We start from the raw sequence: 72089 nt of genomic DNA, 5'->3' as shown, positions 1-72089 counted from the left end.
CAGACTGAGGGGGCGGGGTGATGACGGGGTGAGCCATGATTGGCTCGTGGCGGCCATCTTGAATTTAAAAAAATTATGCAGAGGCGCAATTTTTTAAATGGGTACCCGCTGACGAACTCTGCAAAATGGCTAGCAATCACAGGATCCACCCAGTTCCAGGCCTGCCGCGCTATGTCCGCTGGGTCCTGCCGTCATGAACCCGTCACGTCCCACCGCATACGCTCGCTATCCAGCAGATCCAGCACTGGATCCGGGCGGATCCTGCATTGGATCTGCTGGGCCAATCACATCTCCTGGACTGACAGTGGCGGGCTTTCATGTGAGTGAATGCACGCTCCTTTCATTGAGGCTCCTGTACTGGTGCCGCTTTACATACATTTTCAATGGTCTCTAACAGCTGGTAGCTTGGCTTCACCCCTGCACGCCCCCCCCACTGGCTGAACTTTACTATTGTCAGCAGGAGGCACCTCTCCCTCTGCCTCCCACCCTGCTATGCAGCATCACCACCACCACAGGGGTGATGATTAGAATAAAACAAAGAAGATATCTATAACACAGACTCTGTTATAAATATCTACTTTGTATTATTTTAATCATTATGACAGGGGAGGCACTGCCTCTCCTGTCTCCCCTGACTGCACGTCACTGCAGCGATCAGGTCTGAATTAGGCCCTAAAGGGTACATTTACAGTACATTTACTAAGCAGTGATAAGAGCGGAGAAGTCAGCCAGTGGAGAAGTTGCCCATGGCAACCAATCAGCACTGAAGTAACATCTATAATTTGCATACTATAAAATGATACAGAGCTGCTGATTGGTTGATGATGACATTTCTCCACTGGCTCACTTCTCCTCTCTTATCACTGCTTAGTAAATGTTCTCCTAATAAGTCTTAAAAGGTGATAAAGTGGAGACAAAGAGTGATATATGACCAGCCAATCAATTTACGATCTGTCATTTTTCAAACACAGCATGTGACATGGCAGTTAGGAAGCTGATTGGCTGGTCATTTATCACTCTTTATCTGTCTCCACTTTATCACTTTTTAAGTAATAATACATTTGGGCCATAATAAACTAGCCACATGTGGAACTTTTTGTTTTCCAAAGGTTTGAGCACCAAGCACCAGAATAAACAAATTGGCCAGAACTTGTTTGTTTGTACCTGACCCCTCAAAAACTATTAGACTGAAAATCAGTTTCATGATTCTTGGACATGCAAATCATTTAATTACCACAATAACCATATTTCAGCTGTTAAAAAAGTGCCCTAATATTAATTATTATAAACTATACTAATTTATTTATTTAGTAGTAGTGATTTATATTAGAGATGAGCGGGTTCGGTTCCTCGGAATCCTAACCCCCCCGAACTTCACCCATTTAACACGGGTCCGAGGCAGACTCGGATCCTCCCGCCTTGCTCGGTTAACCCGAGCGCGCCCGAACGTCATCATCCCGCTGTCGGATTCTCGCAAGATTCGTATTCTATATAAGGAGCCACGCGTCGCCGCCATTTTCACTCATGCATTGGAGATGATAGGGAGAGGACGTGTGCAGCGTTCTCTCAGTTGTGTTCAGTGTGCTGCAAATATCTGTGCTCAGTGTGCTGCAAATATCTGTGCTCAGTGTGCTTGCAAATATCTGTGCTCAGTGTGCTCTAAATATCTACGTTCTCTGCCTGAAAAACGCTCCATATCTGTGCTCAGTGTGCTGCAAATATCTGTGCTCAGTGTGCTTTATTGTGGGGACTGGGGACCACCAGTATTATATAGTAGGAGGACAGTGCAGAGTTTTGCTGACCAGTGACCACCAGTATTATTCGTTCTCTGCCTGAAAAACGCTCCATATCTGTGCTGCATTGTAGTATATAGTAGGAGGACAGTGCAGAATTTTGCTGACCAGTGACCACCAGTATTATAACAGTACGGTACAGTAGTCCACTGCTCTACCAACCTCTGTGTCGTCAAGTATACTATCCATCCATACCTGTGGTGCATTTTAGTTGTTGTGCGCAGTAGTAGGAGGAGAGTGCAGAATTTTGCTGACCACCAGTTTATAATATATAGCAGTACGGTACAGTAGTCCACTGCTCTACCTACCTCTGTGTCGTCAAGTATATTATCCATCCATACCTGTGGTGCATTTTAGTTGTGCGCAGTAGTAGGAGGACAGTGCATAATTTTGTTGACCACCAGTATATAATATATAGCAGTATGGTACAGTAGTCCACTGCTCTACCAACCTCTGTGTCGTCAAGTATACTATCCATCCATACCTGTGGTGCATTTTAGTTGTTGTGTGTAGTAGAAGGAGGACAGTGCATCATTTTGCTCACCACCATTATATAATATATAGCAGTACGGTACAGTAGTCCACTGCTCTACCTACCTCTGTGTCGTCAAGTATACTATCCATCCATACCTGTGGTGCATTTTAGTTGTTGTGCGCAATATTAGGAGGACAGTGCATAATTTTGCTGACCACCAGTATATAATATATAGCAGTATGGTACAGTAGTCCACTGCTCTACCTACCTATGTGTCGTCAAGTATACTATCCATCCATACCTGTGGTGCATTTTAGTTGTTGTGCGCAGTAGTAGGAGGACAGTGCATAATTTTGCTGACCCCCAGTATATAATATATAGAAGTACGGTACAGTAGTCCACTGCTCTACCTTACTCTGTGTCGTCAAGTATACTATCCATCCATACCTGTGGTGCATTTTAGTTGTTGTGCGCAGTAGTAGGAGGACAGTGCATAATTTTACTGAACACCAGTATATAATATATAGCAGTACGGTACAGTAGGCCATTGCTATTGATATATTACTGGCATATAATTCCACACATTAAAAAATGGAGAACAAAAATGTGGAGGGTAAAATAGGGAAAGATCAAGATCCACTTCCACCTCGTGCTGAAGCTGCTGCCACTAGTCATGGCTGAGACGATGAAATGCCATCAACGTCGTCTGCCAAGGCCGATGCCCAATGTCATAGTAGAGAGCATGTAAAATCCAAAAAACAAAAGTTCAGTAAAATCACCCAAAAATCTAAATTAAAAGCGTCTGAGTATAAGCGTAAACTTGCCAATATGCCATTTACAAAACGGAGTGGCAAGGAACGGCTGAGGCCCTCTCCTATGTTCCTCCTGACAAGTGGGTCAGCTTCACATGAGGATGAAAGCACTCATCCTCCCAATAGAAAAATGAAAAGACTTAAGCTGGCAAAAGCACAGCAAAGAACTGTGCATTCTTCTAAATCACAAATCCCCAAGGAGAGTCCAGTTGTGTCGGTTGCGATGCCTGACCTTCCCAACACTGCACGGGAAGAGGTGGCGCCTTCCACCATTTGCACGCCCCCTGCAAGTGCTGGATGGAGCACCCGCAGTCATGTTCCTGATAGTCAAATTGAAGATGTCACTGTTGAAGTACACCAGGATGAGGATATGGGTGTTGCTAGCACTGAGGAGGAAATTGACAAAGAGGATTGACAAGAAATTGACAAAAAATTCTGATGGTGAGGTGGTTTGTTTAAGTCAGGCACTCGGGGAGACACCTGTTATCCATGTGACGAATATGGCCATTAATATGCCTGGTCAAATTACAAAAAAAAATCACCTCGTCGGTGTGGAATTAATTTAACAGAAATGTGGACAACATTTGTCAAGCCGTGTGTTGCCTTTGTCAAGCTGTAATAAGTAGGGGTAAGGACGTTAACCACCTAGGAACATCCTCCCTTATACGTCACCTGCAGCGCATTCATCAGAAGTCATTGAAAAGTTCAAAAACTTTGGGTGACAGCAAAAGAAGTACACTGACCAGTAAATCCCTTCCTCTTGTAACCAAGCTCCTGCAAACCACACCACCAACTGCCTCAGTGTCAATTTCATCCTTAGACAGGAACGCCAATAGTCCTGCAGTCCATGTCACTGTCAAGTCTGAGGAGTCCTCTCCTGCATGGGATTCCTCCGATGCATCCTTGAGTGTAACGCCTACTGCTGCTGGCGCTGCTGTTGTTGCTGCTGGGAGTCGATCGTCATCCCAGAGGGGAAGTCGGAAGACCACTTGTACTACTTCCAGTAAGCAATTGACTGTCCAACAGTCCTTTGCGAGGAAGATGAAATATCACAGCAGTCATCCTGCTGCAAAGCGGATAACTCATGCCTTGGCAGCCTGGGCGGTGTTAAACATGTTTCGGTTATCCACTGTTAATTCACAGGAAACTATAGATTTGCTTGAGGTACTGTGTCCCCGGTACCAAATACCATCTAGGTTCCATTTCTCTAGGCAGGCAATACCGAGAATTTACACAGACCTCAGAAAAAGAGTCACAAGTGTCCTAAAAAATGCAGTTGTACCCAATTCCACTTAACATGGACATGTGGAAGTGGAGCAGGGCAGACTAAGGACTATATGACTGTAACAGCCCACTGGGTAGATGTATTGCCTCCCGCAGCAAGAACAGCAGCGGCAGCACCAGTAGCAGCATCTCGCAAACGCCAACTCATTCCTAGGCAGGCTACGCTTTGTATCACCGCTTTCCATAAGAGGCACACAGCTGACAACCTCTTACGGAAACTGAGGAACATCATCACAGAATGGCTTACCCCAATTGGACTCTCCTGGGGATTTGTGACATCGGACAACGCCACCCATATTGTGCGTGCGTTACATGTGGGTAACTTTCAGCATGTCCCATGTTTTGCACATACATTGAATTTGGTGGTGCAGAATTATTTAAAAAAACGACAGGGGCGTGCAAGAGATGCTGTCAGTGGCCCGAAGAATTGCGGGCCACTTTCGGCATTCAGCCACCGCGTGCCGAAGACTGGAGCACCAGCAAACACTCCTGAACCTGCCCTGCCATCATCTGAAGCAAGAGGTGGTAACGAGGTGGAATTCAACCCTCTATATGCTTCAGAGGATGGAGGAGCAGCAAAAGGCCATTCAAGCCTATACAGCTACCTACAATATAGGCAAAGGAGGGGGAATGCACCTGACTCAAGCGCAGTGGAGAATGATTTCAACGTTGTGCAAGTTTCTGCAACCCTTTGAACTTGCCACACGTGAAGTCAGTTCAGACACTGCCAGCCTGATTCAGGTCATTCCCCTCATCAGGCTTTTGCAGAAGAAGCTGGAGAGATTGAAGGAGGAGCTAAAACAGAGTGATTCCGCTAGGCATGTGGGACTTGTGGATGGAGCCCTTAATTCGCTTAACCAGGATTCACGGGTGGTCAATCTGTTGAAATCAGAGCACTACATTTTGGCCACCGTGCTCGATCCTAGATTTAAAACCTACGTTGGATCTCTCTTTCCGGCAGACACAAGTCTGCAGAGGTTCAAAGACCTGCTGGTGAGAAAATTGTCAAGTCAAGCGGAACATGACCGGTCAACAGCTCCTCCTTCACATTCTCCCGCAACTGGGGCTGCGAGGAAAAGGCTAAGAATTCCGAGCCCACCCGCTGGCTGTGATGCAGGGCAGTCTGGAGCGAGTGCTGACATCTGGTCCGGACTGAAGGACCTGCCAACGATTACTGACATGTCGTGTACTGTCACTGCATATGATTCTCTCACCATTGAAAGAATGGTGGAGGATTATATGAGTGACCGTATCCAAGTAGGCACGTCAGACAGTCCGTACGTATACTGGCAGGAAAAAGAGGCAATTTGGAGGCCCTTGCACAAACTGGCTTTATTTAACCTAAGTTTCCCCCCCTCCAGTGTTTACTCCAAAAGAGTGTTTAGTGCAGCCACTCACCTTGTCAGCAATCGGCGTACAAGGTTACTTCCAGAAAATGTGGAGAAGATGATGTTCATCAAAATTAATATAATCAATTCCTCCGTGGAGACATTCACCAGCAATTGCCTCCAGAAAGTACACAGGGACCTGAGATGATGGATTTCAGTGGGGACGAATTAATAATCTGTGAGGAGGGGGAAGTACACAGTGAAAGGGGTGAGGAATCGGACGATGAGGAGGAGGTAGACATCTTGCCTCTGTAGAGCCAGTTTGTGCAAGGAGAGATTGATTGCTTCTTTTTTGGTGGGGGCCCAAAACAACCAGTCATTTCAGTCACAGTCGTGTCGCAGACCCTGTCGCTGAAATGATGGGTTTGTTAAAGTGTGCATGTCCTGTTTATACAACATAAGGGTGGGTGGGAGGGCCCAAGGACAATTCCATCTTGCACCTCTTTTTTTCTTTAATTTATCTTTGCATCATGTGCTGTTTGGGGACTATTTTTTAAATCTGCCATCCTGTCTGACACTGCAGTGCCACTCCTAGATGGGCCAGGTGTTTGTGTCGGCCACTTGGGTCGCTTAGCTTAGCCACACAGCTACCTCATTGCACCTCTTTTTTTCTTTGCATCATGTGCTGTTTGGGGACTATTTTTTACATCTGCCATCCTGTCTGACACTGCAGTGATACTCCTAGATGGGCTAGGTGTTTGTGTCGGCCACTTGGGTTGCTTAGCTTAGTCACACAGCGACCTTGGTGCACCTCTTTTTTTCTTTGCATCATGTGCTGTTTGGGGACTATTTTTTGAAGTGCCATCCTGTTTGACACTGCAGTGCCACTCCTAGATGGGCCAGGTGTTTGTGTCGGCCACTTGGGTCGCTTAGCTTAGTCATTCAGCGACCTCGGTGCAAATGTTAGAAATAAAAATAATATTGTGAGGTGTTCAGAATAGACTGGAAATGAGTGGAAATTATGGTTATTGAGGTTAATAATACTATGGGATCAAAATGACCCCCAAATTCTTTGATTTAAGCTGTTTTTGAGGTTTTTTTGTAAAAAAACACCCGAATCCAAAACACACCCGAATCCGACAAAACATTTTCAGGGAGGTTTTGCCAAAACGCGTCCGAATCCAAGACACGGCCGCGGAACCGAACCCAAAACCAAAACACAAAACCCGAAAAATATCCGGTGCACATCACTAATTTATATAGAGTACACATATTCCACAGTGCTTTACAAAGAATATTTTAAGTTATTCACATCCCTTCCTTTCCCAGTAAATGGGAAACTATTAAGTATTGTAGGGCTTATCACAAAACAACACCAGAGAAAAATCAGTGCATAGAGATCCACTGAATCTACAGTATGCTGCTCTACCTCTGCTTTCCATGCAGAGAACAGTAATAGAGGTGGCACAGAGAATGCAGGGAGAAAATTATTTTTTATTTTCCAGTAAGATTAAGACGTCTCTAGATAAACTAAAATGGGTATGTTTTAAGATAACTAATGCCCTGTCTTTGTATGCAAATGTTGGGGGAGGCTATTAGAGATAAAGATTTGTAACATAAGGCAATGATCATTTGGGAGGCATAGTCTTCCCGTGAACAATAGACTTTTGGTCTAAAAGCTCCATGAAGGCTTTGGAAATAGACTATTTTTCACAATTGAATAATTAGAAATTGCCAATCACACATTGGTAACTTTACGTCTCAGGAATATAATGTATTTGCTTCATTGCACTAACATCTTGAAAATCCATGGAAAAAGTCCTCTAGAAATTCTGTTTTTCTCTTTAACCGATAATTTATTCCAATGCCAACACTGAGAAGTAAATTCTGCCTCTCACATGACTAATCTAATTACAAATTATTTAGCAAAACACAACATAACAATTTTATATGTTCACAGAATGGCTTTATAAGGTAAGTAGGAAGATCAGTTTAAGCGTTTATATCCAGGAAAATGAATGAGGCGTTAAAATGGCTTCATTTGCCCCCATTTTAAGACAGTATCTTATCACACAAACTGCATAGAATGGCTTTTATCTGCCAATCAAGATATCAGCCATTAGCAAATCTCACTTTCACTGCAATGCAGCGATCTCGCTTGACAGAGAAGACTTCCATTTTACAAGCTGTTTTACATCTGCTGCTAAACTTTGCCACATATAATGAAAATGAATTTGATTAAACAGAATAATTGACTTGTGATGCATGCTGATTTTGAAGATCTAAGCAGGAGAAAAGTGATCTTTTTCAAGAGTTCTAGGACTTAAATTATATCCTCTATAGCCTTGATTTGTAATCAATATGTTTTGAATTTCAAATTATATCAGTTCTTTTGGATGAAAAAATATTCACTTGCACTTTATGTGAGGGCTGTTTGATATGATTCCATTGGCATTTAGCATTTTAAAATTTGAGTTATATTTGGAATATGAGACATTCTGAAGAAAGATTAGATATTTAATCTTTATGAAAAGAGACAACTTTACGTTGTTGCGGTCTAGATTTAGTTTAAGTCCCCACTGGAGGAAAAATATGAGAAACCACTAAATGAATTAGATTAATCATTTGGACATAGATACATTTTCTATTTTGACTGATGGAATTATTTTTAATGTAAGAAATTACAATTTAACTGTTTGGGATGTACAAGTATTTAGACAAATATCTAAAATATTCAACAATGTATGGATGTTATTTTGTGGCAGATACAGCTATTTAACAACTTAACTGGCAAACTTTTTTTCCAAAAAAAACCTCAGAAATTGTAGATTTTTTAATGAGTGCAGTAGGTCAAGAACATCTATTTAAACGTATGCAAAATGATTTTATAAATTAATAATTATAATAATAATAATAAAAATATTTGTATAATATCATTCCTCACCCCCCCAAAAAACATTGGAACATAATATCACTGACAGAGATGTAAAACAGTGGCTGCGCTGACTAGAAAAACAAGTAATATAACCATACAGGGCAGTGATGGCTAACCTTGACACTCCAGCTGTTGTTGAACTACACATCCCAGCATGACCTGCTATAGTTTTGCTAGTTGGTCTTGCTAAAACTGATGCAGGGCATGCTGGGATGTGTAGTTCAACAACAGCTGTCAAGGTTAGCCATCACTGATATAGGGTATGCTGCTTATGGAATAGGGGAAATCCCCAGTCCCCTGAGGAAATATATGTAGGAAGTGTATATTCCAGCGCAAAGACCTTCTATGGTAACAGTGTTTAAAAAAAGTATTAATAAAGATTGTGTAAACTCATAGTAGATAAAAATAATTTTATTTGTTTATAACAGATGACTATCATCTAATTGTTAAATACTGCATTGATTGAAAAGAAGGGAAAAAAAGGGAAAGGACAGACAGGGGGAGAGGGAAGAAGAATGGAGAATGAGAGAGGAGGAAAAAAAATATATTTTTAAAAAATAGTATTGGTTATTGGTGAAAGAATTTATAAAAATGGAGGATCCTCTTGGATGCTAGTAAAAATTGTCCATCAGAAAAAAGTTAGTGAAAACATATGTGAGTTGCAATCACAATAGGTGGTATCTTGGTACTGACAGTTTCTCATACAGTGGATTTCTAGAATGGAGTCACTTGTCCAAATTGAGTTGGTGATCAATCATGCAATTTGTAACTTGTCTCAGTCGACGGAGGGGTGTTTTGCAAGCAAAACTGGTTGTCCAAAGTCCTGGAACTTCCAAGCTCCTCTTACCAAAGTTTCACCGTAAGGCTTCTTCAGGGTGCTTTGAGGATCCCTATTATCACTGGTATCTGGTCTCTAGGTCGACAAGACAAGACATAGGTCGACAGTGTCTAGGTCGACCATTATTGGTCGACAGTAACCAGGTTGACAGGGTTTCTAGGTTGACAGGGTTTCTAGGTCGACATGTTCTAGGTCGACAGGTCAAAAGGTCGACATGAGGTTTTTTTAAATTCCTTTTTCATACTTTACGATCCACGTGGACTACGATTGGGAGCAATAACCTGGCACCTTGCCCAAAGCATGCCGAGCTAAGCAAGCCATATGAGGGGACACGGTGCACTAATTGGGGTTCCCGGTCACTGAACAGTGAAAACTAAACCAAAAAAGTTTTAAAAAACTCATGTCGACCTTTTGACCTGTTGACCTAGACCATGTCGACCTAGAGACCCTGTCAACCTAGAATTAGTGATGTGCACCGGACATTTTTCGCGTTTTGTGTTTTGGTTTTGGATTCGGTTCCCCAGCCGTGTTTTGGATTCGGACGCGTTTTGGCAAAACCTCACCGAAATTTTTTTGTCGGATTCGGGTGTGTTTTGGATTCGGGTGTTTTTTTCAAAAAACCCTAAAAAACAGCTTAAATCATAGAATTTGGGGGTCATTTTGATCCCATAGTATTATTAACCTCAATAACCATAATTTCCACTAATTTCCAGTCTATTCTGAACACCTCACACCTCACAATATTATTTTTAGTCCTAAAATTTGCACCGAGGTCGCTGGATGGCTAAGCTAAGCGACACAAGTGGCCGACACAAACACCTGGCCCATCTAGGAGTGGCACTGCAGTGTCAGGCAGGATGGCACTACAGAAAAATTGTCCCCAAACAGCACATGATGCAAAGAAAAAAAGAGGTGCACCAAGGTCGCTGTGTGACTAAGCTAAGCGACACAAGTGGCCGACACAAACACCTGGCCCATCTAGGAGTGGCACTGCAGTGTCAGACAGGATGGCACTTCAAAAAAATTGTCCCCAAACAGCACATGATGCAAAGAAAAAAAGAGGCGCACCAAGGTCGCTGTGTGACTAAGCTAAGCGACACAAGTGGCCGACACAAACACCTGGCCCATCTAGGAGTGGCACTGCAGTGTCAGACAGGATGGCACTTCAAAAAAATTGTCCCCAAACAGCACATGATGCAAAGAAAAAAATGAGGTGCACCAAGGTCGCTGTGTGACTAAGCTAAGCGACACAAGTGGCCGACACAAACACCTGGCCCATCTAGGAGTGGCACTGCAGTGTCAGACAGGATGGCACTACAAAAAAATTGTCCCCAAACAGCACATGATGCAAAGAAAAAAAGAGGCGCACCAAGGTCGCTGTGTGACTAAGCTAAGCGACACAAGTGGCCGACACAAACACCTGGACCATCTAGGAGTGGCACTGCAGTGTCAGGCAGGATGGCACTTCAAAAAAATAGTCCCCAAACAGCACATGATGCAAAGAAAAAAAGAGGCGCACCAAGGTCGCTGTGTGACTAAGCTAAGCGACCCAAGTGGCCGACACAAACACCTGGCCCATCTATGAGTGGCACTGCAGTTTTCTAGCGAGAGGATGAGTGCTTCCATCCTCATGTGAATCTGAACCACTAGCCATGAACATAGGCCAGGGCCTCAGCCGTTCCTTGCCACTCCGTGCCGTAAATGGCATATTGGCAAGTTTACGCTTCTCATCAGACGCTTTCAATTTTGATTTTTGGGTCATTTTACTGAACTTTTGTTTTTTGGATTTTACGTGCTCTCTACTATGACATTGGGCATCGGCCTTGGCAGACGACGTTGATGGCATTTCATCGTCTCGGCCATGACTAGTGGCAGCAGCTTCAGCACGAGGTGGAAGTGTATCTTGATCTTTCCCTATTTTAACCTCCACATTTTCGTTCTCCATTTTTTAATGTGTGGAATTACATGCCAGTATCAATAGCAATGGCCTACTACTATATATTCTGCGCACAACTAAAATGCACCACAGGTATAGAATGTAGATGGAGAGTATACTTAATGACGACACAGAGGTAGGTACAGCAGTGGCCTTCCTTACCGTACTGCTATATATACACTGGTGGTCACTGTGTCAGCAAACTGCAAAACTAAAATGCATCACAGGTATAGAATGTAAATGGATAGTATACTTAATGACGACACAGAGGTAGGTACAGCAGTGGCCTTCCGTACCGTACTGCTATATATAGTATACTGGTGGTCACTGTGTCAGCAAACTGCAAAACTAAAATGCACCACAGGTATAGAATGTAGATGGATAGTATACTTAATGACGACACAGAGGTAGGTACAGCAGTGGCCTTCCGTACCGTACTGCTATATATACTAGTGGTCACTGTGTCAGCAAACTGCAAAACTAAAATGCACCACAGGTATAGAATGTAGATGGATAGTATACTTAATGACGACACAGAGGTAGGTACAGCAGTGGCCTTCCATACCGTACTGCTATATATACTGGTGGTCACTGTGTCAGCAAACTGCAAAACTAAAATGCACCACAGGTATAGAATGTAGATGGATAGCATACTTAATGACGACACAGAGGTAGGTACAGCAGTGGCCTTCTGTACCGTACTGCTATATATACTGGTGGTCACTGTGTCAGCAAACTGCAAAACTAAAATGCACCACAGGTATAGAATGTAGATGGATAGTATACTTAATGACGACACAGAGGTAGGTACAGCAGTAGCCTTTCCGTACCGTACTGCTATATATACTGGTGGTCACTGTGTCAGCAAACTGCAAAACTACAATGCACCACAGGTATAGAATGTAGATGGATAGTATACTTAATGACGACACAGAGGTAGGTACAGCAGTGGCCTTCCGTACCGTACTGCTATATATACTGGTGGTCACTGTGTCAGCAAACTGCAAAACTAAAATGCACCACAGGTATAGAATGTAGATGGATAGTATACTTAATGACGACACAGAGTTAGGTACAGCAGTGGCCTTCCGTACCGTACTGCTATATATACTGGTGGTCACTGTGTCAGCAAACTGCACAACTGAAATGCACCACAGGTATAGAATCTAGATGGATAGTATACTTAACGACACAGAGGTAGGTACAGCAGTGGCCTACTGTACCGTAATGCTATATATTATATACTGGTGGTCACTGGTCAGCAAAACTCTGCACTGTACTCCTCCTATATAATATTATACTGGTGGTCCCCAGTCCCCACAATAAAGCAGCACACTGAGCACAGATATGGAGTGTTTTTCAGGCAGACAACGTATACTGGTGGTCACTGTCAGCAAAACTCTGCACTGTACTCCTGCTATATAATACAGCTGCTCCCCAGTCCCCACAATTAAGCAGTGTGAGCACAGATATATGCAGCACACTGAGCACAGATAAGGAGCGTTTTTTTCAGGCAGAGAACGGATAAAACTGGTAGTCACTGATCAGCAAAACTCTGCACTGTACTCCTCCTATATTATACAGCTGCTCCCCAGTCCTCCCCACAATTAAGCAATAAAGCACAATCAAGTTCAACAATAACGGAGAGGACGCCAGCCACGTCCTCTCCCTAATATTTCCAATGCACGAGTGAAAATTGTGGCGACGCGCGGCTGCTTATATAGAATCCGAATCTCGCGAGAATCCGACAGTGGGATGATGACGTTCGGGCGCGCTCGGGTTAACCGAGCCATATGGGAGAATCTGAGTATGGCTCGGACCCGTGTAAAAAGGGTGAAGTTCGGGGGGGTTCGGTTTCCGAGAAACCAAACCCGCTCATCACTACCTAGAATACCTGTTGACCTAGTTACAGTCGACCAATAGTGGTCATCCTAGACACTGTTGACCTAGGTGTGGTCGACCTTCAATAGTACACCCATATCACCACCATTGGAAAATTGGAAATCATCACAACCATCATGACTTTGATTTCCCCAGGTGCTGCTTATCTAAGCAGCCACCAGGTACACAATGGCGGGGTTGGGGGCATTCAATTACATTTCCTTGGTAGCTACTCCTGTGTGCAGCCACCAGTGGGGGAGTCCTGCCATGGTGACTGATCAGCAGTGATTGGCAGCAAGGCAGACACTGGGGGAGGGTGCACGGAGGCAGAGGGGCTTAGATGTCCCTCTGTGATTGGCAACTGCAGGAAGATTATCTTCTGGGCAGATGGCCACTCTGTGTATCTGAATGGTCAGTCCTGTTTGGCACAACTGAAGCCACAGTGGGCCTGATTCATGTGTGTAAGTAAAGCAAAAAGCAAGCAAAGGGGAAAAACCATGTTGCACTGCAGGCAGGGCTGTCATCAGATGTTGTGGGGACTGGGACTGACAAGAGAGACAGGTTCCTCTGGGGGTGGAGTTGTGTATAATGTGGAAGTAGCTACAGTGGGGGTGAGGCATCAATTGTTGCATAAACAAGTTTTTGTCTTTTTAATTGTCAAAGTTTGGGCTGTGGGGGTGGGTGTTATCTCCTATATAATAGCCCAGATCTGTCACTCTGTGACTGTGTGGATAACGCTGGGCGTGTCTAGGAGCTCTCATTGGGTTAGCAGCAGGTCTATCACACCCTGTCCGCAGCTGATTGGGCAAGAAACGCCCTCCCACACAGGTTACATCCAATGGGAGGCTCTGCCCTTTGGCTTCTGTATGTTCCCAGAGCAGGATTAACAATGGGGCTGATGGAGCTGCAGCTCCAGGTCCACACCCCAAAATAGACCCACTGCATCTGCAGCAACATACCCTCCAACAATTTACACATACAAATAGGTACAAATTCGATAAGGGGGCATGGCCATGGGTAAAGGGACGTGGCCACATCCCTTTTCCTATACTTTCAATGGAAATTTGGAGAGCCAGAAATTGGTACAGACCATAATAAAAGTTACTGTACCTGCCAAAAAGGTACAGTTGGAGGGTATGAAGCAAGTCTCTGCACTGTAGATAGGGGGAAAAAATCCTTTTACTGCGGCATCCTATGCCCTGCTGCCAGTCCGCCTGCCCCCTCTGGCATCAACAATCCCCACTCCCTAGCTGCGGCACATGTGGAACAAAAGCTGCTGCGACCACCAGCATAGATGTGTATGATAGCGGTGCAGCAGAAGGCTTTCATACTCTCTGAGCCCCAGAGCCTCCTCTGTGCGTGATGTCACAAAAGTGCCTTCCCACCAAAGCCACGCCCAGAGGCAACACAGCACCTGCACTACTGGCCTGGAAACCCTGAGATGGCTAATGTAATGGATAGAGTGGGTGATATCACGGAGGGTAATGTCTAGATGCTGAATCAATGTAAAAGGTGACAGTGCTGTCCAGTAGGTGTGCAGTATCACTGACACTGCACAGCACTCTCACCTTTTACATTGATTAAGACAGTCAGTGAGTTCTGCCAGCCAGTCACTATTGTTAGAGCTTGTGTCCCAACGCGCAGCTTTAAAGGGAAGAAGACGCACTAAATAAACTACAGCTCCCAGCAGCCCTTAACGCAGGAGCAAACTGGCACTAAGGGCTGCTGGGAGCTGTAGTTTATTGAGTGTATCTTCTTCCCTGTAATGCAGCGCGTTAAGACACCGGCGCTAACAATAGTGACTGGCTGCTTGGCTGCTGTGCGATTCTCCAGGAGAGCTACTGCAAAAGGGAGGACAGCAGCTTAGCTACTTCCAGGAGGAGAAGCATTACCAGCCCCTCCCCCACTTGCAGTACCTCCGGGCAAAACCCGCACTCCCCATCACCCCCCTCCACCACCCACGGTGGCTCCGGACCCCCTCCCCCACCCAAAGCATCCCTGCCCCTCCCCCACCCGTGGCACCACTGCAACCGCTCCTCCCCCACTCGCGGTGGCTCCGGACCCCCTCCCCACCTGTGGTGGCTCCGGACCCCCTCCCCCACTCGTGGCACCCACGCACCCGCCCCTCCCCCACCCATGGCACCCACGCACCCACCCCTCCCCAACCCAAGGCACCACCACACCAGCCCCTCCCCCACCCGCGGCACCCTCGGACCCCCTCCCCCATCCGCATCTCCCTGCACCTGACACTCCCCCAACCTAAACACGTACTAGGTGATTCATCAGGCCCTGTGTGCGCTGTTCATGCCGTTACAAGGGGCTACGACCCCTTAACCATTGCACACCTTTGTCCATCCAGTATTTAACAACTCACACAATTATGATTGGGGGTAATACTCCATATAATAAAAATATTGCATGCCACAAGGGCGTTCAGGGTCAAGGAGGCATATCCCCTTACGGCGGTGTGAATAGCACCCATAGGGCGCGATGAATCACCTAGTAATAACATAACCGAGTTTATAGTTTAGTAAAACCAAGAGATAAAAAAAGATGACTCTTGTTTTGCATTTTTACCTAAATAGGTTTGGCCAATTGTCAAAAATGTAAAAAGTAACTTTTATTGATATACCTTTAAAAAGATGGCGAACAAAACAATTGTGACAAACAATACACATATACAGTATCATATGTAGGTAGAATTGATTAGAATTGACTAATATTCATTTGTGTTTAAATAGGCAGAATTTGACGTGTAATTAACTTTACATGGATTCATCCCGGTCACATAAGGTTGAAAATTTCTAAACAGCAATTGTCCCGGACACAAAGAAAAAAGACCAGTGCCCAGAGATTCAGACACACTGGGGCACATCCCAGTAAAAGAGAGCCTTAACCTGCTATTTATATCACAGTAAATATAAAGTCTCACAGGTGCGGCATGTGAAGATACGGATTCTCTGATCACTCAGGTAAACAGTTTAGTAAAGTGGCAAATGCCCTTTATTGTAAAAATACACACGCAGTACACAAAACAGTAACTATTACATGCCAGGATGGTATCTTACTTACTAAGTCCCCACAGTAGTTTAGAATTAAAGTCTCCTGATGTCACATACCAGCAGTAGTTCTGTGTCCCCTGGTCTGGGATACCAGCTCACACAGTGCCCTTTGCCACTGACGGCACCGCAATGCCTAGTCAGTGTCTCCACTACAGAGGTACATCCACTCTCTCTGTCCTTCTGTGTAGATCTCACCCTCAGTGCACGTCCAGTAGCCTCTTGAAACCAGCAGATCCCAATGATGCTTCTAGGCCTCAGCACACTGGCAGCACTATCTTCCCAGTAGCTTTCAGAAGCCAAACACATCACTCCTCTCAGGCAAGGAACTTTCATGCACTCTCTGTTTCCATAGCCTCTGTTATCCTCAAACCTTTGTCTGTCCTACAATAAGGCGACACCTTCTGTCTCTGTATTGGGTGGGTTACATTAAAGGGGCTGACTACAGAACACTTTCAGATAGACCTACTTTAACATGCCCAGGCATGTCCTCTAGCACACAATAGATGTTAATTAAATGAACCTTAATTAATCTGATTGTGTGGCCTGGAATCCATTGTCTGGGGAAGAATGAGGGGGGTGTATGGACTGACATCTGAGACTGGCTGTATCTCCAACAGCAAACAAACAGGTTATCAAAGCAGTCACATGGGGGGGAGGGGACACACACATTATTTTACAAACTATAATACAATAACCAATACATTCATATTTATAAATCTTCATATGCATTCTGTACAAAATATCAGGCTAGACATATTATTCCCTGATAAGCACAAACACATATAACAGGGGGATAATGTTTCACAATAATATGTGATGTCCAGTTCTATTGTGAATCCAGGCAGCATGCTGTATAGGTGATAATCAAGTTCTGTCCTGTCTCTTTACACTAACGCACTGAATCCAGAAACAGGCTGGCAAAAAGTACTCCTCATGAGCCAGCTGGGCTGCGTCAATAGGCAGAATTTGACGTGTAATTAACTTTACATGGATTCATCCCGGTCACATAAGGTTGAAAATTTCTAAACAGCAATTGTCCCGGACACAAAGAAAAAAGACCAGTGCCCAGAGATTCAGACACACTGGGGCACATCCCTGTAAAAGAGGGCCTTAACCTGCTATTTATATCACAGTAAATATAAAGTCTCACAGGTGCGGCACTCCTCCAAATGTATATCATATGCCGGGATGCCGAACCAGAAGAACAAATAGACAGCAAAGAAGCAGGCATTCCATCGGTCTTAATAATACGACAACTTAAACACCAACATATGCAAAGTTTTGGACTTTTAATCCTTTTTTAATGCAAAATAGTACATAAAACAGACTAGACCAAACCACTCACCTATAAGGCTAGCCAGACAAGAACATGCAAGCCCCCACTCTTATCATTTTTCTAGCAGGAGGATGAGGGCTTCCATTATCATGTGAAGCTGAACCACTAGTCATGAATATACTGTAGGCCAGGGCCTTAGACGTTCTTTGCCACTCTGTGTCATAAATGGCATATTGGCAAGTTTAAGTTTCTCCTCAGACCATTTAAATCTCTTTTGTTGGGTCTTTTTACTGAACTTTGGATTTTTTGGATTTTACTTGTCTTCTACTATCACATTGGGCATCGGCCTTGGCAGATGACGTTGATGGGATTTCATCGTCTATGTCATGACTAGTGGCAGCAGCTTCAGCACTAGGAGGAAGTGGTTCTTGATCTTTCCCTATGTTATCCTCCAAATTTTGTTCTCCATTATTTTTCTGGAGTTATATAACAATATGTGGTACAGGAGAGCATACCTCTACACCACACAGGGCAAACCCTGTGAAAATTATTTGGATTAAATATTAATAACCCCTTTATTTGGAGTAAATAATATACAGCACAGGACAGCACCACTGAATTTATATGGCAGCACCACTGGACTTGACTTATACGGAATTATATGTTTTTATATGGAATTATAATGCAGGATCACTGAAATTATATGGCAGGATCACTGTAATTATATGGCAGGATCACTGTAATTATATGGCAGGATCACTGGATTTATACAGCAGTACTGCTGGACATATAAGGCAGTACCGCTGGACATATACGGCAGTATCAATGGACTTATACGGCAGTATCACTTGACATGTATGGCAGTATCACTGGACTGGACTTATACGCCAGTGCCACTGTAGTTATATTGCAGGATCACTGGACTTATACGGGAGTACCACTGGAATTATACGGCAGGATCACTGTAATTATACGGCAGGATCACTGGACTTATAAGTCAGTACCACTGGAATTATATGGCAGGATCACTGGATTTATACGCCAGTACCACAGGAATTATATGGCAGGATCACTGGAATTATACGGCAGGATCACTAGAATTATATGGCAGGATCACTAGAATTATACGGCAGGATCACTTTATTTATATGGCAGTACCGCTGGACATATACGGCAGTATCAATGGACATACACAGCAGGATTACTGGATTTATACGCAAATACCACTGTAATTATATGGCAGGATCACTGGATTTATATGGCAGGATCACTGGAATTATACGGCAGGATCACTGGACTTTTACGCCAGTACCACTGGAATTATACGGCAGGATCACTGGAATTATATGGCAGGATCGCTGGAATACAGGATCACTGGATTTATATGGCAGTACCGCTGGACATATACGGCAGTATCAATGGACATATACGGCAGGATCACTGGATTTATATGCCAGTACCACTGGAATTATCCGGCAGGATCAATGGACATATACGGCAAGAGCACTGGACATATACGGCAGGATCACTGGACATATACGGCAGGATCACTGGACATATACGGTTGTACCAGTGGACATATACGGCAGCACAGGGAAACCACCACTGGACAGATGCAGGACAACACAGCACCACTGCAATGGACTGGACTTATACAGCAGCACTGGACATATAGCAGCAGAGGACACCACCACTGTGACTGGACTAATGCAGCACAATACACCACCACTGAACTGATGCAGCACAACACAGCACCATTGGACTGGTCTCATACAGCAGCACTGGACATATGGCAGCAGAGGACACAACCACTGTGACTGGACAGATACAGCACAAGACACAGACACTGAGGACACTGAGAGAACGGAGACACGTCCTCTCTCTACACTCTCCAATACTGGAGTGAAAATGGCAGCGACGCGCGGCTCCTTATATGGGATCCAAAACCCCCCTAAAATCCGACAGCGGGATGATGACGTTTTGCCTCGTTCTGGTTTCCGAGTCAGGCGGGAAAACCCGAGCCTGACTCGGATCCGGGCTCGTGTGGTTATTTTTTTTTTGTGTGAAACAAATACATAAATATAAAAAAGTTAAGTATAAAAGTATAATTTATTAGTTTACATTTTTCTCTTTAGAAGTAATTAAGATATTTTGAATGAATGTATAGTATATGTTTGTAAAACTTAGGTGTTAATGTTACAGGGTCAATAATGGAAACCTATACATCAGATGGTATTATAACAAACACTATCAGAATCACATGTCTAAACGTAATTATATATAATTTAATATAATCACTGATCAAACAATCCTGGGCATGTGAATGTAATAAAAATCACAAAAGCATTGGTGTTGGACATTAATGGTTCCTTATTAAAGGTTAATGAGGGTTAATTTATTTCCTTTTGATGGTAAAACCTTCATACTGTACATTACTAATGTTTATTTTCTTTAAAAAAAGGTGTGAAGTGATTAAAAAAATTATAAAATCTTACCAGTATCTAGAACATGGAAAGTACGCTCTGATTGATTCACTACATGTTGAGGTTAAATCTAATTTTTATTATGATTAAATAAAATATGAAGTTAACACCAAAGTTAGATGCACAGAACTCACACATGTAATTGACAAAATCTTAGGATACAGGGAGTCATTCTGAGTTGATCGCTCACTACCGATTTTCGCAGCGCAGCGTTCAGGGCTAAAAATGGCATTTCTGCACATGCGTATGCCCCGCAATGTGCACGTGCGACGTACAGGTACAATGAACGGTGTGATCTTGCACAGGCTCTAGCAAAGAATTAAGTCGCACTGATGGCCGCAGAGTGATTGACATGAAGTGGGCGTTTCTGGGTGTCAACTGACCGTTTTCAAGAAGTGTTTGGAAAAATGCAGGCGTGCCAGGGAAAACGCAGGTGTGGCTGGGCGAACGCTGGGTGGGTTTGTGATGACAAAAGCCAACCCTCCAACGTTAGAATCAGCGCACATGAAGAGTAACTACAGGGTTGGTCTTGTTTTGCACAAAAAGATTTTGCATGCGCACTGCTGCACAGGCGTTCGCACTTCTGCAAAGTGAAAATACACTCTCCGGTGGGCGTCAACAATACGTTTGCATGGCTGCTAAAAGCTGCTAGCGAGCGATCAACTCGGAATGACCCCCATAGGGCCTAATTCAGACCTGATTTGCGATCAGGTCTGAATTAGGCCCATAGTACGTAATAAAATAAGTAGGGTTAAAACCATTTCCCTATGGACTTTGAAAATAAAGTTACTACAGTAGCACTGAAAAGTCAAAGAATATGTGAAAAAGTGCTCCCAAATTAGGATATACTCTTGCCACAAGAAATACGCAAGGAGTTTCAAACCAGTTCAACATTCCTCTCTGTTACAAGATCATTTTAGCTATAAATGATGTAGATTTCTCCTATGGAGTTTTCTTAGTTGTTGTTACCCTCTCTGTAAACCTCAAAGAAATCTAAAAAATGTGCTTCTCATAGCGTAAACAAGTTTTGTACAAAACAAATCCATAAAAATACTTAAAATCAGTGCCACCAAAGGAAATAACTGAACAACTGTGCCTTAGATAAGGCATATGACTCACATTAAATGGGTTAGTCATGGGTATAATAGCTCCACCCTCAATATGGTCAGCCTTTCCAGGATCCCAGAGGCAGCAGTGCCTATGTTTCACCAACACCTTTCAACATCAAATGTCTTGTCTTGACACCTTGCCAAAGACATTGATGATGAAATGCATTGGTGGAACATGCCTTACAGTATATGTCTTATCTAAGGCCCAATTTGATACACAGTTGTTTCTGTAGGTGCCACTGATTCTAAGAATTTTTATGAATTTGTTTTGTGCAACAAATTTAAAACTTGTTTACGCTATAAGAAACATATATTTCTAATTTCTTGGAGTTTCACAGAAAGGGTATCAACAACTAAGAAAACTCGGTAGGAGAAATCTACATTATTTATAGCTAAAAGGAACTTGGAACAGAGAAGAATGTTGAACTAGTTTGAAATTCCTTGGTTTCTTGTAGGAAGAGTATCTCCAAACTTTGGAACACTTTTTCACATATTATTTGGCTTTTCAGAATACATTTGGGTTTTTGTGCTTAAGCCTTTTTGTGTGACTCAGCTGCACCCTTAGCTGAACTCAGAAGTTACTTCTGCTGTATTGTTTCTACAGAAGCAGCTTGTGTTTCAACATCAGAACAAAGGACCTGATAAAGAGGTGCACATAATTTTCAGTGGAACAATTCTATGCCACTGTACATGCACCAAAGCCGAACTGTACACACTCATCGAATGATTAGTGAGTGACAAGTAGTCAGCATTTGGGGGAGGTAATGGGGAATGGTTAGAAAAGCACAGGCATGTCGGGACCATTCTCTGGACATGCCTTATTTAACAGCTGCAAATTCATTGGCTGCTGGAGAGACCCGGCAACCAAGGAGAGATGCTCTGTCAGATAAAGCATAGATTTGCTCAGCGGGCCAGTGGTCTAACTGATGAGTGCCAGATGTTCCCAATGTTTTTGCTTATGTATGTTAGTGTCAGATTTAAGACTACAGCAGTGGGTGTATCTGTGCACCATACAGTGGCTGAGTTAGCATACTTTTCATAAGTCTACTGTGAACAAAATCACAACTGTGCATGCAGCGGCTTGCACCTCTAAATGAGGCCAAATGTCTTAGCATTATAAAGCTGGTCAATGTACTTATGAAGAGAAAATATAATGTTGATGTATACTCTACAGTACTGTTAATCAGAATCATTATAATAAACTCTGCAATCTAGTATAGAGCAAAATTTAAGTGCTTGGCATACTTTTTGACCAGAAAATACTGGTCCACCAACCCAGCAGAGACAAAACCACCTGGACCAGGGGTGCAGCCACAACTATTTGGGCCCCATAGTAACATTTTGAAGGGGCCCCTGTCATAATGCTTCTAGAAACACCTATCCACACTAATTGTTCATTTTAAGCCCCATAATAGTGCCCTAGTTAATTTTGTGGACCATAGTAGTACCTTAGTTAATGTTATGCCCCATAGTAGTGCCCTAGTTCATTGTAGGGCCACTAGTACACATTATCTAACACAGTGACACCAATTCACATTATGAGATGCAGTGTGCCCAGTTCATATTATGTGACACTATAGTGCCTCCACTTCATATTGTGCCAAATTACAGATTCCCAGTTCAGATTATGAAACATTATAATGCCCTCCAATTCATTTTATACCACTTTACAATAAGCAAGTCAAGGGGCATAACTAGATATATTGAAGGCAAAGGTTTGTAAGGGCCCCTACATATCACCCAAAGTGGACCCCTCTCAGCTCTAGGCCCCATAGCAGCTGTTCTCCCTGCACCTATGGTAGCTTGATTTTGCTTTATGTTAGATTGCAGAGTTTAATATAATTATTCTGATAAGCCGTGCTTGGTACTATAGATTGTGCATTGGAGATATATTTTCTCTTTCTTTGTGGAACTACAAGTGTCACTCGGATAGCACCTCATTATATTTGGAATTCGGGTGTGCAGTCCAAGATTCCCTTCCCCCAACGTACACTTGAATAAGGAGAAAATGTGGTACAGTAGAGATATCCCATAAAAGAGATCAGAAAAAGTAAATCACTTACATTAAAATATTATAACAGAACCACAGTCATTTGAAATTTCAAAATAAAATAGAAATATTCTCAATCCATAATCAGTAATGAATCAGCAAATATAGCCATACACTATTAGCCAAGTTTGTTTCATAAAATCAAGGTCTTTCACAATCAAAGAGATAATTTTCATACTATAAACAATGTACTGTAACTGTAGCGTGTATCCTCAGATAAATCAGAAAAATATGTCAAACATGTTTCAAACAAGATAAAATATCTTTCAGCACCAAAGTTGCAATATATGTACAGTAATTTGAATGTTTCAGCAGATATAATCTGTCTGCGGGAAAGAAACAGAGCAGAACTTGGTCATACATAGTAACATAGTATCTAAGGTTGAAAAAAGACAATTGTCCATCGGGTTCAACCTATTTGTGTTCTCCTATGCACAATTATTTTGTATAAAATTTTGACTGAAGTTGCTGACTGCCGTTCCGATTAACCCCTCTTTTTTATAATAACCATAGTGCGTGACTATGCCCCGTAACCCTGGATATCCTTATCCATTAGGAATTTATCTAACCCATTCTTAAAGGTGATGACTGAGTTGGCCATTACAACTCCCTCAGGCAGGGGATTCCAAACGCGTATCGTCATGATAAATAAGATATGGTTGCTGCCAGGTGTGTCCATCAATTGCAGGACACTATTGATGAGCGGATATCATGAGTACTTTGAAAATCAGATGAAAGACAGTAAGGGGTAAATTTACTAAGATTTCAATATCATCCATGCTTTACTGAGATCAAACACAGGTGATAGCGCTCAAACACAGGTGTTTTTTAAAAACGTAAACACGGGAATTTACTACAGATGTGTCCCGCTACAGCCTTGCTGCTTATAGCAGAGTGCTGTACTGGAACTGTGATGCGTACACAGCACGGCATGCTGCGTGCATACCCATTGCAAGCGGCTCCCATTAAAATAAATGGGAGGCGCATGCATGTACGGCTCCCATTCACTTCAGTGCACAGCGTATAGTACACTGGGGGTAATTCCAAGTTGATCGCAGCAGGAATTTTGTTAGCAGTTGGGCAAAACCATGTGCACTGCAGGGGAGGCAGATATAACATGTGCAGAAAGAGTCAGATTTGGGTGGGTTATTTTATTTCTGTGCAGGGTAAATACTGGCTGCTTTATTTTTACACTGCAAATTAGATTGTAGATTGAACACACCACACCCAAATCTAACTCTCTCTGCACATGTTAAATCTGCCTCCCCTGCAGTGCACATGGGCCCTCATTCCGAGTTGTTCGCTTGTTAGTTTTTTTTATTTGTCGCAAACTGCGCATGCGCAATGTTCGCTGTGCGTCTGCGCCAAGTAAATTTGCTAAAAAGTTTGGTATTTTACTCACGGCTTAACAAAGAAATTTCTTCGTTCTGGTGATCGGAGTGTGATTGACAGGAAGTGGGTGTTTCTGGGCGGAAACTGGCCGTTTTCTGGGCGTGTGCGAAAAAACGCTGGCGTTTCTGGGAAAAACTCGGGAGTGTCTGAAGAAATGGGGGAGTGTCTGGCCGAACGCTGGGTGTGTTTGTGACGTCAAACCAGGAACGAAACTGACTGAACTGATCGCAATGGCTGAGTAAGTCTGGAGCTACTTAGAAACTGCTAAGAATTTTCTATTCACAATTCTGCTAATCTTTCGTTCGCAATTCTGCTAAGCTAAGATACACTCCCAGAGGGCGGCGTCTTAGCGTGTGCAATGCTACAAAAAGCAGCTAGCGAGCGAACAACTCGGAATGAGGGCCATGGTTTTGCCCAACTGCTAACAAAATTCCTGCTGCGATCAACTTGGAATTACCCCCACTATGCATACGCTACGCTATGCTGTGGTCTGTGTTTGCATCACAGCAGCAAACTAAAGGGACACATCTTCATGTTCCTGTGTTTTAGTTAATAGTGTTTTCCGATTTTGCATGCATTTGTGTTTGGTTGCCATGTTTGCCAGCAGCCAAACACTCTCCGTACATGAAGCCTGCAGAAATCAGTGATATTTGGGGGAAACGACTCAAGGGACCCCGTATTTTTTAAACCAGCACCAGGATCCACTTGCAAAGGAGGTAATGCCAAAGCCGAGGGACACATTTATATTGGTCCCTGTGGCTGTAGCATCCGCCCCCCCCCAAAAAAAAAAATTCATCCCTGGCCAGGGCAACCTGAAGGAGTGGGGATTCCTCCAGTAAAGGGGTCCCCTCCATCCAAGGCACCCAAGGCCAGGGTTAAAGCTTGGTGCAGTACCCCAACTCAAATTACACCACACAGAAGTGTACCTTACTCACATTACACAGCACAGTAATGTCCGTTATTCAGGTTATGCTACACGGTAGTGCCCCTTATACACAGTACTGCCAATATATATATATATATATATATATATATATAAACGAAGGCAATGAAGCAGTCAGCGGCACTCAGGGTCTTGTTGTAATAATCAGATGTATTGAAAAAATCACTACATGAATCCCAACGTTTCGGGACACACACGTCCCTTTGTCAAGGTCACCTTGACAAAGGGACGTGTGTGTCCCGAAACGTTGGGATTCATGTAGTGATTTTTTCAATACACCTGATTATTACAACAAGACCCTGAGTGCCGCTGACTGCTTCATTGCCTTCGTTTTACTCATTTGTACCAGAGGGCACCAGGCCACATTATTCTTCAATAGTGGGAGTGCCGGTCCACGTCAGAACTATATATATATATATATGTATTAGAGATGAGCTGGTTCGGAGATCCGAACCTTACCAAACCTCCGAGCTCGGGTTTTCCCACCTGACTCGGAAACCAGAACGAGGCAAAACATCATCATCCCGCTGTCAGATTCTCGTGGGATTTGGAATCCATATAAGGAGCCGCGTGTCCCCACCATTTTCACTCCGGCATTGGAGAGTGTATAGAGAGGATGTGTGTCCATTCTCTCAGTGTCCTCAGTGTCCGTGTCTTGTGCTGCATCTGTCCAGTCACAGTGGTTGTGTTCTCTTGCTGCCATATGTCCAGTGTTGCTGTATAGGGTGCTGTGTTGTGCTGCATCAGTTCAGTGGTGGTGTCCCTGTGCTGCAACAGTCCAGTCACAGTGGTGGTGTCCTCTGCGGCCATATGTCCAGTGCTGCTGTTTTGGGTGCTGTGTTGTGCTGCATCAGTTCAGTGGTGGTGTATTGTGCTGCATCAGTCCAGTCACAGTGGTGTTGTCCTCTGCTTACATATGTCCAGTGCTGCTGTATAGGGTGCTGTGTTGTGCTGCATCAGATCAGTGGTTGTGTGTTCTGCTGCATCAGTCCAGTGGTAGTGTCCTGTGCATCAGCCATCAGTCATTCCAGTGACCAGTCACGGTGGTATCCTCAGCTGCCATATGTCCAGTGCTGCTGTATAATAATAACAAGTCCCTTACAGTGTTGCTGTGTTGTCCTGCATCAGTCCAGTGGTAGTGTCCTGTGCATCAGCCATCAGTCATTCCATTGACCAGTCACAGTGGTATACTCTGCTGCCATATGTCCAGTGCTACTGTATAAAATGTCCCTTACAGTGTTGCTGTGTTGTCCTGTATCAGACCAGTGGTAGTGTCCTTTGAATCAGTCAGTCCAGTGACCAGTCACAGTGGTATCCTCTGCTGCCATATGTCCAGTGCTGCTGTATAGGGTGCTGTGTTGTGCTGCATCAATTCAGTGGTGGTGTCCCTGTGCTGTCGTATATGTCCAGTGGTACTGCCGTATATGTCCAGTGATCCTGACGTATATTTCCAGTAATCCTGCCATATAATTACAGTAATCCTGTCATATAATTCCAGTGGTACTGGCGTATAATTCCAGTAATCCTGCCGTATAATTCCAGTGGTACTAACGTATAATTCCAGTAATCCTGCTGTATAATTCCAGTGGTACTGACGTATAATTCCAGTAATCCTGCCGTATAATTCCAGTGGTACTGGCGTATAATTCCAGTAATCCTGCCGTATAATTCCAGTAATCCTGCCGCAAATTACAGTGGTGTTGTTATATAATTCCTGTGATCCTGCCATATAATTCAATATAAATCCATATAATTCCGTATAAATCCAGTCCAGTGGTGCTGCCATATAAATTAAGTGGTGCTGTCAAGTGCTGTATATTATTTACTCCAAATAAAGGGGTTATTAATATTTAATCTAAATCATTTTTACAGGGTTACCCTGTGTGGTCTAGGGGTACGCTCACCTGTGCTGCATATTATTATAATAGCTCCAACTAAAAGGGTTATTATTATCCAAATTAATTTTACAGGCTTTGCCATGTGTGTGTGTAGTTTAGGGGTACGCTCTCCTGTGCCACCAATATTGTGCGTGTATTACATCTGGACAAATTCCAGCACGTCCCATGTTGTTTGTGCGGCACACTTGTGTCACTTAGCTTAGTCGTACAGCTACCTAATTGCACCTATTTTTCTTCTTTGCATGATGTGCTGTTTGGGGCCTAGTTTTTGAATAGTGCCTTCCTGTCTGCCACTACAGTGTCACTCCTAGATGGGCCAGGTGTTTGTGTCACACACTTGTGTCGCTTAGCTTAGTCATACAGCTATCTCATTGCACCTCTTTTTCATCTTTGCTTGATGTTCTGTTTGGAGCCTTTTTTATATCTGCCCTCCTGTCTGACACTGCAGAGAAAATCCTAAATGGGCCAATTGTTTGTGTCGCTTAGCTTAGTCATACAGCTACTTCATTGCACCTCTTTTACATCTTTGCATGATGTGCTGTTTGGGGCCTTTTTTTTTTCTTTCTTCCAAATATATTTTATTGCGTTATAGGCACAATCCAAAATAAGCAGTACATGTAGTAGGTACAGAGCCTAATATACAAGACTAAGAATGCATGAACGAGGAAATATAGAACGGCAACTGTATAATCCCAAACATACCTCACATTTTCCATTTTCTGATATATAACATATGGACTAGAAAGGGGTGACCAGAACATGGTATGATAGAATGATACGAATAGACGTAGAAGTGAAAAATACACCTCTACAAGATCATAACAGGTCCAATATAATACTAAACTGTATTTATATCAAGGTGTCCTTCAACATGGAGGACACATAACCAAAAGAAAAAAATTAAAGTAAAAACATACAATAAGAATAAACTTAACTAAAACATTGTCCGCCAAGGCCAGGGGGCCCTCAACCCATCCATGGAGAGAACATCAGAGCAGAGAAAAAAGAAAAGGATACTAGTACTGGAGATCAAAGAGAGATTGGAAGAGGAGTGGAGTGAAGCGGGGAAACGGGGGAGGATAAGAAAGAAAGAGAAAGGGTTGTCGCAGAGAGCAGGGGGAGGACACCCTCAGTATCGAGTCATGGAAGAGAAATAGGGGGTCTATGATCTAAAAGTTGATGACAGTACAAAGTGGTGTAGTGAAAGCTTTGTTGAATGGCTCATTTGGTGGATGTGGGCAGTGTATGAATATATTTACCCCAGCAAAGAAATAATGCGGGAGTAAGAGTCTCCTTATCAAGAGTGGTCTCCAACCAGTCCATTGTAAAGAGAAAGAGCAGTCTGGAGGTGGCCATGGGTAGGGAGGGGGGAGTAGCATGTATCCACTGCTGGAGAATAGCTTTTCTCCCCACAGCTGATAAGAGAGTCACTAATTTTTTGTCGGTAGAGGGAATGGTTGGATGATCGAGGAGATGACCAAAAAGAGCCCAAGAGGCATTACATTGAAAGTTAATACCTAATGTGGAGGAGCTCTATGCTTGCAATTCGCCCCAAAACGTATGTATATGAGGGCAGTGCCAAAAGCAGTGCATAATGTCTGCTACTGGTGCGGAGCATTTGACGCATGCTGCAGACTCTGAGAGGCCCACCAAGTGACTCCGTTTTGGGGAAATGTAAGCCCTATGTAAGATTTTATATGACATTTCCTGATAGACACTCGCTGGGATAAGCCTCAAAGATGTATTAAAGCAGTCCAATACCGCTTCCGGGGATAAAGAAGGGATTTGGGACGACCATTTTGTAAGTTGTATAAGATCAGAGGAGGGGATAATGTCTGTGCGGATTCTAGCATAAATAGTTGAAGTGGAGTATGTACCGGAGTGTAAGAGCGTATCAGGGGGTTGAGGAAATCCCTATCATCAAGTCATGTCAAGATTGAACGAACATAATGAGAGGCCTGATAATAATAGAATTCATGGTTGGGGTTGATGTTATATTTATCCATAGCTTCAATGAAGGTGAGTGGTTCATGTGAGGAGTTGAAGAGATTGCGAATATGTGTGAGTCCCGCTGTATGCCAGCTGTTGAAAGGAAAAGAGGCCTGTCCGTTGTGAAAGTCTAAGTTCCCCAGAAAAGGGAGAAACGGGGAATGCAGACAATGTATATCTAATGATTTCCTAGACCTTTTCCATGCTAAGACAGTAGAGGTTAAAAGGGTATTGTCTAGGTGAGGCGCCTTCAAAGTGGCATTACTGGCATGTAGGATGTAACTAAGGGACAAGGGGGCGCATAGTTGAGAGTCCAGCGTTGAGTCGGTGAAGACATTTGTGGTGCTGAGCCAATCCATGGCTATGCGGAGAAGGCAGGCCCTATTATACTTCTCTATATCAGGCAAATTTAATCCCCCATTCTGAACTGATTGGGACAGCTTGAGAAAACTTATCCAAGGCGGTTTATTGGCCCATATAAACTTAGATATGTGTGCGTTGAGGAGGGATAAGTCTGATTTCTTGAGCAAAATAGGGACCATCTGCAGTACGTAGAGCAGTTTGGGAAAGCTTGACATTTTGACAAGGTTACATCGTCCTAGGAGGTTGAGAGGGAAATTTCTCCAGAGGCCTAGCTCAGTTTGAATTTTAGTCTGAATAGGTGGGATATTGTAGGAGTAAAGAAGGGAGGGATCAGCGGGTAGTTGAATTCCTAGATAAGTGAGATGGGTGATGGCCCATCGGAACGGAAAAGAGGGGTCCCAGCCTACAGTGGCTTGTCGAAATATGGCTAGTGCTTCCGATTTGTCATAGTTAATCGAGAAGCCTGCAAAGGTAGAAAAGCGGGTTATAGCTTCTTGTAGTGCCAGAATTGATTGTTTGGGATTCGAAGTGAGAAGGAGGATATCATCTGCGAATGCTATGATTTTTAATTTTTGAGTACCAATCAAGATGCCTTTGAAACTAGTTAAATTAATAATGTGGCATATAAAGGGTTCTAAGGCCAAATTGAAAAGGAGGGGAGAGAGGGGGCATCCCTGTCTGGTTCCTCTTTCAAGAGTAAAAGGAGTGGAAGAGATATTGTTGACCAGCACTTGCGCCATAGGGGTACTATAAAGAGAGTTGAAAAGACCACAAAACTTCTCTCCAAAATGTTGATGGTGCAAGACCCGATCGAGGTGAGGCCAGGTGATCTTGTCAAAGGCCTTCTCTGCGTCTAAGTTAATCAAGATGTTCTTGACTAAGTTATAGGAGCGAGAGTCAGTAATAGCGGCCAGAGCTGCCCTAATGCCTTTCACAGATTGCCTGTTTCTAAGGAAGTCCAACTGGGCTGGTGATATGATACGAGACAGACAAGATTGTAAATGAGTGGCCATGAGTTTGGTCAGGATTTTAAAGTCCTGATTTAAGAGGGATATCGGTCTGTAGGAACTGGGAAGGGAGGGGTCTTTGCCAGGTTTTGCTATGACAATGATTTTAGCCTCATTGAACCTAATAGGGGTTCGTTTGGAAGAATGTGATTGTAAAGGGATGTAAGAGTAGGGGCCAATTCATCACGCATCATTTTGTAAAATTCTGCGCTAAAGCCATCAGGGCCAGGGCTTTTGTTATTAGGTAAGCTTTTAATAGTGTCTATAACCTCCTCAGTGGTAATTGAGCTGTCTAGCAGGTCTCTTTCTTCCTGAGAGAGGATCAGCAGATTTGAGAAAAGAATAGTTAGCAGCAGGGTCGTCAGGGCCCTTAGTGTATAAGGAGCGGTAGAAGCGCATAAATTCGGTGCAAATAGAGTCAGGGTCTGAAACTAATTTACCCGCGATGTCAATGGCGTTGATCCAAGGGCGGGATTTGGGGCCCTTAATCAAATTGACTAATAATCTGCCCCGATTTGTTGCCCCATCTGTGAAACTTATTCCTTTGATAGTCATAGGAGAGTTGAGCCCGTTCAGTGAGGAAAGTGTCATATATGAGCTTTGCTGAGAGATACGCCTCCTTACAGGCTGGGGTATCGTGTTGGTTGTATCTCCGATATGAGGAGGTGAGCGACGCACTCAGAGCCTGCAGCTGCGAATATTTTTTTTTCCTTTTGGCGTGAGTATAGTACATGATATGTCCTCGAAGGACCGCCTTAGCAGCACCCCAAAATACAGGGGAGTCTAGTGTTTGGTCATTATTGTCCAAAGTGTAGTAAAGCCAAGATCGTTTGAGGTGAAGAAGAAAGTCAGTAGAGTGGTGGAGATATGCTGGAAAACGCCAACTTGGGGGGCCACGAGGGGACAGAGTGGGGCCTTTTTTATATCTGCCCTCCTGTCTGACACTGCAGTGCCACTCCTAGATGGGCCAATTGTTTGTGTCGCTTAGCTTAGTCATACAGCTACCTCATTGTACCTCTTTTTCATCTTTGCATGATGTGCTGTTTGGGGCCTAGTTTTTTTAAGTGCCATCCTGTCTACAACTGCAGTGCCACTCCTAGATGGGCCAGGTGTTTATGCTGCACACTTGTGTCATTTATCTTAGTCACCCAGCTACCTCATTGCACCTATTTTTCTTCTTTGCACGATGTGCTGTTTGGGGCCTATTTTTTAAATCTGCCTTCCTGTCTGACACTGCAGTGCCACTCCTAGATGGGCCAGGTATTTGTGCCACACACTTGTGTCGCTTAGCTTAGTCATACAGCCACCTCTGTGCAACTTTTAGGCCTAAAAACAATATTGTCAGGTGTTCAGAATAGACAGGAAATGAGTGGAAATGAATGTTATTGAGGTAAATAATAATACCGTAGGAGCAAAATTACCTCCAAATTCTGTTATTTTAGCTGTTTTTATGTTTTTTTAAAAATCATCCAGATCCAAAACCAAGACCAAAACTAAAACACGAAAGTGGAATTAGAACCAAAACCAAAACACAAAACATGAAAAGTGCCAGCCGCACATCTCTAATATGTATGTATATACAGGTTGAGTATCCCATATCCAAATATTCCGAAATACAGACTTTTTTGAATGAGACTGAGATAGTGAAACCTTTGTTTTTTGATGGCTCAATGTACACAAACTTTGTTTAATACACAAAGTTGTTAAAAATATTGTATTAAATGACCTTCAGGCTGTGTGTATAAGCTGTATATGAAACATAAATGAATTGTGTGAATGTACACACACTTTGTTTAATGCACAAAGTTATAAAAAATATTAGCTAAAATGACCATCAGGCTGTGTGTATCAGGTGTATATGAAACATAAATGTATTCTGTGCTTAGATTTAGGTCCCATCGCCATGACATCTCATTATGGTAGGCAATTATTCCAAAATACGGAAAAATCTGATATCCAAAATACGTCTGGTCCCAAGCATTTTGGATAAGGGATACTCAACCTGTATATATATATATATATATATATATATATATATTAGTGATGAGCGGGTTCAGATCCTCGGTATCCGTACCCGCCCAAACTTCACCTTTTTTTGCACGGGTCCGAGCAACTCGGATCCTCCCGCCTTGCTCGGTTAACCCGAGCGAGCCCGAACGTCATCATCCCGCGGTTGGATTCTCGCGAGATTCGTATTCTATATAAGGAGCCGCGCGTCGCCGCCATTTTTCACTCGTGCATTGGAGATGATCGTGAGAGGATGTGGCTGGCGTCCTCTCAGTTTCTATGTTCAGTGGGCTGCAAATATCTGTGCTCAGTGTGCTGCAAATATCTGTGCTCAGTGTGCTGCAAATATCTGTGCTCAGTGTGCTGCAAGTGCAAAAATCTACGTTCTCTGCCTGAAAAACGCTCCATATCTGTGCTCAGTGTGCTGCAAATATCTGTGCTCAGTGTGCTAATTGCTTTATTGTGGGGACTGGGGACCAGCAGTATTATATAGTAGGAGGACAGTGCAGAGTTTTGCTGACCAGTGACCACCAGTATTATACGTTCTCTTCCTGAAAAATGCTCCATATCGTGCTGCATTGTAGTATATAGTAGGAGGACAGTGCAGAATTTTGCTGACCACCAGTATAACTATATATATAGCAGTACGGTACAGTAGTCCACTGCTCTACCTCTGTGTCGTCAAGTATGCTATCCCATCCATACCTGTGGTGCATTTCAGTTTTGCACAGTTTGCTGACCACCAGTATATAATATATAGCAGTACGGTACAGTAGGCCTCTGCTCTACCTACCTCTGTGTCGTCAAGTATACTATCCATCCATACCTGTGGTGCATTTCAGTTTTGCACAGTTTGCTGACCACCAGTATATAATATATAGCAGAACGGTACAGAAAGTCACTGCTCTACCAACCTCTGTGTCGTCAAGTACACTATCCATCCATACCTGTGGTGCATTTCAGTTTTGCACAGTTTGCTGACCACCAGTATATAATATATAGCAGTACGGTACAGAAGGCCACTGCTCTACCTACCTCTGTGTCGTCAAGTATACTATTCATCCATACCTGTGGTGCATTTCAGTTTTGCACAGTCTGCTGACCACCAGTATATAATATATAGCAGTACAGTACAGTAGGCCACTGCTTTACCTACCTCTGTGTCGTCAAGTATACTATCCATCCATACCTGTGGTGCATTTCAGTTTTGCACAGTTTGCTGAACACCAGTATATATAATATATAGCAGTACGGTACAGTAGGCCACTGCTCTACCTACCTCTGTGTCGTCAAGTATACTATCCATCCATACCTGTGGTGCATTTCAGTTTTGCACAGTTTGCTGACCACCAGTATATAATATATAGCAGTACGGTACAGAAGGCCACTGCTCTACCTACCTCTGTGTCGTCAAGTATACTATCCATCCATACCTGTGGTGCATTTCAGTTTTGCACAGTTTGCTGAACACCAGTATATAATATATAGCAGTACGGTACAGAAGGCCACTGCTCTACCTACCTCTGTGTCGTCAAGTATACTATCCATCCATACCTGTGGTGCATTTCAGTTTTTGTGCGCAGTATAAATAGTAGTAGGCCATTTCTATTGATAAATATATAGGGAAAGATTAAGATCCACTTCCACCTCATGCTGAAGCTGCTGCCACTAGTCATGGCCGAGACGATGAAATGCCATCAACGTCGTCTGCCAAGGCCGATGCCCAATGTCATAGTAGAGAGCATGTAAAATCCAAAAAACAAAAGTTAAGTAAAATTACCTAAAAATCAAAATTAAAATCGTCTTAGGAGAAGCGTAAACTTGCCAATATGCCATATACGACACGGAGTGGCAAGGAACGGCTGAGGCCCTCTCCTATGTTCCTCATGACTAGTGGGTCAGCTTCACATGAGGATGGAAGCACTCATCCTCCTGCTAGAAAACTTAAAAGACTTAAGATGGCAAAAGCACAGCAAAGAACTGTGCGTTCTTCTAAATCACAAATCCCCAAGGAGAGTCCAATTGTGTCGGTTGCGATACCTGACCTTCCCAACACTGGATGGGAAGAGGTGGCGCCTTCCACCATTTGCACGCCCTCTGCAAGTGCTGGAAGGAGCACCCGCAGTCCAGTTCCTGATAGTCAAATTGAAGATGTCACTGTTGAAGTACACCAGGATGAGGATATGGGTGTTGCTGGCGCTGGGGAGGAAATTGACAAGGAGGATTCTGATGGTGAGGTGGTTTGTTTAAGTCAGGCACCCGGGGAGACACCTGTTGTCCATGGGACGAATATGGCCATTGACATGCCTGGTCAAAATACAAAAAAAAATCACCTCTTCGGTGTGGAATTATTTCAACAGAAATGCGGACAACTGGTGTCAAGCCGTGTGTTGCCTTTGTCAAGCTGTAATAAGTAGGGTTAAGGACGTTAACCACCTAGGAACATCCTCCCTTATACGTCACCTGGAGCACATTCATCAGAAGTCATTGACAAGTTCAAAAACTTTGGGTGACAGCGGAAGCAGTCCACTGCCAACTAAATCCTTTCCTCTTGTAACCAAGCTCCTACAAACCACACCACCAACTCCCTTAGTGTCAATTTCCTCCTTAGACAGGAACGTCAATAGTCCTGCAGGCCATGTCACTGTCAAGTCTGACGAGTCCTCTCCAGCCTGGGATTTCTCCGATGCATCCTTGAGTGTAACGCCTATTGCTGCTGGCGCTGCTGGGAGTCGATCATCATCCCAGAGGGGAAGTCGGAAGACCACTTGTACTACTTCCAGTAAGCAACTGACTGTACAACAGTCCTTTGCGAGGAAGATGAAATATCACAGCAGTCATCCTGCTGCAAAGCGGATAACTCAGGCCTTGGCAGCCTGGGTGGTGAGAAACGTGTTTCCGGTATCCACCGTTAATTCACAGGGAACTAGAGAATTGATTGAGGTACTGTGTCCCCGGTACCAAATACCATCTAGGTTCCATTTCTCTAGGCAGGCGATACCGAAAATGTACACAGACGTCAGAAACGGAGTCACCAGTGCCCTAAAAAATGCAGTTGTACCCAATGTCCACTTAACTACGGACATGTGGACAAGTGGACCAGGGCAGACTCAGGACTATATGACTGTGACAGCCCACTGGGTAGATGTATTGCCTCCCGCAGCAAGAACAGCAGCGGCGGCACCAGTAGCAGCATCTCGCAAACGCCAACTCGTTCCTAGGCAGGCTACGCTTTGTATCACCGCTTTCCATAAGAGGTACACAGCTGACAACCTCTTACGGAAACTGAGGAACATCATCGCAGAATGGCTTACCCCAATTGGACTCTCCTGGGGATTTGTGACATCGGACAACGCCACCAATATTGTGCGTGCATTACATCTGTGCAAATTCCAGCACGTCCCATGTTTTGCACATACATTGAATTTGGTGGTGCAGAATTATTTAAAAAATGACAGGGGCATGCAAGAGATGCTGTCGGTGGCCCGAAGAATTGCGGGCCACTTTCGGCATTCAGCCACTGCGTGCCGAAGACTGGAGCACCAGCAAACACTCCTGAACCTGCCCTTCCATCATCTGAAGCAAGAGGTGGTAATGAGGTGGAATTCAACCCTCTATATGCTTCAGAGGATGGAGGAGCAGCAAAAGGCCATTCAAGCCTATACAGCTACCTACGATATAAGCAAAGGAGGGGGAATGCACCTGACTCAAGCGCAGTGGAGAATGATTTCAACGTCGTGCAAGGTTCTGCAACCCTTTGAACTTGCCACACGTGAAGTCAGTTCAGACACTGCCAGCCTGAGTCAGGTCATTCCCCTCATCAGGCTTTTGCAGAAGAAGCTGGAGAAATTGAAGGAGGAGCTAAAACAGAGCGATTCTGCTAGGCAAGTGGGACTTGTGGATGGAGCCCTTAATTTGCTTAACCAGGATTCACGGGTGGTCAATCTGTTGAAATCAGATCACTACATTTTGGCCACCGTGCTCGATCCTAGATTTAAAACCTATGTTGTATCTCTCTTTGCGGCAGACACAAGTCTGCAGAGGTTCAAAGACCTGCTGGTGAGAAAATTGTCAAGTCAAGCGGAACGTGACCCGTCAACAGCTCCTCCTTCACATTCTCCCACAACTGGGGCTGCGAGGAAAAGGCTAAGAATTCCGAGCCCACCCGCTGGCGGTGATGCAGGGCAGTCTGGAGCGAGTGCTGACATCTGGTCCGGACTGAAGGACCTGCCAACGATTACTGACATGTCGTCTACTGTCACTGCATATGATTCTGTCACCATTGAAAGAATGGTGGAGGATTATATGAGTGACCGCATCCAAGTAGGCACGTCAGACAGTCCGTACGTATACTGGCAGGAAAAAGAGGCAATTTGGAGGCCTTGCACAAACTGGCTTTATTTTACCTAAGTTGCCCCCTCTCCAGTGTGTACTCCGAAAGAGTGTTTAGTGCAGCCGCTCACCTTGTCAGCAATCGGCGTACGAGGTTACTTCCAGAAAATATGGAGAAGAGGATGTTCATCAAAATGAATTATAATCAACTCCTCCGTGGAGACATTCACCAGCAGCAATTGCCTCCAGAAAGTACACAGGGACCTGAGATGGTGGATTCCAGTGGGGACGAATTAATAATCTGTGAGGAGGGGGATGTACACAGTAAAAGGGGTGAGGAATCAGACGATGAGGAGGAGGTGGACATCTTGCCTCTGTAGAGCCAGTTTGTGCAAGGAGAGATTGATTGCTTCTTTTTTGTTGGGTGCCCAAACCAACCAGTCATTTCAGTTACAGTTGTGTGGCAGACCCTGTTGCTGAAATGATGGGTTTGTTAAAGTGTGCATGTCCTGTTTATACAACATAAGGGTGGGTGGGAGGGCCCAAGGACAATTCCATCTTGCACCTCTTTTTTTCTTTAATTTTTCTTTGCATCATGTGCTGTTTGGGGACTATTTTTTGAAGTGCCATCCTGTCTGACACTGCAGTGCCACTCCTAGATGGGCCAGGTGTTTGTGTCGGCCACTTGGGTAGCTTAGCATAGTCACACAGCTACCTCATTGCGCCTCTTTTTTTCTTTGCATCATGTGCTGTTTGGGGACTATTTTTTTGAAGTGCCATCCTGTCTGACACTGCAGTGCCACTCCTAGATGGGCCAGGTGTTTGTGTTGGCCACTTGGGTCGCTTAGCTTAGTCACACAGCTACCTCATTGCGCTTCTTTTTTCTTTGCATCATGTGCTGTTTGGGGACTATTTTTTTGAAGTGCCATCCTGTCTGACACTGCAGTGCCACTCCTAGATGGGCCATGTGTTTGTGTCGGCCACTTGGGTCGCTTAGCTTAGTCACACAGCTACCTCATTGCGCCTCTTTTCTTCTTTGCATCATGTGCTGTTTGGGGACTATTTTTTTGAAGTGCCATCCTGTCTGACACTGCAGTGCCACTACTAGATGGGCCAGGTGTTTGTGTCGGCCACTTGGATCGCTTAGCTTAGTCATCCAGCAACCTCGGTGCAAATTTTAGGACTAAAAATAATATTGTGAGATGTTCAGAATAGACTGGAAATGAGTGGAAATTATGGTTATTGAGGTTAATACTATGGGATCAAAATGACCCCCAAATTCTATGATTTAAGCTGTTTTTGAGGGTTTTTTGTAAAAAAACACCCGAATCCAAAACACACCCGAATCCGACAAAAAATTTTCAGGGAGGTTTTGCCAAAATGCGTCCGAATCCAAACACGGCCGCCGAACCGAATCCAAAACCAAAACACAAAACCCGAAAAATTTCCGGTGCACATCACTAATATACAGATGTGTACACATACATCTTTGCTATATCCAAATTTAAAAATTCATCCACTTGTTACTCGTAAAAAACAGCTTAGCCGTGTTTTGCATGTTTGGCCAAATTTGTAAAAAAGCAAAGATGTAAGTGGACACATCTGTATATATATATATATATATAACCCATTTGGTTTACACTACGTGGGCAAGACAGAGAGACAATTTAAGGAGCGAATAGTCCAACATAGGGCAGCTATCAAAGCTGCACTGGTATCGGGCAATAGCGATCAAGCTGTAGCCAGGCACTTTGTACAGGCCAGACACAATATGGCCATGTTAAGATACAGAATGATTGCTCAAGTGCCTAATTCCTTAAGAAGAGGGAACAGATCAAAGAAATTGCTCCAGTTGGAAGCTAAGTGGATCTTCACCCTGGGCACGGTTAGTCCGAAGGGTTTGAATGAATCCCTTAGCCTGACATGTTTTCTGTAAATGGATTTTGCTGAACATGAGATTAATCATCTCCGGGCACTGATAACCCAATAGCAACCCTAAATGGCTGTCTAGCTGAACTCCTGGAGTGGATGAGTGCCAGTTGGCTGCGACTGAATCCAGATAAAACAGAGGTCCTTATGTTACGACTGCAACATCAAAGGACAAGACTGCAGCATTGCCAACCAACTGAACTTACACTCGGGGATTCAGAATTACAGACCAGTGATCGTGTGCGGAATCTTGGCGTTGTCCTGGATGGTGGCTTGACACTTAAACATCAGATTCAGCCACAATCAAATCCTCATTCTTTCACCTGAGGAACATAGCCAGAATCAAGCACTTAATTCCCTCAGATGATATGCCAAAAGTCATACATGCATTTGTATCATCTCGTTTAGACTACTGTAATGCCCTCTACCTTGGTCTACCAGCAAAAGAATTGCAACGCTTACAGCTGGTGCAAAACACAGCTGCCAGGCTATTAACCAACCAGCCTTGTTCTAGCCACATAACACCCATCCTCTACTCCCTTCACTGGCTGCCTGTAAGATGCCGAATCATCTTCAAGATTGGCTTACTGAGTTTCAAAGCATTACATGACCAAGGCCCAAGGTACCTGAAACAGCTTCTGACCCCATACTGCCCCACTCGATTACTGCGATCTGTAGATGAAGGACTTTTAGCAGTACCTAGAATCTACCGTAATTCATCTGGGGGTCGAGCTTTTAGTCATGCGGCTCCGACTCTATGGAACTCACTTCCCCGCACAGTGCGAGAGGCCCCAACTATAGAATCCTTCAAAAGTAGACTCAAGATTTTTCTGTTTACTCAATCATTTCCATAATGTCCCTTTTAGTATCTTCATGCTTCTGAATTTTATGAAAATATACTTCATTATTTTCTGTACTATATTATGCTATGTATCTGTTAAGCGCCTTGAGTCCTTTTGGAGAAAGAGCGCTATATAAATAAAATTATTATTATTATTATTATTATTATACCAACATTTATAGTGTGTTAATACTGTACTTCATTTATTAGAGTTTTTTAACAGAGGGATATGTTAGTCCCTCGTTTCTGGGGACTAACATATAAGTACTCTCTACTTTGCCCTCTTTCCATTTTTCTTCTCCCGTTATCTGGTACAAAATTATGTCCCTTTGTAAACCCTTTCTCCATAAACCAGTGCACCCTGGGAAAAATATTTTTACAGCAGCGTTAATCTACATTTGTGATATCAAAAAGTGTTATGTACTATGGGGGTCATTCTGAGTTTATCGCTCGCTAGCAGGTTTTAGCAGCCATGCAAACGCTATGCCACCACCCACTGGGAGTGTATTTTAGCTTAGCAGAAGTGCAAACGAATGGATCGCAGAGCGGCTACAAAGTTTTTTTGTGCAGTTTTAGAGTAGCTCAAAACCTACTCAGCGCTTGCGATCACTTCAGACTGTTCAGCTCCTGTTTTGACGTCACAAACACGCCCTGCGTTCGCCCAGCCCCATGCCTGCGTGTTTTTCTGGCACGCCTGCGTTTTTTTGAATACTCCCTGAAAACGGTTGACACCCAGAAACGCCCTCTTCCTGTCAATCACTCTGCGGCATCCAGTGTGACTGAAAATCATCGCTAGACCTTGTGTGAAACTACATCGTTCATTGTAATAGTACGTCGCGCGTGCGCATTGCGCCGCATGCCATGCGCAGAACTGATGTTTTTTTGCCTCATCACTGCACAGCAAACGAATGCAGCTAGCGAACAACTTGGAATGACCACCTATGGACCCTATTCAGGATCAGTTGCAGATTCTGCTAGAAAGCAGAATCTGCTACTGTTTCTGTAGCATGAAGCGGGGCACCCAGCGCAGGGCAAGGCAGCCCAGCATGCTAATTGGAGGTCAGCGATGCTATCACAAAACAATTACAATTGCATCGCTGAGTCAGAAGTAATGATGACCCTTGACATATACAGCTAGGCTGTGTAAGCAGGCAGTCCGCCGCCATTTTCTTCATTGGTGCTGTTGTGGTGTGACCGAAGATGGGCGGTCATGCCTGTGTTGGCTGGAACACTGCCCAGCAATGGTGAAATGCCACCCCCGGCCGTTGCCGCTGTCAGTCACAGTGTGTTCACATCCTTCAGGGATGTGACCACACTGTGAATGCGAACGCATGTGATGTGTCGCCGTAGCACATACACAGTTTGCAGAAAATCGCCCATTTTCTGCAAATAGTGATGCAAGCTGAATAAACCCCTCTGTTTGACCCAGTTGGTGCCGATTTAAATAAAAAGTGAAAGAAACTAAGGTGAAAAAAAAAGGAAAATAAATATTTGTTTTTACTGGATTTCTAACCTGGAAATACAGTATTTCTCTGGAGCAAAATAACTTTTAGTGAGAGAAAGTTTTTATATCCATTAGTATTTTACACTAGATGTTATTTTTAGGGCTAATATCCCTGATTGAAGTTTTTTGTTAAGATATTTAGTTGGGACAAGAGAGATGTTGTAGCAGAGGTTTTGGTTATCCAGAATCCTGTGCAGGGTAGTCCTTTTGTATATATGCACTATGCACTTTAGGTAATAACATATTTTATTAATCTATGCACTATACTGTATGATGTACTATGTATGTTTTTTATTCATATCACTGTGTTTATTATGCACTGTCAGTATACTAGTTATTGCTATAATGTTGTCTCATGGCATTGCCATGGTAACTAGCCCTGTGTGATCCCCTCCCAGCCCATCTGCGGTGCTGTTCCTTGGATGACGCCGCATCCGGCACACGTGACAGGAAGAATGGCAGAGCCCATGGACGGCGCCCGGCGCTGGCTGGCGGTACTACCCATGTGACGATGTCACTTCCGTCAGACGTCACCGGAAGTGCGGTGGAGTCCCGGACCGGCGTGCGGCAGCGGGCAGGTGAACGCGGGATCTTGTAAGTATAAATTTGTTTTTTGTTGTACACACTTGTTATCCTGATGATGGGGTGTTATGCCCCGAAACGTTGACAATATGCACTAAACTTTGTGCACTAAAATTCACTCATTCAAAAGTCTTGGAGTGCCGCCTGCTTTTTTCTGGTTGTATTTGGGGTTGCCATACCCCAGGAGGGCACACAAGCAAGCTTTTTATTTGGGGGTTCTGCTGCCCTGCAGGAGTGCCAGGTTGGACACATTATATATATATATATATATTTATATATACAGCAACATTCCCGCACTGTGGCTACCCATGCTGCCGGAATCATACTTACTCTGGTGCCTTCTTTTTATATATATATATATATATATATATATATACATACAGTATATACACACACACACATACATATATAGTGATGGTTCCATACCTCCCAACATGGCCCTTACAGCAGGTGAGGAACTACCCGGGGCGGGAGGTGGAGAAGGGAGAACAGATTCAGCTGCTACCTACTGGCCCTGGGTGGTACTGACCGCTGGGCGGCCCCCCTCCTCTGCTGGCGCCCCTGGCGTGTGTCATCCTGGCCAGTAGGTAGATACGCCCCTGCACACACACTGTAGAAAGTAAAACTTTAATAAGTAAAACTTTAACTTCAAGTGTGTTCAGGGCAAGTCAGTGCCACTGCGTTAATACTAAATGTGCTGTGTAAGTCGTGGTGTGACGTTGTTGTCATTTGTTATAAAACAGAAAAAGTGGAGGGTTTTTGTACAACTTGTGTGTGTTCAGAACCAGGCAGTGGCACTGTGTTAAAATAATGATCAGTAGGAGCTGTGCCACTGTGTTAATTGCCCAACATTAGTGACACCTCTATCATGACTCAGGGCCAGATGCATCATCGTTTGGAAAGTGATAAAATGGAGAGTGAAAAAGTACCAGCCAATCAGCTCCTAACTGCCATTTTTCAAACACAGCCTGTGACATGGCAGTTAGGACCTGATTGGCTGTCACTTTTTCACTCTCCATTTCATCACTTTCCAAGCGATGATGTATCTAGCCCTCAGTCTGAGACAGTAACAAGTTAACAACACCTAGAATTGTGGAGGATTATGTTAATGACAGTGTGCAAATGAACATAGTCCCTTTGACTATTAGAAGGGAAAAAATGCTCTTTGGAGTTAATTGTACAAACTCGCTATGCTTTACTTAAGCTGCCCACCCTCTATAGTGTACTGGGAAATAGTTTTCAGCACAGTCAGGAACCTTGTGAGTGATCAGTAGAGGAGGATATTCTACAGTACTTCCTCCAAATGTGGTAAAAATTATGTTCATAAAATATGAATTACAACTTCCATGTGGAAGAACTTTCCGGCCAATTAAGGTCAAAGTACAAAAACTTCTGTAATGGTGGATTCCAGCGTGGATAAGTTAATATTGTGTGCTGAGGATGTAAACACTGATGAGGATTAGGATGAGGATGATTATGACATTTTTCCACTTTAGAGGTGAGATCATTAACAAAACGGGTGGTATTCATGTGACCGCCGGTCAGCTGACCGACAGTCACATGACCGACAGTCACATGACCTCCTCCACCAGCCCGACGAGTCACTGTCCCGATGGTCGGCATGCCGACCAACAGGGACTATTTCCACTCGTGGGTGTCCACGACACCCATAGAGTGGGAATAGAACCCGTGGCGACCGCAGGTCGCCACCGAGCCCGCAGCGTGGCGAGCGCAGCGAGCCCGCAAGGGGCTTGCTGCACTCGCCCCTCCCCGCCGGGATCCCGGCGTCGGTATGCTGCCGGGATCCCGGCGTCGGTAAGCTGACCGGCGGTCAGGAGACTGCCGGTCAGCTGTACTACACCCAACAAAACAACACAGTTAGCTGCCTTAAATATTGACTGGCAAGAATGCTTCATGCACAATTCACAACTTAGCATGTAGGCTAAAAATTTACATTGCCATATTGCCAATTCCATAATAACTCATTCCAAAATATTTCTACTTCACAATGCTTAGGCATTACCTTAATTACATGTGGAACTATTTTGTGTTTGAAACTTTCTTTTATATTGTTCGAAGAGTAGCTACTCAGCTAAATTGGAACATGAAGGTGCAAAATACATTTAATCAAAAGTACAGGATGAAACCTAAGCCGGTGCAAATATTAAGTCATTTTTGGCAGTGTATAATTCACTGTGTGCTTCCATACAGTAAGAAGTGCCCATAAAAATGCAACTTATCTACGCAGACCTCATTTCAATAATATCACTCCACATAATAAATTCTTCTTTTGCACTGTTCCTCAAAACTGGGTGAATAAGTACTCTCTACTTTGCCCTCATTCCATTTTTCTTCTCCCGTTATCTGGTACAAAATTATGTCCCTTTGTAAACCCTTTCTCCATAAACCAGTGCACCCTGGGAAAAATATTGTTACAGCAGCGTAAATCTACATTTGTGATACCAAAAAGTGTTATGTACTATGGGGGTCATTCCGAGTTGATCGCTCGCTAGCAGGTTTTAGCAGCCATGCAAACGCTATGCCATCGCCCACTGGGAGTGTATTTTAGCTTAGCAGAAGTGCAAACGAATGGATAGCAGAGCGGCTACAAAGTTTTTTTGTGCAGTTTTAGAGTAGCTTAAAACCTACTCTGCGCTTGCGATCACTTCAGACTGTTCAGCTCCTGTTTTGACGTCACAAACACGCCCTGCGTTCGCCCAGCCATGCCTGCGTTTTTTTCTGGCACGCCTGCGTTTTTTTGAACACTCTCTGAAAACGGTCGGTTGACACCCAGAAACGCCCTCTTCCTGTCAATCACTCTGCGGCATCCAGTGTGACTGAAAATCATCGCTAGACCTTGTGTGAAACTACATCGTTCATTGTAATAGTACGTCGCGCGTGCGCATTGCGCCGCATGCGCATGCGCAGAACTGATGTTTTTTTGCCTCATCACTGCACAGCAAACGAATGCAGCTAGCGAACAACTTGGAATGACCACCTATGGACCCTATTCAGGATCAGTTGCAGATTCTGCTAGAAAGCAGAATCTGTTACTGTTTCTGTAGCATGAAGCGGGGCACCCAGCGCAGGGCAAGGCAGCCCAGCATGCTAATTGGAGGTCAGCGATGCTATCGCAAAACAATTGCAATTGCATCGCTGAGTCAGAAGTAATGACGACCCTCAGCATATACAGCTAGGCTGCGTAAGCAGGCAGTCCGCCGCCATTTTCTTCATTGGTGCGGTTGTGGTGTGACCGAAGATGGGCGGTCATGCCTGTGTTGGCTGGAACACTGCCCAGCAATGGTGAAATGCCACCCCCGGCCGTTGCAACTGTCAGTCACAGTGTGTTCACATCCTTCAGGGATGTGACCACACTGTGAATGCGAACGCATGTGATGTGTCGCCGTAGCACATGCACAGTTTGCAGAAAATCGCCCATTTTCTGCAAATAGTGATGCAAGCTGCTGAATAAACCCCTCTGTTTGACCCAGTTGGTGCCGATTTAAATAAAAAGTGAAAGAAACTAAGGTGAAAAAAAAAAAAGGAAAATAAATATTTGTTTTTACTGGATTTCTAACCTGGAAATACAGTATTTCTCTGGAGCAAAATAACTTTTAGTGAGAGAAAGTTTTTATATCCATTAGTATTTTACACCAGACTTCTTCAGAAATCATTAACATCTACATTTGACTTTGATATGAGCTTAATCAATCTTGACTCAAATATATTTAGTTCATTCAATTGCTTTGCAATACCATTGAAAGACTGTAATGTAGAAGAATCCTTATTCTCATAATACAGACACACTTATGAAGGACAGACATTTGCCTCCTGTTTGGCTAGGTGAGTGGGCATAGTACAGATGTATAATGAGGATATTTGCAGTATGTGCTGAATTAACTTAATGATCTTTGCCCCTAAAGTTTAATATTTGAGCTGCGTCCATCTGTGTCCATTCAGGTAAGCACATTTGTCATTAAAATTCAATAGACAGTAGCTTGCTTTCTCCGGCAACTAAAATATGATTAAGTTCTGTAGTGGCTGCGGTACTCCAGGATTACACAGCAATAACAACCAAAGCTATTTATCTCAACAGCTTTTTTTAACCTTACAAAGGTCATTGTACTAGAGAAATATTGTATGGGCAGTAAGCACTATGGACATCATGTAGAGTTGGACGTACGGTACGGTACTTGAATCAAGAATGTACAGTATGGCAAATAAGGTGCAAATGAAAAAGCACATTTACATGAATGTGCTCAGTCGGATAGATCTCAAGAAGCATCCAGCTCTGCAACACTAGACTATGTGCTAGGCTTATACCAGGGCCTATATTTACTAATATTCGTGTTTGAGTCAGTTTGTGTAGTGTTTTAACTCGTTTTGTATCGGGTGCATTTTCATGCAACTTTTTGAAACTATGGGGGTCATTCCGAGTTGTTCGCTCGGTAAATTTATTCGCATCGCAGCGATTTTCCGCTTAGTGCGCATGCGCAATGTTCGCACTGCAACTGCGCCAAGTAAATTTGCTATGCAGTTAGGAATTTTACTCACGGTTTTTTCATCGTTCTGGTGATCGTAATGTGATTGACAGGAAGTGGGTGTTTCTGGGCGGAAACTGGCCATTTTATGGGTGTGTGTGAAAAAACGCTACCGTTTCTGGGGAAAACGCGGGAGTGGCTGGAGAAACGGAGGAGTGTCTGGGCGAACGCTGGGTGTGTTTGTGACGTCAAACCAGGAACGACAAGCACTGAACTGATCGCAGATGCCGAGTAAGTCTCGAGTTACTCAGAAACTGCACAGAGATGTCTTATCGCAATATTGCAAATCTTTCGTTCGCAATTTTAATATGCTAAGATTCACTCCCAGTAGGCGGCGGCTTAGCGTGTGCAAAGCTGCTAAAAGCAGCTTGCGAGCGAACAACTCGGAATGACCACCTATATACGCAAAGTTACGAAGCAGTCGACTTTATGGTTTTCGTGTTTTCCGATGTCGATACCAGTCGGGTTTTTTGGCACATTTACGGCCGTCATTGTCATTTGCGTACGTGTTTTTGTTGTTTTCGCTGGTTTATTTTCTAAGTTAAACGCGGCAGGGTTTTTTTTAAACCCCGGCCGCATTTTCACTTTTAGTTTAGTTTTTCATCCCCGTTCGTGATTGGTTGTGTTTCAGATGTAGGAGTGTCTGTGCGCAACCATATAAATACGCCCCAAACCGTCCGCACCTCGTGGGTATAGTTAGTGGTGAGGAGGGAGGTTGTGCTGTGGAGGTAGGTGAGTTTTTGGTTTGGTGAGGAGTGTTGTTTGCGATTTCTGAGTGTAGTATTGTGTTTGAAAGTAGACTTGTCATTCTTGTAGTCTTGTTTTTTGTGGTTTTGTCTAATTTTTTGTCCAAGTATTTTTTATCTATAATCCCTTGTCAGTGTGTGTGTGTGTGTGTGTGTGTGTGTGTGTGTGTGTGTGTGTGTGTGTGTGTGATTTGTGCATTGATAGTGGAGGAGTGTGTTGTTTGTTTGTTTTTTCAATTATGTGTGACTCAGAGGTGGGTGAGGTGGAGGGTGTGAGTGAGGGGGAGGAGGTCGGTCAGGTGGAGGAGGCGAGTGTGAGTGAGGTTAGTGAGGTGGAGGAGGTGGGTGAGGTTGCTGCAGCAGCCTCAAGTGACAGTGATAGTGACAGTCAGAGAGCTCCGCAGCCACGCACCACTACTAAGACTGGGCGGAATGTCAAGTTTAGTTATGCAGAAAATGTGGCATTGGTGCGGGAGCTAATGAAGTATCAGCGGCAGCTATTTGGGCCTGAGTCGGCCAAGGTGCCAACACGTAAGAAGACGGTGTTGTGGGCGAAAGTTGTTGCTGCTGTCAATAGTGAGGGAGTGGTCAAGCGGACGGAGGACACGTGCCGCAAACGGTACTATTACATAAAGCGACGTGTCAAGTCCAAAATGGCCAAGGAGGCGAAGTCGGCTCGAAAAACCGGTGGTGGGCAGCCCTATATTGCAAGATATCTGGAGTATGAGGAGCCCATGCGGAGTGTAATACCTCCTGAAGTAGTCTCTGCAACCCATGTCCGGGATTCAGATAGGCAGAGGAAGAATGGTGAGCATGTGTATTTGCATTAACATTCTATGATCTTACTTTTGTTTGTTTTTTAAATGTGTGTCATGTGACGTTGCATATTACTCCCATCTTCAAGTGTGTGTCAGCAAATACATTTTTTTTTGTAATGTTTTCTTCAAAAGCCAATGTAACATCTTACTTTATTGTATGTCATGTGTTTTTTTTCTGTATATTTTCCATGTGTAGTTTGGACTTGGTGTGTCATTGAATTGTCCAGCAATAATGTTTTCCTTTTGCACATTTTTAAGTTTTTAATTTGGACTATGTTTTATATTTAGGTTATCCATGTGCAATGTTGCAAAAACAGTGGTTGTCATGTTAGAGGCTGGAGTAGTGGAAAGTGGTTTGGAAACCACTTACATTTGTAATGTCATTAGTACTGAATGTAATAATTTTTTTTAAAAACCAACTATTTGTTTGTTCAGTTTGAGTCTGTATTTGTACCCTGACAAAACACTGCAGTCTAATAATTTTTTTTTACATTTTTTTTTTTTTTGGGGGGGGGTTTGTTTTTGTTTGGCTCATATAGTGGTAATGTGTGTTTGGAGTGCCACATCACAGAGCAATTTCTATATTGCATCTGCAAATTTTTTCCTTTCATTACAAAATGAAGATGTGTGTGTTTTTGGTTGTTAGTGTATGTATTTTTACTTGTGTCCTATGTCTGTGTCCTGTACATGTTTTCCTGTGTTGCACTTTCCATAGTGCATATGGCTATTGGACAATGTTTATTGTTTTATGCAGTGATGTGCACCGGAAATTTTTCGGGTTTTGTGTTTTGGTTTTGGATTCGGTTCCGCGGCCGTGTTTTGGATTCGGACGCGTTTTGGCAAAACCTCCCTGAAAAAATTTTGGCGATTCGGATGTGTTTTGGATTCTGGTGTTTTTTACAAAAAACCCTCAAAAACAGCTTAAATCATAGAATTTGGGGGTCATTTTGATCCCATAGTATTATTACCTCAATAACCATAATTTACACTCATTTTCAGTCTATTCTGAACACCTCACACATCACAATATTATTTTTAGTCCTAAAATTTGCACCGAGGTCACTGGATGGCTAAGCCAAGCGACACAAGTGGCCGACACAAACACCTGGCCCATCTAGAAGTGGCACTGCAGTGGCAGGCAGGATAGCACTTCAAAAAAATAGTCCCCAAACAGCACATGATGCAAAGAAAAAAAGAGGCGCACCAAGGTCACTGTGAGACTAAGCTAAGCGACACAAGTGGCCGACACAAACACCTGGCCCATCTAGAAGTGGCACTGCAGTGTCAGGCAGGATGGCACTTCAAAACAATTGTCCCCAAACAGCACATGATGCAAAGAAAAAAAGAGGCACACCAAGGTCGCTGTGTGACTAAGCTAAGCGACACAAGTGGCCGACACAAACACCTGGCCCATCTAGGAGTGGCACTGTAGTGTCAGGCAGGATGGCACTTCAAAAAATTGTCCCCAAACAGCACATGATGCAAAGAAAAAAAGAGGGGCACCAAGGTCGCTGTGTGACTAAGCTAAGCGACACAAGTGGCCGACACAAACACCTGGCCCATCTAGGAGTGGCACTGCAGTGTCAGGCAGGATGGCACTTCAAAAAAATAGTCCCCAAACAGCACATGATGCAAAGAAAAAAAGAGGCGCACCAAGGTCGCTGTGTGACTAAGCTAAGCGACACAAGTGGCCGACACAAACACCTGGCCCATCTAGGAGTGGCACTGCAGTTTTCTAGCGAGAGGATGAGTGCTTCCATCCTCATGTGAATCTGAACAACTAGCCATGAACATAGGCCAGGGCCTCAGCCGTTCCTTGCCACTCCGTGCCGTAAATGGCATTTTGGCAAGTTTACGCTTCTCATCAGATGCGTTCAATTTTGATTTTTGGGTCATTTTACTGAACTTTTGTTTTTTGGATTTTACATACTCTCTACTATGACATTGGGCATCGGCCTTGGCAGACGACGTTGATGGCATTTCATCGTCTCGGCCATGACTAGTGGCAGCGGCTTCAGCACGAGGTGGAAGTGGATCTTGATCTTTCCCTATTTTAACCTCCACATTTTTGTTCTCCATTTTTTAATGTGTGGAATTATATGCCAGTATCAATAGCAATGGCCTACTACTATATATACTGCGCACAAAAACTGAAATGCACCACAGGTATGGATGGATAGTATACTTGACGACACAGAGGTAGGTAGAGCAGTGGCCTTCCGTTCCGTACTGCTATATATACTGGTGGTCACTGTCAGCAAACAGCAAAACTAAAATGCACCACAGGTATAGAATCTATATGGATAGTATACTTGATGACACAGAGGTAGGTAGAGCAGTGGCCTTCCGTACCATACTGCTATATATACTGGTGGTCACTGTCAGCAAACTGCAAAACTAAAATGCACCACAGGTATAGAATCTAGATGGATAGTATACTTGATGACACAGAGGTAGGTAGAGCAATGGCCTTCCGTACCGTACTGCTATATATACTGGTGGTCACTGTCAGCAAACTGCAAAACTAAAATGCACCACAGGTATATAATCTATATGGATAGTATACTTGATGACAAAGAGGTAGGTAGAGCAGTGGCCTTCTGTACCGTACTGCTATATATACTGGTGGTCACTGTCAGCAAACTGCAAAACTAAAATGCACCACAGGTATAGAATCTAGATGGATAGTATACTTGACGACACAGAGGTAGGTAGAGCAGTGGCCTTCCGTACCGTACTGCTATATATACTGGTGGTCACTGTCAGCAAAACTCTTCACTGTACTCATCCTATATAATACTGCTGGTCCCCGGTCCCCACAATAAAGCAGTGTGAGCACAGATAAATGCAGCACACTGAGCACAGATATGGAGTGTTTTTCAGGCAGACAACGTATACTGGTGGTCACTGTCAGCAAAACTCTGCACTGTACTCCTCCTATATAATACTGCTGGTCCCCAGTTCCCACAATAAAGCAGTGTGAGCACAGATATATGCAGCACACTGAGCACAGATATGGAGTGTTTTTCAGGCAGACAATGTATACTGGTGGTCACTGTCAGCAAAACTCTGCACTGTACTCCTCCTATATAATATACTGGTGGTCCCCAGTCCCCACAATAAAGCAGTGTGAGCACAGATATATGCAGCACACTGAGCACAGATATGGAGTGTTTTTCAGGCAGACAACGTATACTGGTGGTCACTGTCAGCAAAACTCTGCACTGTACTCCTCCTATATAATACAGCTGCTCCCCAGTCCCCACAATAAAGCAGTGTGAGCACAGATATATGCAGCACACTGAGCACAGATATGGAGTGTTTTTCAGGCAGACAACGTGTGCTGGTGGTCACTGTCAGCAAAACTCTGCACTGTACTCCTCCTATATAATACAGCTGCTCCCCAGTCCCCACAATTAAGCAATAAGCACAAATATTTGCATCAAGATTAATAAACGGAGAGGACGCCAGCTATGTCCTCTCCCTAACATTTCCAATGCACGAGTGAAAATGGCGGTGACGCACGGCTGCTTATATAGAATCTAAATCTCGCGAGAATCCGACAGCGGGATGATGACGTTCGGGCGCGCTCGGGTAAACCGAGCCATACGGGAGAATCCGAGTATGCCTTGGACCCGTGTAAAATGGGTGAAGTTTGGGGGGGTTCGGTTTCTGAGTAACCGAACCCGCTCATCACTAGTTTTATGTAGTGTTTTTTTGGTTTACAGTCCTTATGTTTTTTTATAAAAATAAAAACAAGCATTTTTTTAAGAATTAATGTTTATAAGCATAATGGGTGGATGGATCAACAATAGCATGAATACATGATTTTTTATTTTGGTTTTACAGTGTTGGAATAAAGCAGTACTGGTCGTCCTACAGTAACTTACATGACATCTGATGATGATGATGATGATGCGGAAGCAGGTAAAGTGTCCATTGTAGTATAGGGTATGTTTGTAAAGGAATGGCCATAACAAAATTTAACTTTCAATACTAGGTCCATCAAAAGAAGTCTGGAGCAGCAGAAGTTGGACTTCTGTAACACACCACCAAAAAAAACATGTGGCAGCAAAGAAAGCAAGGTCTGATGTCCAGGGCCAACCACAGCAGGATACCCCACCACGAAGATTATCAACAGTATGTTCGGTCCCCCCACTCCAAATTTTGGACACACCTCCAAGACGTGAACCACACTCCCCTCATCTTGATTGTGAGTATCAAACTGAAAGAAATTTAATAAATTTCAGATCGTAATAAATCTTTTACTTAAACGCATTAAGTCAAAACACATCAAAATCTGATATACTTACCGAAGTCAGTAAAACATGAAATGGAATCCTAGCAAAATGGCCTTGTCCACATCCTGTAAAGATATGTATGTCCACTTCAGCCATACAGTAGCACATTGTGTGTAAGATGCTGCAACAGAAACTCATGTGTAATTTTGGAAAATAGTAAGGTTGTTTAACAAATTTTCACATGTGTGTTTGACCTAACATTGCCAAATACATATAAAAACATTACTATGTTTGTTTTTGAAAAGCTATAAGGTAACACATTATGGATTACAATGTGTTTTTATGGTGGAGTATGTCTGATCTACAATAAAACTAATGTATTTGCTTTCACAATGAAGTAACCAGACACATTTGTCACAAACAGGCATATGTATGTATTTAAGTTATGAGTGATGATGTTGCTAGGCAGGATATCTGAAAGCAACAGTCAATGACATGTGTTCCATGTTTAGTGATTTATTATAATTTATCAAACATGGATAGCTAACGTATATTTTTTTCAAAATTACAGCTTCTAGTCCTGGTAACAGCATCCCTCCGCAACAACAGCAACACAGTGACATGGATGAGACAATCATGTTAGAATGCAGCCATTAAGCCAAGGAATCAGCCCCCCAGCACCTGTGAGTACACCACCACAGCAAAGCACACCACCACCACAACACAGCCCAACAACACCAGTAACACAAGGCCCTGATCATGTGTTTTGGAACATTTGGGCTAGACAGCAGGCCACTAATGAAGATTGCCTGCGTAGGAAGACACAAATGTTTGCAAGCCTACCATGTCACATCAGAAGAATAACCAGAAATATGAGTAGGCAAAATGAACAAACCACGAGAATTGGCAATACCATGGAACTCATGCGTGCAGACATTACACAGGTCATGGGCAACTTACAGCGCATAATGGAAGTACAGCACAGACTAATGGAAGAACAGCACAGACAACAGCAAAGCTATATGAACATTTTCAAAACAATCAAAAGATAAATGAAACTTTATTCCAAATTGTAGACAATCAAAATGCTGCTACACGTGAACTCAATGCCACCCTCACTTACCTGAATGAAACACTCAGATCCATGCACCAACAGCAAACAAGCAGCAGTTCTGGTATGACTACTCCAAATATCACGCCAGTGTCATCACCACCAAGACGCTCCACCAGAGCACGCCAACATGACAGTGGTAAAGGCAAAGGGCAGGACAAAGCAGCCACGCCAAAAAAAAATAACAAATAAACCTCACATTTTTAATTTCAGAGAAGTAAATCAAAATACTTAGTCAGTGTATGTTTGTCAAAATAGATATAACATTTAGCTCCTTGACAATTTGTACAACATCATTAATTATAAGTGGTACAAACAACAACAGGAAATTTGTACGCACATTTCTTCTTTACCATCTTTGAATTTTTTTTGAGGAGGGAAATGTTGTTTGAGCTGCACATAGATGTTAGCAGGAAGTAACCAGACCACTAGATTTTTTTCTAATCATAACTCTTTCTAGATTCCAATCATTCTCATATCCTGCAGACACAATAATTGCCAGCCAGGCAGAATATGTTTAGCAGGAAGTAAACAGACCACTTGATTTTTTTCTAATCATTACTCTTTCTAGATTCCAATAAATCTTATATTCTTCAGCCAATACAAATTACAATGAGATTGTTAACTATTTTACCTTTCTTCTCTATACAACATTACAAGAATAACACAATTGAGTTGCCTAAAAAGGTTTTAATATGTTGTGATTGAATTTAGATAATTCAGTGCCAAAATGAATGTCATTAATGTTGGGCCATGTTTGTGTGTGTTAAAAATGAGTAATCAGTTTCTTACAAATGATGCAGAAACAAAGAAATTTGAATTTAAAAAAAAAACACAAATAATGTGTATAATAATGTATATATGTGGCAAACTGTGTATTTACTTACAAATCAGCAAGTTTACTGCAGCAAACATTACGAAATAAATTATTTGGATGAGACTAAGTTTGTGTCCCTTAAATACGATGGAGCATCACACATAGGGACATATGTATTCCTCAAGGCTAACATATAATATGTGGAGGAGTGTTTAATTAGGACACAGGTTCTCAAACTCGGGCCTCAGGACCCCACACAGTGCATGTTTTGCAGGTCTCCTCACAGAATCACAAGTGACAAAATTAGCTCCACCTGTGAACCTTTTAAAATGTGTCTGTGAGTAATTCATACACCTGTGCTTCTACTGGGTTACCTGCAAAACATGCACTGTGTGGGGTCCTGAGGGCCGAGTTTGAGAACCTGTGCATTAGGACGTTACACACAATCATAAAGTAAAATACAAAATAAATGACTATGTGGATTATGTGTGCTTGTTATAAATTTACAATCCAAGTTTATTAACACTTATCCAGACTTCATGCATACAACTCATAATCTGTTGTTTTGAGTTTTTAAATAAACACAATACACATGCTACATTTGTATAGCATAAAGCGAGGGTATGTTTGTATGTCTCAAGGAGACAGACACATTCTGAGTAATGGTTTTTAATTGAAAAAATGGGGAAACATATATTTAGGCTTACACAACAAATGAAAGAAGCAAACAAAACTTACCTTAAAAATAACGATTTACGAGGTCTTGTCTAACCTGCCTCTATACATCTGTACTCCAAGTATCACCAGATGTCTCTAATTCCTCTGCTTGCTGGCTGCTTTCTTCATCCTCCTCCTCAGCATGTGGCAGATGTTGTTGCAAACACATGTTATGAAGAAAGCAGCAGCAGAACACAATTTGAGTCACCTTCAAGGGACTATAAAACAAAAGGCCACCAAACTTATCCAGACACCGAAACCTAGATTTCAGCACACCAAAACATCTTTCTATCACAATGATACAAATAGATTATAGAAACTACTGGGTGCGCAAATTAGCAGCTAAAGTCAGTGTTCCTCTCTAAGGAGGTTCCCTTTACCCTCACCACAAGTGTAGATAAAAACAGAAAATTGAGAGTTTCACTTAACTAGCGCTATATGTGAATTCTTCTTTGTTCCGTTATTCCATCATGTTTTCCACAACCAGTTGATGCATAAAATGAAAAAGATATGTATAGTGTAACACCGTTTTATTTACATTAACACATATACATAACATACAATAGACATTAATGAGATTTATGGTATGGGATCAATTATTCAACAAAAAATCCCCTGGAGAGGCGAGTGAGGTAATATGTAGTTACCAGATTTCAGGGAACTGTGGTTTAGACAGTCCCTAACAGCGCGTGTGTCCCATAATGGGTGTTCCGGATCAGCCCATCCACCACACAGATAGTCACTGCTGAATTTCAGATAAAACACTCTCCTCACAGGCGTCTTCAGTAGGAAACCGACGCGTTTCAACCCTTAGCTAGGGTCTTTTTTCAAGGTTCAGGTGAATCACCTGAACCTTGAAAAAGACCCTAGCTAAGGGTTGAAACGCGTCAGTTTCCTACTGAAGACGCCTGTGAGGAGAGTGTTTTATCCGAAATTCAGCAGTGACTATCTGTGTGGTGGATGGGCTGATCCGGAACACCCATTACGGAACACACGCGCTGTTAGGGACTGTCTAAACCACAGTTCCCTGAAATCTGGTAACTACATATTACCTCACTCGCCTCTCCAGGGGATTTTTTGTTGAATAATTGATCCCATACCATAAATCTCATTAATGTCTATTGTATGTTATGTATATGTGTTAATGTAATTAAAACGGTGTTACACTATACATATCTTTTTCATTTTATGCATCAACTGGTTGTGGAAAACATGATGGAATAACGGAACAAAGAAGAATTCACATATAGCGCTAGTTAAGTGAAACTCTCAATTTTCTGTTTTTATCTTTCTATCACATTCCGCGTGGACTTATGTGCATGATTGTAATTGTGTTCAGCAGGGGTATCAGGTCGGGACAATGGAGTTAGAAGCCAAGAGAAACAGCCATATCCTCCATCACCTAAAAGACAGATATAGTAACGTGATTCATGTTAAGATACAGCAACACATAAGTAACACACTGTGGGGCAGATGTATTAGCCTGGAGAAGGCATAAGGAAGTGATAAACCAGTGATATGTGCAAGGTAATAAAGGCAGCGGGCAATCTGTCCCTAAATGATAATTTACATATTGGAGCTGATTGGCTGGTGCCTTTATCACCTTGCACATATCACTGGTTTATCACTTCCTTATGCCTTCTCCAGGTTAATACATCTGCCCCTGTATTTGTACAAAGTCGACGCAGGCCTACACATATCAAATTACATTCCCAGCAGCCACCCATCTGGCATTTGTCCGTCCTCAAACTTATCAAAGAGGAATAACTGACTGAGGATGAAGGAGTCATGGCAGCCCCCAGGGTAACCAGCAACAACATTCATTATTTTGAGATTTGCATCACAAACCACCTGCACATTTGTGGAGTGCTATAGATGTCAATTAGTATAGATGTGCTGCCTGCCCCTAGGTGGTCTCAGCTGAATGTGTGTGCAATCTATGGCTACCAGCACATTGGGCATGCCAGCCAGCTCATAGAAATCTACCCTGACGGCATGCCACTGAGACTCCTGGGTTGGGAAGCAGATTGAGGCATCGATGTGGGGCTGCAAAACAGCCAACACCTGTGTATATATTTGAAAGAAAAATAAACATGAGATTTTAGGACAGAACTGGCCACCGAGAAATTAAAACAAACAAAAAACAGAGGATGTAGTTAGGTATACATCACCTGTGTTAATATTCTCGAAAATGAGGGTTGTGAGATTCCTATGACATCCCCAGACACAGCCTGAAAGCTGCCAGTAGCCATAAAGTGCAACACAGCCAGGAGTTTGTGCAGGCCTGAGACAGAGCGAGAGCGTGCTGTCTCAGGGTCTAGGCCCAGTTTGACAAGGTCATACAGATGGAAAATCTTGCTACGATTTAGACGGAACATATGTATGACCGTATCATCGGACAATGCGTTCAAGTTTAAACGCCCCCTAAAAAAACGAGGCCTGCGCAGCCTCCGCGGAACCTGTACAACCTGCTGACCATGTTCAGTTTGTTGGCCCTGGTTACTTACAGGCTGATGTCTGAGTCTGATGAATCCCACAGCACACAAAATATCACTGGCCCACAGTCCTGCTGCCATTTCTGAGTGTAGGTGGATTGAAATGGGCCTAAGATCCTTTTATAGGCATCCTTATTCAGGTGTGAGTGATTTGTAAGTTGCAACACATGTAAACACGCCTGAAAAAAGCAGGTCTATTTTTTTGCCGCTTTTTTTAACGAATCGCAAAAAAATACGACCACGATTGAGCACTCAGGGACTAACACCCAAATACGAATGAATAGTGAATACCCGTGTTGTATGAAATAACAGCCGCGTTTGACCTATGGTCTATTCATTCGTATTTTTGAACTTTGCCGTTAAAACCATTACGAATAGCCCAAACACTGCCGAGATTTGTGCTTAGTGAATTCCCGTGTTGGGACTTAGAAAAAAAAACACAAATCGGTCGAACTCGGATTATTAGTTAATACAGGCCCAGGAGTCTATTTTCTCCTCCTAATCATCTAACCCATTATTGTTAAATGGTTACAATCAAAAAAACTTCCAATGATGAAGGACTATATATATATATATATATATATAGTGTGTGTGTGTGTGTGTGTGTGTGTGTGTGTGTGTATGTGTGTGTGTGTGTGTGTGTGTGTGTGTGTGTGTGTGTGTGTGTGTTGGAAGAGGGCCTAATTCAGCATCGATTGCAATTGCAAATCTGCTCACAGCAGCTTTGAAAATGCAAACCCTAGCAATGCTTTTGTAATAGCAACACTGCGATGCCGATGCTATCACAGTCAGGGGTGAACATCGCACCATCGGTAGCGATGATCATCTGCGATAGCAGGCTGTGCAGTTTATATCGGAAAACTGCACATTGAATCACCTATTGCGATCCAACCTGAAAAAGCCCTTGAGTAATTTACATAGGTCCCATTGCTTCTTTTGATATGATACACTGAGTAATAGCGGCACGCTGTATAGTTAAATTTATTCACTGGAAACATGTTCTGGCAAAACTTTATTCCCCTCAGCAGAATGAGCATATCAGGAGATCTACTAATATGCCACAGGCAATTACTTAAGTTTGGGAATGACCATCAATGGAATAACTATCGATGGTCTAGAAAGTGTAGGTATAGTGTAAGATTATTTTGCGTACCATGAAAAATATAATTAAAAACCAACACATATACAAAATAAAAGTACAAAGCAAATAAAAATTTAATGTATTTAAATACAAACATCCAATTTTATCCTCTTTAACAATCAAAAAGAGAATATGCTTTCCTGACACATATGCTTAAGCAATGCAAAGAGACTGCTGCACATTTGTGTAGTACAGCAGCCACACTAATGCATTAAGGGGGTCATTCCGAGTTGATCGCTCGCTAGCAGTTTTTAGCAGCCGTGCAAACGCATTGTTGCCGCCCACCGGGGAGTGTATTTTTGATTTGCAGAAGTGTGAACGCCTGTGCAGCAGAGTGCCTGCAAAATATTTTTGTGCAAAACAAGACCAGCCCTGTAGTTACTTATCCTGTGCATTGATTCTAATGAAGGAGGGACGGCTTTTGATGTCACATACCTGCCCAGCGAACGCCCAGTCACACCTGCGTTTTCCTTGACATGCCTGCGTTTTCCCCGACACGCCTGTGTTTTTCTAAGCACTCCCTAAAAATGGTCAGTTGACACCCATAAACACCCACTTTCTGTCAATCACCTTGCGGCCGTCTGTGCGATTGGAATCGTCGCTAGAACCAGTGCAAAACCACAATGGACTTTGTACCCATATACCACGCATGCGCATTGCAGACCATAAGCATGCGCAGATTAGCCATTTTTTTCACTGATCGCTACGCAGCGAACAACGGCAGCTAGCGATCAACTCGGAATGACCCCTAAGTACTAGTGGTGGACCATGTCAGGACAGTCTCAGTCAACCAGAAGTGGAAAATGCGGCTTACTGTCATCATCAGCTCAGCTGGAATAGAGATACCTCCTCACAGGCTTGTATGCATTTTTGTCCAGGCTTGCCTCAATTGCATTTCTGAGAAGACGCTGTAAATGTTGATTTACTTACAGGACTAAAAGCAACACTTTAAAAATACATTCAATACACTTTAAAATGGAGCCGCTGCGGCTGCTGTAATCAATCCTTAGCCTACGTACTTTTTACACAGTTAGCGTACAAAGCCCCGTACCGTGTACGCACTTTGTGTACAAACGCCACGATGGTCGTACAAAGTACACGCGGTGCATACACACACAAAGACACGCCGTGAGCACTTTGCAGCTACACGTGTGACTAGATTACACTTATATAACACTAGCAGGGAAAGAGAGACACAACACCAATTTGTATTTCAAAGACTATGTTGGGATCTGACCCACCAACGGTTCTTTACTAGCAGGGGGTTACAATAATAACAATACAATACAATTAGAAAATGGCTACAGTCAATGGTACATACGTTTGGTTTCACCTGCGCTTCCCGGTCCAGTCCTCAGTCTTCAAGGTAGATGACCTTCAGAGATTGAGAGAGTGACCTGGCCTGCAGCTGGCTTTTTATACATTTGTCCAAAACCTAACACAATGGAGACTGTAATCTCTTTGTCCATTGGACACAGGGATGGTCATTTACAGTACAGGAGAGGTCATAGGTCAGTTTGAATAAGTAGGCAATGTCTGTTCCAGGTGCACTTGCAGATGTTCTACTCTGGGTTCCCGCCGCATATCAAGAGCACAGTACATACAGTTAATATATGTATTCTGCTCCTGCGCATAACTATGCGCAGGAGCATGCGATCTTCTGCAAACCAACACCGGAATATTGCTCTTAAAATACCCTACAGCTGGATACCAAACACCACCTCATAGCCTAGTTCTGTCCCCTCCTATCCTGTAAAGGTGAATCCTTTTGTTCTTATACCATTTAAACAAGTGTAACTCGCTGGTGTGGTGCAGGGAGACTATGTGTACATTGTGCACTATTTGGATTTAAATATGTAATGTGTTTTTATGGCTTTTCCATGCGATTACAAACACTACCATAATTACTCATACCACGTGCTAATACGCAGGACCGCGAGAGCGACCATATGCAAATTTGCTAATATATGCGCACGCACGGCAGAACAAGTACGCGCACGGAGGCCATATGTGTGTAGTTTGTACGTGACGTGTGTACTGCAATATTTTTCGACTTCGACAGTCCACCCTTTGGCAGTCATGAATAACTGCCACTAACTAATCAATAAACAGAAAAATATTACCTATACAATATATACAGAAGCTTGGATGATCGGGGGAGAGTTGTAGGTGGGAAAAGTATAACCTAGTGGGATAGTAAAAAGCATGTATGTATGAATCGATGTCTGAGGGGCATGTATCATTGTGCCATAACTGTTCTAAGTAAGCTTCGAGGTATTGTGAAGTATACATTAAATCCTTCTCATTCCGTATTAAGGGTCTGTAAATCGGCCAACAAACACTACCGAGCTCTTTTCGGCTTCTTATTCCAACAAATGGGGAGCACATTTAGTTGATGATACATGGAGGGGGAACATATGTGAATGCTACTATATGTGTATAACACCTGTCGACTATGTGTGCCATTAACTGAAGGTTGCAGAGATGAATAGAAGACACATATATAAAAATACATTCACATAAACATTTTGGGTAGGGTTGACGTCTTTTCTGGTTGGATGTATCTGGGTAAGGGGGGTAACAGAGAAAAATGGTGAAAGAAACAGGCCATGAAATTCATTTGCAATCCTTATCATAACGCTGTCTCTATGGTTTGATCATAAATCAAATCTACTGCTGTAACAATGCCCTCGCTCCTTAGACTCATCAAATTTGTGCTGTGCTTGCACCTCGTTAGAATTTGAACACACCTAAATATCAGACCAATAATTATGATGACTCCCAGGATACAAAGGAGAAACTTCCAAACACTCATAATGACATTTTGAGCCCACTCTCCTAACCCTGAGAACCATTTGCGTGGGTTCAACCATGAGACCCAGCCAGTCAGTTCATTACGCACAGTGCTAAGGTAAGGTTGTGCTTCCTCCTGAACTCCCACTTCAACTGTAAGATCTCATCCAACTTATGATCGATGATCTCCGTGGGGTCATCAGTGCTATTCGTGATATACGTACAACACTTCACGCCATATTGAGTTGCCAGGGTAACACAGTACCCACCTGTCACGGCTGTAACATAATTAAGGACCATCCTGTGCTGGATCAGTTCCTTCTTGTAGGCTTGTAACTCCCTTCCCGTATACCTGAAGGTGTCATCATACATCTCGGTGATATTGTCTATCAAGTTCGCTAGCACATGGATGTACCTTTAATTTATAGTTCCTCTGGCAGTACCGGTGATATCTAATGCGAGAAGGAACTGAACCCCAGTGGATTCATGGATCAAATCAGAGGCTACGTGCTCTGCCCTATCTATGAGGTGTCTCTTGATGATGTGTTCATAGTGGGTATGAGTATAAGGAGTCTGAGCGCTGCGGTGAACGTCTTTCATTTTGTCATGGGTTATGGTCATGACCTCTGGTAGTACTCTCCCAATATAACAAAATCCCTCAGATCTTGGAGTAAGACACTTGTATGCTTTTCCTCCCACATATGAAATAGGCATCGTCTGGGAGAACATAGGGGACAAAATGTAACATCACCATATTGTAAACTTTCCACATAAAGTAACCAATCCCTAGTTCTCTCATCTGCTCAGTACAAGTATCAGGCTGGATGATATGGGCACAATACCCTGACAATACTTTTCCAACCCACATGGTCTTGCTTCCACGTGTATACCTATACCGAAAATACCTCCCACTGTTGGCTATCTTGCTTACAAGTTCAGAGTCAATAGGAATCCTATCAGCTCTGTGTGAAAAAGTCATTGTCTGGTTATTCCACGTCACTTCCCAATTTCCTGGTTCTCGGTAATTGGAAATATTAAAACACATCAGGGACCTACCTACGTTGTACTGGTGGAGCTTCAAGCTAGGGGGCCTAGTTATATTGAATTCCTTGTCCACTGGTCTACCACCCCGTAATTCGAGTACCTCATCTATTGCTAATGGGTATGGTACTAATCCTGACTTGCTCTGTCCTTGAGGTACTTGTGAGCACACCCAACATTCTGCCTGGTTTAAGACCTTACCCACTAATGAGTGGTAATCACTCAACGGTGGTCGGTCCATGTCGATATTAATGTTGGACTGACATCTCTGGATGCACCCGTCTTCGACTATGTTCTCACAATTCCTACAAATACAATATTCATCAGACAATAACCCTTCACATTGCCTCTGAGCTCCATGGCTACCAGAGCGCTTACTGATACCAACCTTTACTTGAGTGATGTGCTGCTCCTGAGATCCTACAAATTCGTACTCGCCATCAGAACCCATTCCAGATCCTTGCTTGACCTCTCTGGGACGCCCACCAAAACAAATTGTCCTGATCAAAAACAGAATTACTAGTAGAACCCGAAATGCAGTCTATTGTGATAGATCCATTTCGTTAGGGGAAAGAAGGAAAATATGGAGGAGAGAAGAAAGGAAAATGTAGGGGGTGTGAAAAAAGAAAATGGTGCGACAACCGCCTTTGATCTTGTTGTTTTCTGCGCTCAGGTGCCGTCTCAACCGTCCTGCCTATCAGCTTTCCTGGAACAAATACTCTAGTGATAGGAGGTTCTCTTTGCCTTTCTCTTTGAACACACAGTTCACTTGCAACACACAGTTCACTTCGAACACACAGTTACCAAACTACACAAACTCGATGAATGTGAGCAATAAACTACTTTTTCACAAGTTCTCTCCGGGTCAGCGACCTTCTTGCAGTGGGACGAGTGGACCAGAGTCTCTCTTTCGGCGACCTTTAGTGCTGTCATGCTGGTTAACAAGACTTGGTACGGTCCTTCCCACTTGTCTATGAGGCAACCTGAGCGTAAGAAATTTCGAATCATCACATAATCCCCAGGCTCAATGTCATGACAATTACTGTTCGATAGGTCAGGAATCACCAGCTTTAGATTTCTTTGTTGATTTTTCAGCTGCCGGCTCATCCTAACCAAATATTTCACAGTTATTTCACTATTGCATTTCAAATCATGCTGGGGGTCTATCATTACATGAGGTTGTCGAACAAAAATAATTTCAAAGGGTGATAAGTTAAGTGGAGACATGGGACTGGTTCTGATGCTGTACAACACTAGTGGCAAAGCTTCTGGCCACCGCAATCCAGTTTCAGCCATCACTTTGCTCAGCTTGTTCTTAATAGTGCTGTTCATTCTCTCCACCTTTGCACTCGCCTGTGGTCGGTACGGAGTATGTAGCTTGCTATTAATTCCCATCAGTTTGCACATGACCTGAAAGACTTCACCTGTAAAATGGGTACCCCTATCACTTTCAATCATTCTAGGGATACCATATCTACACACAAATTCCTTTACGATTTTCATTGCAGTGAACACAGCAGTATTTGTGGCAGCGGGGAATGCTTCTACCCAGTTGGAAAACACATCGATACATAATAACACATATTTCAAATTCCAACAGGGTGGTAACTGTATGAAGTTGATTTGTAGTACCTGAAAAGGTCTGTCTGTAGGAGGGATATGGGTTGGCTCTGTTGGTATTGTCTTACCAATATTCTTCCTCAAGCAAGTAAAACATGTAATTGCTCTCTTACCTGCATGAGAAGAGAATCCTGGCGCACACCAGTTGACTCTTAACAGCTTGCACATACCTTCTTTGCCCAGAGGAGTCAGACCGTGTGCCGACTCAGCTAGACTTGGAAGATATGCTCTGGGGGCCACTGGCTTACCGTGTCCACCTGTCCAAAGTCCTGAGGACTTCTGACCATACCCCTTCGACTTCCAGACCGCCTTTTCCTGTAGGGAACACAAATTTTGAATGTCTGCATGTTAACTGTTTCCAATGTCATCAGTGATGTGATGTTAGTTCGTGTGGTGTAAAACCATCTGTGGAAAAAGAGAATAGAGGGGAATAAAAAAAAGAAGAAAAATGAAAAAAGAAAATGTCAGGTTTGCGTTCACCATCAGGTCGTCACACCATTATGCATATAAGTGTCCGTACACAATCTCCCTTCACCAGTATTCCCATTCTCCACCCTTTGTGCATGACCAGGCACACTGTTGTAATACTGGTGTCATCCTGCTGTTGGGATATACTGGGTTTGGGCAGAAACTCTGAAAGAACTAGGCATGTGGAGTTTGAACTGTAATTGGGTCCATGTATTGGACCCCCCCTGTATGAACGAGGAAGATGAAGAGGAAATTGTGAGAGAGTCAGAATAGAAGTTGGTGACAGGTAAGTTTGTAGAGGCAAAGAAGATTTTATAAAATTTGACAACTGGATTGGGCACTACGGGGAAGTGATTCTCTACTCGGTCTGCTCCCCTTAAAAAAATTTCTATGTGTGTTATATCTCTACTGGGACTATCACAGCCATCAATCCAGTGTCCTGTCCATCCTAAATTCATAGGGAACCTGGTATTTGTGAGATAATTTCCTTTACCTGTGATGGACATGAAACTAGAACAGTGAAATGCAACATTAGTCTTCGTGGGTATCCAACATACTTTGTACTTCCTGGGCGGGATCACGCTATATGTATACCATATCTAACAAAATTCCTGTTAAATTAATCAGGGGCTAGGGAAAAGAAGCAAAAGTTTAGAGGCCCCATCTTAACCCTAGCAAGTTTTGTCAAAGGGTAATGTTGCATTTATTTTAATTTTTTTCCATTAGCCGAATTTGTGTTTTCTATATGGCTTGTGATTCCTTACTATATGTCCCTTGATCCCATCTGTGTGTTTAATAATGTGGCTTGTTTTCTCTGTCTAGGGGTCTATATTGACTATGTGTTCTACTACTCTTACAATCTTTGGCAAAATGTCCTTTATTTCTACAAATGTAACATATTCTTGTTTGTGATGTACCACCAGGGGTCTGGGGTTTTGGCTTATGGGGCTTTGCTGTAAGAGCCTGTATACTTACTGTCATCAGCTTATCCCCCTGTGACTCCCTGTGCTTACTGATGTTACAGTCGTGCTCGATAGTGGACTCTCTCAACGCAGCCACCGAGATACCTCTCCAATTAGGTAGAGAGGTTTGCACCCTTGTTCTCAGTGCCTCCTTTAAACCGTCCATTAACACAGAGACAGCTACCTCCCTATGGTGTGCATTATCTTTAATATCCTCGATCCCAGTGTATCTAGCTATTTCCTGCAGTGCTCGATGGAAATATTCGGATGCCATTTCACCTACCTTTTGTCTTATGGAGAAGATTTTATTCCATTTAACAACAGTAGGGAAATACACTCCTAATTGCAGGTTGATTTTCCGTACATTCTCCTGATTGTATTCATCAGTGAGAGGTACCTCTGCATCTTACTTACAATCCATTATGAATTTTGTGATGTCAATATTTGAGGGTTAACACACCCATAGCACTATTCGCCAATCTTTATTTGTGGGCTCGTGGGCGTTACCTAACTCTTTAATGAACCTCTGGCATCCGACTAGATCTTTTCTGGGATCAGGGAATTCTGACATAATTGACCTTAACTCTGCTCGGGACCAGGGACAATGCATGGCAATGTTCCTGATGGGAGTTACTCCCTGAGTGTCAGTCTTCCCATTGGGGACTGCAATCACCCTGACAGGATTTAATTCAACTACATAATTCTGACTTGACTCTATAATGCGGAGAGCTATTGTCTCTGCATAGTGTATGGTGCCGTACTTACCTGTGGACACAACATCACTCACCCCTCCACTGGGGGCACCGCTACTGCTCTTGGTGGTTGGGAGGTGCCCACCTGGGTGTCCTGTATGGTGACTGTTAGAGAGAGTGCCGATATCGTGCTGGGCTCATCTTCCTGCTCACAGTCCTGGGGAAAGTTTAGAATGGGATACAACTGCCAAGGGTTAAGGTTAGGGTTAACACATTTATCAATCATTTTCCTGTCCTTTACCGATTCACCATTGATTGTAGCCAATTTCTCCGCATCAATATATGGTGGTGGTGGTGGTGCGTTTGCCATCGCTTTCCCGCTAGGTTTGGAACTTGCTGTGCGAGCCAGTTCCTTCTGCACCTCCCCCTCTTGCTGCCACAGGTTTAAACAATTTGTATGTCTAATCCTTTGTTTTCTGGATTTAATCAGACATATTTTGATCCTTATATTCTGTAACACCTCTGATTCAAAGCTACCCACTTTTGGGAATGAGGTTGTATCTTCCGCAGTCATACGTATCCACTCATTGCAATAAGCCTGTGTGTGTGAGCCATATTTCTCACACATTATAAACCTTGCTTACCCTCTCGGCCGCAATTCTTCAGCCTGAACCCTGCCTAAATGTCTCTCACTTGAGCAACTGGCTCCCATATTTGTGGGTCTTTTCACTAAGAAAAAAAATTCCCACAAACACAAAATACTCAATGCAAGCAGACGGTGGAAGTCTCTCCGAGTGCCTTCCACTCGCTCACGCCCACGCTGGCCAGTACACTGTCGATAGCGGATCGCAATGTACCCAACTTAGGGCTTCTATAAGACCTTACAGCACCGTAATTTCTCTCGGTGGAGGTTCTGGTTGAATATTTTCCTGAGAGAGGCAGCGAAAAATTCCTTTTCAGTATCTTTCCACTGGAATTTTTTGTAGGGTGAAAAACAGAGAAATTAGATAACTATTATTCACCCTTTCCAGTGGAAGCCCACCAGGGAGATTTCCCGACGTTATCAAAGAAAAACCCCTTTGTTTTATACAATCACGTCTGCGTATGCTTTTCCACAGCGCATATGACACAGTGGTATTACGTTGTGCTGTGTAGAACACACGGACATGCGATGCAATCGCACAGCCTATAGATACTAGTTATCTATATGCCCTACGATTGCTGTAGACCACCTGAACACCTAGTTCACTTTGAACACCTAGTTCACTTTGAACACCTAGTTTACTTGGGACTGTGAACACACAGTTCACTTTGAACACTTAGTTCAATTTGAACACCTAGTTCTTATCACGTAATGTAGCAAACCCTATGCTACTGAGCCTCTACTAACCCAGTGTACCACGACGGGATCCCAAATTCCCGGGTTCAGCTACACTCACTCCGCTTTCACTCACTCAAATACACCTGTTTTTTCTGTACAGAAAATTGTTTTACTCCCCTAAGTCAGCAGCTTTATTCCAGAGGTGCTTACAGTTTTTAAACTAAATTTAGATTAACCTGCTTTTGAAATCAGATTGTTATGTGCTATTGTATTAAATGTCTACTATCCCACCTTAATTGAACAAATATTGTGTGCTTTATACTTAGCGTCCGCACTCCCAACCTTGCGTAATCACGCGACCAGCGTGCCTTTTACGCCACGTGCGCTCACCTGTCTTTGTCCAGAGCACATGTACAAAGTGCTTCCGCAATAAAACAAATCACACAATCTCTATAAATGTGAGCAATACAAACTATAACCACTCACAACACAACCCACATTTGTTCCGTGTAAACCCTTTATGACTGGGCCAGAACTGCGTTTTGTGTTTTTATAATAACTCCCTTAAATACATTTACTTCAAATTTATCTATATAGCAAACAAATGTATCCGATTTAACACAGGTTTAAGAATGATTACTAACCTATGGCAACAATGTATGGGAGAGTATGCAAACTATTGGTATGCTTTGTGTATGCTTTTGGCTCCAAAATTACACAGACTTTTAAATAGCTTTTTTCCTGTTTACCTCTGACCTCTATCAGCACCTCTATAGACCAGACAGAGCAGACGCAATCTAATCAGCATACAAATAGGGTTTAAAAACATCCAGTAACCAGAAACAGGTTTAACATAGATGTCTTTCCACCCTTTGCTGATAGATTAAAATCTGCTATGACCTGCTAGCCTTTAAGTATGTGAAAAACCGTATCGAGCGCCCAATAGTAAATGTTGATTTACTTACAGGACTAAAAGCAACACTTTAAAATGGAGCCGCTGTGGCTGCTGTAATCAATCCTTAGCCTACGTAATTTTTACACAGTTAGCGTACAAAGCCCCGTACCACGTACGCACCCTGCATACAAACGCCGCGATGGTTGTACAAAGTACACGCGGTGCGTACACACACAAAGACAGGCCGTGAGCACTTTGCAGCTACATGTGTGACTAGATTACACTTATATAACACTAGCAGGGAAAGAGAGACACGACACCAATTTGTATTTCAAAGACTATGTTGGGATCTGACCCACCAACGGTTCTTTACTAGCAGGGGGTTACAATAATAACAATACAATACAATAAGAAAATGGCTACAGTCAATGGTACATACGTTTGGTTTCGCCTGCGCTTCCCGGTCCGGTCCTCAGTCATCAAGGTAGATGACCTTCAGAGATTGACCTGGCCTGCAGCTGGCTTTTTATACATTTGTCCAAAACCTAACACAATGGAGACTGTAATCTCTTTGTCCATTGGACACAGGGATGGTCATTTACAGTACAGGAGAGGTCAAAGGTCAGTTTGAATAGGTGGGCGATGTCTGTTCCAGGTGCACTTGCAGATGTTTTCCTCTGGGTTCCCGCCGCATATCAAGAGCACAGTACATACAGTTAATATTTGTATTCTGCGTGCGATCTTCTGCAAACCAACACCGGAATATTGCTCTTAAAATACCCTACAGCTGGATACCAAACACCACCTCATAACCTAGTTCTGTCCCCTCCTATCCTGTAAAGGTGAATCCCTTTGTTCTTATACCATTTAAACAAGTGTAACTCGCTGGTGTGGTGCATGCTGACTATGTGTACATTGTGCACTATTTGGATTTAAATATGTAATGTGTTTTTATGGCTTTTCCATGCGATTACAAACACTACCGTAATTACTCATACCTCACGCTAATATGCAGGACCGCGGGAGCGACCATACGCAAATTGCAAATATGCGCACGCACGGCAGAACAAGTACGCGCATGGAGGCCATCTGTGTGTAGTTTGTACGTGACGTGTGTACTGCAATATTTTTCGACTTCGACAACGCCCCTACTGCACTCAGCCCATGCTTACACATATCTACTCTTCCCTGTGCCACTGCTGTAAGTGTAAAGAATAATGAATTTAAGATACGACACAACTTGCATATGAACACATACAGTTTTTGGTGCCCATATATACACTGTAGCAAAAAAATTAACAATTTATACAAAGGAAAAAAGAACACCCGACTGTACATAATATCCTACAAATTATCACAGGGATGTAGTTATGTGACCGACGGCCACAATAACTCCCCCTGCATCCTGAACCCTCACAATACCAACAGTCAGCATGCCGACTAGAAGGGACTATTCCCACTCATCCAAGATACCCATAGAGTGGGAATATAACCTGTGGCGAACTCAGCTCGCCACTGAGCCCGCAGCATGGCGAGCACAGTGACCCCCCGCCGGCATTATGCGTCCAGGATCCTGGCATCGGGATGCTGACCGCTGGGATCATGGCCATCAGTCTCGCAGCCCCAACCCTTCTCAAGCTGTAATTACAGTATTGGAGAGATTATATTCCCTATGTGAATTGGTGCTGTAGAGCATATATTGTATTATTCTTTCATGCTGTAGTGCCTTATGTCCCATGAGGGTGTGAGGTTTTTCTATGCAACGCCTTATAAAAAAAAACTAAAAGTACCTCCCTTTGTAGTTACAATAGTCCCTGCCAAAATGCCTTCCAAGTGGCTTCCCATGCTCCTTTTCATGATTTTAGCTTCTACATTATACTCAGACTTTACCGTAATATTGAAAATAATACATAGTTTTTATAATAAATAGTTATTACAGTAAAACCGCAGCAGTGAAGTTAATTTTGAACTAATAATTAGAGATGAGTGGGTACGGTTCCCTGAGACCGGAACCCGCCTGAAATTCACCACCCGACCCCGGATCCGAGTCAGGCTCGGGTTTTCCCGCCTGACTCAGAAACCAGAACAAGGCAAAATGTCATCATCCCGCTGTCGGATTCTCGCGGGGTTCGGATTCTATATAAGGAGCCGCACGTCGCTGCCATTTTCACTCTGGCATTGGAGAGTGTAGAGAGAGGATGTGTCTCCATCCTCAGTGTCCTGCATCAGTCCAGTGGTAGTGTCTTGTCCGGCATCAGTCCAGTCACAGTGGTGGTGTCCTCTGCAGCCATATGTCCAGTGCTGCTTTATATGTCCAGTCCAGTGGTGCTGTGTTGTGCTGCATCAGTTCAGTGGTGGTGTATTGTGCTTCATCAGTCCAGTCTCAGTGGTGGTGTCCTCTGCTGCCATATGTCCAGTGCTGCTGTATAACTCCAGTCCATTGCAGTGGTGCTGTGTTTTCCTGCATCAGTCCAGTGGTGGTGTCCCTGTGCTGCTGTATATGTGCAGTGGTATTGCCGTATATGTCCAGTGATAGTGCCGTATATGTCCATTGATACTGCCGTATATGCCCAGCGTTACTGCCATATAAGTCCAGTGGTACTGCCGTATAATTCCAGTGATACTGCCGTATAAGTCCAGTGATCCTGCCGTATAATTCCAGTGGTTCTGGTGTATAAGTTCAGTCCAGTGATACTGCCGTATATCTCCAGTGGTACTGCCATATAATTACAGTGATCCTGCCATAAAATTCCAGTGGTACTGGCGTATAAATCCACTGATCCTGATGTACAATTCCAGTGGTACTGTCGTATAAATTCAGTCCAGTGATACTGCCATATACATCCAGTGGTACTACCGTATAAATCCAGTGGTATTGCCGTATAATTCCAGTAATCCTGCCGTATAATTCCAGTGTTACTAGAATATAAATTCAGTGATCCTGCCATATAATTTCAGTGGTACTGGCATATAAATCCAGTGATCCTGCCGTACAATTCCAGTGGTACTGGCGTATAAATCCAGTCCAGTTGTACTGCCGTATAAATCCAGTGGTACTGCCGTATAATTCCAGTGATCCTGCCGTATAAATCCAGTGGTACTGCCGTATAATTCCAGTGATCCTGCTGTATAATTCCAGTGATACTGCCATATAATTCCAGTGATCCTGCTGTACAATTCTAGTGGTACTAGCGTATAAGTCTAATGATACTTGTCAAGAATCTGGTATTTGTGAATCCGGAGTCAGGTTGAAGTCTGTATAGGCTGCTGAGATCTCGCCCCAGAGTTGATGCAGTTGAAATACAGGCTGATGAGAGGAGACAGTAGATTAACCAGGCTTGTAACTGGGTTATCACTGTAATCAGGATGGTATTAGAAACTCCCCTTGTGCTGGAATCCGATTGGTATTGCAGAAGAGTGTTCAGTAGATTTACCAGGCTTGGGCTGGGTTATTACTGCTCCAGGAATGGAGTGAACTCTTGCATGATGGTAGGAACCGGAACCGGACTGGAAACTGGAGTAGGATCGTATGTTACCAATGTTTGGTCAGAATGAGAATCAGGAAGTTAATTAACAGGCTGGAATCATCTGTGCAGCCCAGGAAGGATCAGACACAGCCTC

Source organism: Pseudophryne corroboree, chromosome 7 (genome assembly GCF_028390025.1).
Source record: "Pseudophryne corroboree isolate aPseCor3 chromosome 7, aPseCor3.hap2, whole genome shotgun sequence".
In the NCBI taxonomy this organism is placed as follows: Eukaryota; Metazoa; Chordata; class Amphibia; order Anura; family Myobatrachidae; genus Pseudophryne; species Pseudophryne corroboree.
This window is presented reverse-complemented; position numbering follows the sequence as displayed.